Here is a 72,089-nt window from a genome sequence, read left to right as displayed (position 1 = left end):
CTGAAGGAGCAATTAGAGTCCGGCTTATGCCTGTGCTGGGAATCATGGTTTGTCTCCCAGGTGTGTTAATTTTCCTTTTATTTGGAGTCATTTTCAGCTTGGGAAACTTGGAGTCTAAGCATTCAAATTTGTATAGCTAAACACCCCATAATCACTACCACCACCACCACCACCACCACCACCACCACCATGTCAGTCATTACCATCAACATCCTCAGTTACTACCATTATGGCTACTACTCATCATTATTCTTCATTAGGCATACTCAATGTGGCTTAAAATGTTTATTTTATTTACTTATTTTTGGAGAGAGAGAGAGAGAGAGAGAGAGAGAGAGAGAGAGAGAGAGAATGATTAGGGGAGGGGCAGAAAGAGAGGGAGAGAGAGAATCCCAAGAAGGCTCTGTGCTCAGTGTGGAGCCCAATGTTGGGCTCCATTCCACAACCATGAGATGATGACCTGAAGAAAAAGAAAATTTGAGCAGACCCATAACCTATAGACATTGACTCAGTAACCAAAAATCTCTGAACAAACAAGAGTCCAGGGCTGGATGGCTTCCCAGGGGAATTCTATCAAACATTAAAGAAGGATTAAACTGTTCCAAAAAACAGAAAGGGATGGAAAACTTCAAAACTCATTCTATGAGTCCAGCATTAGCTTGATTCCAAAACCAGACAAAAATCCCAAGAAAAAAGGAGAATTACAGACCAATATCCCTGATGAACATTGATGCAAAAATTCTCAACAAGATACTAGGAAATTTAATTCAACAGTACATTAAAAGAATTATTCACTATGATCAAGCGGGATTTATTCCCGGGCTGCAGGGCTGGTTCAATATCTGCAAATCAATCTACGTGTTACACCACATTAATAAAAGAAAGGATAAGAATCATATGATTGTCTCAACAAACACAGAAAAAACATTTGACAAAATACAGCATCCTTTCTTGATAAAAGCCCTCAAGACAGTAGGGATAGAAAGAACATACCTCAACACCATATAGTCCATATACGAAAGAATCATAGCTAATATCATCCTCAATGGGAAAAAAAAAAAACTGAGAGCTTTTCCTCTAAGATCAGGAACAGGACAGTGATGCCCACTCTTACCACTGTTGTTCAACATTGTACTGGAAGTTATAGCCTCAGCAAACGGACAACTAAAATAAATAAAAGGCATGCAAATCGTCAAGGAAGCAGTCAAACGTTTGCTCTTTCCTGATGATATGATACTCTATGTGGAAAACCCAAAAGACTCCACCAAAAAAACTGATAGAACTGATGCATGAATTCAACAAAGTCTCATGATATAAAATCAAGGTACAGAAATCTGTTGCATTTCTATATGCCAATAATGAAGCAGCAGAAAGAGAAATCAAGGAATTGATCCCATTTACAAACAATAAGATACCTAGGCATAAGCCTAACCAAACAGGTGAAAGTTCTGTACTCTGAAAACTGTAGAACACTTATGAAAGAAATTGAATACAACAAAAGAATTATCCGATATGACAAGATGTTCTGAACTCATCTCATACATTTCATTCTTCAGTCCAGGAATCAACCATCTCTCCAGGAAATGTGCTTTCTTTTAGTGGTGAAAATGTATTTCAAGATGAGTAATTAGATGCTAGAGAGGCTCATTGCTTCTGGGTTGATAATTGTTTCTAGGTCTTTTCGGAAAGAAGTAGGACATTTCTAAAAATGGCCAATAATTTCAGTGGGATATGTTTTGATATTAATATTTTTGGGAATTTCCTTAAGTGCGATGATTCTTTTCAATAGGTCACTTCAAATCTTTTCTCCTCCTCCTCCCCCTTCTCCTTCTCCTTCTTCTCCTTCTCCTCCTCCTCCTCCTTCCTCTTCTTCTTCCTCTCCTTCCTTTTCTTCTCCTTCTTCTTTTTCCTGACACTAGGAAAAGGCCCATGAATTGTAGTCTTTATTTTCTGTTCTGTCCCACAGTTTGGTTTTCTCCTTTGGAGCTCCCACTCTATGTAGATTTGATCTTCTTTGGCTGGTGTCTGTATTTGTTGCTTTCCCATAAATCCTCTTAATTTCTTTTCTCTCTGTCTCTTTTTTTGCCACCAACTTTTTCACCTTATATTTCTCCTAAGGTATTATCTGTTGTGTTCATTTGCTCTTCAGTTACTTCTAATCAGTCATATTTCTTAAATTATTTTTCCTTTATTTCTAATAATTTCCCAAGTTCAATTGCCTAATTTATAAGCTTTTCTAATTCTGCCTTTTGTTGTTCTTTCATACCTGTATGTATTTTAGTTCATTTTTAAATAATGTAATAGTGTTCATTTACTTATAGTAATGGGAAATGGACTGTGTTCCCTCACCACCCCCCCCCCCATTCATATGTTGAAGCCTTAACCTTCAATGTGACTGTATTCTGAGAAAGGCCCTAAAAGTAGGGGATAAAGGTTACATGAGGCCAAAAGGTCCTAATCTGATAGGGCTGGTGCCATTCATAAGATAAGAAAGAGGCACCAGAGCCCATTCTTTCTTCCGTGTGAGGACCCACTGAAAGGGGGCAGTCTAATACAGGAAGAGAGTCCTCATCAGAGATCATGTTTCTAGGCTCCCTGAATTCCAGACTGTGGGAAAAAATACTTCCATTGCTTAAATGACCCATTCTGTGGTATTTTGTTATGGTTTCCCAAGCAGACTAATACAGTAAGTCTTTCTGGTTTGCTCCACATTTTCTGTCAAAAAATTATTTTTTTACTTATAACTTTATATGGAGTTTCATCTTGATTCTTTTCTACTGTTCATCTTTATTTTTTTTTTTTTTTTTTTTTTTATTTTTTATTTTTTTTTTTTTTTTTTTTTTTTTTTTTTTTTTTTTTTTTTTTTTTTTTTATATGAAGTTTATTGACAAATTGGTTTCCATACAACACCCAGTGCTCATCCCAAAAGGTGCCCTCCTCAATACCCATCACCCACCCGCCCCTCCCTCCCACCCCCCATCAACCCTCAGTTTGTTCTCAGTTTTTAACAGTCTCTTATGCTTTGGCTCTCTCCCACTCTAACGTCCTTTTTTTTTTTTTTTTTTTTTTTCTTCCCCTCCCCCATGGGTTCCTGTTAAGTTTCTCAGGATCCACATAAGAGTGAAACCATATGGTATCTGTCTTTCTCTGTATGGCTTATTTCACTTAGCATCACACTCTCCAGTTCCATCCACGTTGCTACAAAAGGCCATATTTCATTTTTTCTCATTGCCACGTAGTATTCCATTGTGTATATAAACCACAATTTCTTTATCCATTCATCAGTTGATGGACATTTAGGCTCTTTCCATAATTTGGCTATTGTTGAGAGTGCTGCTATGAACATTGGGGTACAAGTGCCCCTATGCATCAGTACTCCTGTATCCCTTGGATAAATTCCTAGCAATGCTATTGCTGGGTCATAGAGTAGATCTAGTTTTAATTTTCTGAGGAACCTCCACACTGCTTTCCAGAGCGGCTGCACCAATGTGCATTCCCACCAACAGTGCAAGAGGGTTCCCGTTTCTCCACATCCTCTCCAGCATCTATAGTCTCCTGATTTGTTCATTTTGGCCACTCTGACTGGCGTGAGGTGATACCTGAGTGTGGTTTTGATTTGTATTTCCCTGATAAGGAGCGATGCTGAACATCTTTTCATGTGCCTGTTGGCCATCTGGATGTCTTCTTTAGAGAAGTGTCTATTCATGTTTTCTGCCCATTTCTTCACTGGATTATTTGTTTTTCGGGTGTGGAGTTTGGTGAGCTCTTTATAGATTTTAGATACTAGCCCTTTGTCCGATATGTCATTTGCAAATATCTTTTCCCATTCCGTTGGTTGCCTTTTAGTTTTGTTGGTTGTTTCCTTTGCTGTGCAGAAGCTTTTTATCTTCATAAGGTCCCAGTAATTCACTTTTGCTTTTAATTCCCTTGCCTTTGGGGATGTGTCGAGTAAGAGATTGCTACGGCTGAGGTCAGAGAGGTCTTTTCCTGCTTTCTCCTCTAAGGTTTTGATGGTTTCCTGTCTCACATTTAGGTCCTTTATCCATTTTGAGTTTATTTTTGTAAATGGTGTGAGAAAGTGGTCTAGTTTCAACCTTCTGCATGTTGCTGTCCAGTTCTCCCAGCACCATTTGTTAAAGAGGCTGTCTTTTTTCCATTGGATGTTCTTTCCTGCTTTGTCAAAGATGAGTTGGCCATACGTTTGTGGGTCTAGTTCTGGGGTTTCTATTCTATTCCATTGGTCTGTGTGTCTGTTTTTGTGCCAATACCATGCTGTCTTGATGATGACAGCTTTGTAGTAGAGGCTAAAGTCTGGGATTGTGATGCCTCCTGCTTTGGTCTTCTTCTTCAGAATTCCTTTGGCTATTCGGGGCCTTTTGTGGTTCCATATGAATTTTAGGATTGCTTGTTCTAGTTTTGAGAAGAATGCTGGTGCAATTTTGATTGGGATTGCATTGAATGTGTAGATAGCTTTGGGTAGTATTGACATTTTGACAATATTTATTTTTCCAATCCATGAGCAGGGAATGTCTTTCCATTTCTTTAAATCTTCTTCAATTACCTTCATAAGCTTTCTATAGTTTTCAGCATACAGATCCTTTACATCTTTGGTTAGATTTATTCCTAGGTATTTTATGCTTCTTGGTGCAATTGTGAATGGGATCAGTTTCTTTATTTGTCTTTCTGTTGCTTCGTTGTTAGTGTATAAGAATGCAACTGATTTCTGTACATTGATTTTGTATCCTGCAACTTTGCTGAATTCATGTATCAGTTCTAGCAGACTTTTGGTGGAGTCTATCGGATTTTCCATGTATAATATCATGTCATCTGCAAAAAGCAAAAGCTTGACTTCATCTTTGCCAATTTTGATGCCTTTGATTTCCTTTTGTTGTCTGATTGCTGATGCTAGAACTTCCAGCACTATGTTAAACAACAGCGGTGAGAGTGGGCATCCCTGTCGTGTTCCTGATCTCAGGGAAAAAGCTCTCAGTTTTTCCCTGTTGAGGATGATGTTAGCTGTGGGCTTTTCATAAATGGCTTTTATGATCTTTAAGTATGTTCCTTCTATCCCGACTTTCTCAAGGGTTTTTATTAAGAAAGGATGCTGGATTTTGTCAAAGGCCTTTTCTGCATCGATTGACAGGATCATATGGTTCTTCTCTTTTTTTTTTGTTAATGTGATGTATCACGTTGATTGATTTGCGAATGTTGAACCAGCCCTGCATCCCAGGAATGAATCCCACTTGATCATGGTGAATAATTCTTTTTATATGCTGTTGAATTCGATTTGCTAGTATCTTATTGAGAATTTTTGCATCCATATTCATCAGGGATATTGGCCTGTAGTTCTCTTTTTTTACTGGGTCTCTGTCTGGTTTAGGAATCAAAGTAATACTGGCTTCATAGAATGAGTCTGGAAGTTTTCCTTCCCTTTCTATTTCTTGGAATAGCTTGAGAAGGATAGGTATTATCTCTGCTTTAAACGTCTGGTAGAACTCCCCTGGGAAGCCATCTGGTCCTGGACTCTTATTTGTTGGGAGATTTTTGATAACCGATTCAATTTCTTCGCTGGTTATGGGTCTGTTCAAGCTTTCTATTTCCTCCTGATTGAGTTTTGGAAGAGTGTGGGTGTTCAGGAATTTGTCCATTTCTTCCAGGTTGTCCAATTTGTTGGCATATATTTTTTCATAGTATTCCCTGATAATTGTTTGTATCTCTGAGGGATTGGTTGTCATAATTCCATTTTCATTCATGATTTTATCTATTTGGGTCATCTCCCTTTTCTTTTTGAGAAGCCTGGCTAGAGGTTTGTCAATTTTGTTTATTTTTTCAAAAAACCAACTCTTGGTTTCGTTGATCTGCTCTACAGTTTTTTTAGATTCTATATTGTTTATTTCTGCTCTGATCTTTATTATTTCTCTTCTTCTGCTGGGTTTAGGCTGCCTTTGCTGTTCTGCTTCTATTTCCTTTAGGTGTGCTGTTAGATTTTGTATTTGGGATTTTTCTTGTTTCTTGAGATAGGCCTGGATTGCAATGTATTTTCCTCTCAGGACTGCCTTCGCTGCGTCCCAAAGCGTTTGGATTGTTGTATTTTCATTTTCGTTTGTTTCCATATATTTTTTGATTTCTTCTCTAATTGCCTGGTTGACCCACTCATTCGTTAGTAGGGTGTTCTTTAACCTCCATGCTTTTGGAGGTTTTCCAGACTTTTTCCTGTGGTTGATTTCAAGCTTCATAGCATTGTGGTCTGAAAGTATGCATGGTATAATTTCAATTCTTGTAAACTTATGAAGGGCTGTTTTGTGACCCAGTATGTGATCTATCTTGGAGAATGTCCCATGTGCACTCGAGAAGAAAGTATATTCTGTTGCTTTGGGATGCAGAGTTCTAAATATATCTGTCAAGTCCATCTGATCCAATGTCTCATTCAGGGCCCTTGTTTCTTTATTGACCGTGTGTCTAGATGATCTATCCATTTCTGTAAGTGGGGTGTTAAAGTCCCCTGCAATTACCACATTCTTATCAATAAGGTTGCTTATGTTTATGAGTAATTGTTTTATATATTTGGGGGCTCTGGTATTCGGCACATAGACATTTATAATTGTTAGCTCTTCCTGATGGATAGACCCTGTAACTATTATATAATGTCCTTCTTCATCTCTTGTTACAGTCTTTAAAGTCTAGTTTGTCTGATATAAGTATGGCTACTCCAGCTTTCTTTTGGCTTCCAGTAGCATGATAAATAGTTCTCCATCCCCTCACTCTGAATCTAAAGGTGTCCTCAGGTCTAAAATGAGTCTCTTGTAGACAGCAAATAGATGGGTCTTGTTTTTTTATCCATTCTGATACCCTATGTCTTTTGGTTGGCGCATTTAATCCATTTACATTCAGTGTTATTATAGAAAGATACGGGTTTAGAGTCATTGTGATGTCTGTATGGTTTATGCTTGTAGTGATGTCTCTGGTACTTTGTCTCACAGGGTCCCCCTTAGGATCTCTTATAGGGCTGGTTTAGTGGTGACAAATTCCTTCAGTTTTCGTTTGTTTGGGAAGACCTTTATCTCTCCTTCTATTCTAAATGACAGACTTGCTGGATAAAGGATTCTCGGCTGCATATTTTTGCTGTCTAGCACCCTGAAAATCTCGTGCCAATTCTTTCTGGCCTGCCAAGTTTCAAAAGAGAGATCAGTCACGAGTCTTATAGGTCTCCCTTTATATGTGAGGGCACGTTTACCCCTTGCTGCTTTCAGAATTTTCTCTTTATCCTTGTATTTTGCCAGTTTCACTATGATATGTCGTGCAGAAGATCGATTCAAGTTACGTCTGAAGGGAGTTCTCTGTGCCTCTTGGATTTCAATGCCTTTTTCCTTCCCCAGTTCAGGGAAGTTCTCAGCTATAATTTCTTCAAGTACCCCTTCAGCACCTTTCCCTCTCTCTTCCTCCTCTGGGATACCAATTATGCGTATATTATTTCTTTTTAGTGTATCACTTAGTTCTCTAATTTTCCCCTCATACTCCTGGATTTTTTTTATCTCTCTTTTTCTCAGCTTCCTCTTTTTCCATAACTTTATCTTCTAGTTCACCTATTCTCTCCTCTGCCTCTTCCATCCGAGCCGTGGTGGTTTGCATTTTGTTTTGCATTTCATTTAAAGCGTTTTTCAGCTCCTCATGACTGTTCCTTAGTCCCTTGATCTCTGTAGCAAGAGATTCTCTGCTGTCCTGTATACTGTTTTCCAGCCCAGCGATTAATTTTATGACTATTATTCTAAATTCACTTTCTGTTATATTATTTAAATCCTTTTTGATCAGCTCATTAGCTGTTGTTATTTCCTGGAGATTCTTCTGAGGGGAATTCTTCCGCTTGGTCATTTTGGATAGTCCCTGGTGTGGTGAGGACCTGCAGGGCACTTCCCCTGTGCTGTGGTGTATAACTGGAGTTGGTGGGCAGGGCCGCAGTCAGTCCTGATGTCTGCCCCCAGCCCACCGCTGGGGCCACAGTCAGACTGGTGTGTGCCTTCTCTTCCCCTCTCCTAGGGGCGGGATTCACTGTGGGGTGGCGTGGCCGGTCTGGGCTACTTGCACACTGCCAGGCTTGTGATGCTGGGGATCTGGCATATTAGCTGGGGTGGGTAGGCAAGGTGCACGGCGGCAGGGGGGCAGGCTTAGCTCGCTTCTCCTTAGGTGATCCACTTCAGGAGGGGCCCTGTGGCAGCCGGAGGGAGTCAGATCCGCTGCCAGAGGTTTGGCTCCGCAGAAGCACAGAGTTGGGTGTTTGCGCGGAGCGAGCAATTTCCCTGGCAGGAACCGGTTCCCTTTGGGATTTTGGCTGGGGGATGGGCGGGGGAGATGGCGCTGGCGAGCGCCTTTGTTCCCCGCCAAACTGAGCTCTGTCGTCCGGGGGCTCCGCAGCTCACCCTCCCTTTGTCCTCCAGCCTTCCCGCTTTCCGAGCAGAGCTGTTAACTTATGACCTCCCAGACGCTAAGTCGCGCTTGCTGTCGGAACAGAGTCCGTCAGGCCCCTCCGCTTTTGCCAGCCAGACTCAGGGACTCTGCTTGGCCAGCGAGCCGCCCCTCCGCCCTGGCTCCCTCCCACCAGTCCGTGGAGCGCGCACCGCCTCGCCGCCCTTCCTACCCTCTTCCGTGGGCCTCTCGTCTGCGCTTGGGTCCGGTGACTCCGTTCTGCTAATCCTCTGGCGGTTTTCTGGGTTATTTAGGCAGGTGTAGGTGGATCTAAGTGATCAGCAGGACGCGCGGTGAGCCCAGCGTCCTCCTACGCCGCCATCTTCCCCTCCAAATTAGTTTTTTTCTAACTTAATGCCTGTAGAACTCCTTATTCTGTTGCTTTTGTTAAGTGTTAAAAAATATGATGACTTACTGTCTGAAATCTCCTGGTTCTGTCCCCTTTCTACCTTTATCTGGATCTTTCTTTTGTCTTTATTTACCTTGTTCTGTTTAATTTGGGTTTTACTCCTATTCCTGTAGGGAGCTTTGGTTGCTTTATTTTGAGAGTTCATAGTGCACAGACTGTGGAAGTCCCTTCAGATCTTACTATAGAGTAATTAAAATTCATCCACTACTGGAGAATAAAAATCCCTTCCAGTTTTACATGTTATTTTCAAACTGGCCTTTTGAGAGTTATTTGGAATACTGATTAGTTGTTTTGGAGTTTCAGGTTTGTCAGATGTCCTGTTGCTTCCTTCTGTTTCTTCCTGCACAGATGCTGATACTAAGCAGATTTTAACCTCTTGGTGGTTTGTGCCCATCTGCTTGTGTTTGGAGGTAAAGGGGATAACATATCACTTATTTTTGTCATAGATGTTGTTAATTGAACTAAGCTTTGCTGTTTAGTTGTGCTGTTTTTTTATGGGGGTATCCAGTAATACTAAAAAAAACATGACACAGTCTTCCTCGAATTCTCTAAGACTCTTCACATGTTTTTTCATTATTTATATTAAGAAGACTAATCACTTGAAGAATATTTACTACATAAATAGGGTATATTCATTGAATATATCTATGAGAAAAATATATTCTTGGTATATGTCAAAGATGACATACTCAATAGGAACATTCATAAAAGTACATTCTTTAATGTTCTGAATATTCTGCAAGTATTCTCTCTCTCTTTCTCTCTCTCTCTCTCTCTCTCTCTCTCTCTATATATATATATATATATGTACACACACACACACACACACACATATATGTAATTTATTGTCAAATTGGTTTCCATACAACACCCAGTGCTCATCCCAACAGGTGCCCTCCTCAATGCCCATCACCCACTTTCCCGTCTCCCCCACACCCTCAGTTTGTTCTCGGTATTTAAGTGTTTCTTATGGTTTGCCTCCTTTCCTCTCTGTAACGTTCCCCCCCTTCCCCTCCCCCCTGGTCTTTTGTTAAGTTTCTCAGGATCCACATATGAGTGAAAACATATGGTATCTGTCTTTCTCTGCCTGACTTATTTCACTTGGCAAAACACTCTCCAGTTCCATCCACATTGCTACAAATGGCCAGATTTCAATCTTTCTAATTGCCAAGTAGTATTCCATCGTATATATAAACCACATCTTCTTTATCCATTTGTCAGTTGATGGACATTTAGGCCCTTTTCATAATTTGGCTATTGTTGAAAGTGCTGCTATGAACATTGGGGTACAAGTGCCCCTATGCATCAGCACTCCTGTATGCCTTGGGTAAATTCCTAGCAGTGCTATTGCTGGGTCATAGGGTAGATCTATTTTTAATTTTTTGAGGAACCTCAATACGCTTAAAGTATTCTTGAACACAGAGCATTAAAAATATTAGTACATAGTATTTACTGAGTGCTTATTATATCCCAGGCATATATTCTTATGAATATATTCTTCTTTTGTTTCTCTTGGTCTTTCCCTCTCTCTTCCTTTTAGGCTTTGGAAATCATGAAAAGCCAGTCAAGTGAAGGTAAACAATTACAAATTCTGGTTTTGGCTATGACAGATAACTTATATTGGATTGGCCATATTACCAAAAGCAATTAAAAAACTAGACAAAATATATTAAGTAATTTTTTAAAGTAATATAATTACAGTAGGTAACTTTAGCACCTCACTTCCACCAGTGGATAGATCATCCACAGAAAATCAACAAAGGAATATTGGCTTTGAATGACACATTAGACTAGATGGACCTAATAGAACTATACAGGACATTCCATCCCTAAACAGCAGAATTCACATTCTTTTCAAGGACACCTGGAACATCTTTCAGGATATATCACATGTTAGGGCAGAAAACAAGTTTCAGTAAATTAAAAAAGATTGAAATCATATCATGCACCTTTTCCAACCAAAACAATGTGAAACTAGAAGTTGATCACAAGAAAAAAATCTAGAAAGAACACAAATACATGAAGGCTGAACACCATGCTACCAACCAATGAATGGGTCAACCAAGAAACTGAAAAGGAAATAAAAAAACACATGAAGAAAAAGGAAAATGAAAACACAACATTCCAAAATCTTTGGGATGTAGCAAAAGTGGTTCTAAGAGGGGCATCTATAGTAATATAGGCCTACCCAAGACACAAGAAAAATCTCAAATACACAACCCAACTTAGACCTAAAGGAGTTAGGAAAAGAGGAACAAAGCCCAAAGCTAGGAGAAGGAAGGAAATAATAAACATTAGAGTAGAAATAAATTACCACTACAGACCCAAAACAACAACAACAACAAAAAAACCAGAAAAGATAAATGAAACCAGGAGCAGGTTCTTTGAAAAGATCAACAAAAAATTGATAACTCTTTAACCAGATTCATCAAGAAAGAGAAAGAGGACACAAATAAAATCAGAAATGAGGGAAAAGAAAAAACAACTGATGCCACAGACATACAAAAGACTATAAGAGGTAATTATGAAAAGGTATACGCCAACAAGTGGGACAACTTAGAAGAAAATTTCTAGAAACATACAACCTTCCAAAACTGAATCAGGAGGAAACAGAAAATTTGAACAGGCTGATTAGTAGCAATAAAATTGAATCAGTAATCAAAACCTTCCAACAAATAAAAGTGCAGGGCCAGATGGCTCCACAGGTGAATTCTACCAAACATTCAATTAAGAATTAATATCTATTCTTCTTAAACTATGCCAAAAAAGTAGAAGACTAAAGAAGACTTCCAAATTGAGTCTATGAGGTCAGCATTACCCTGATACCAAACCCAGACAGAGATACTACAGAAAGAAGAAGAAGAAGAAGAAGAAGAAGAAGAAGAAGAAGAAGAAGAAGAAGAAGAAGGAGAGAAGGGGAAAGGGAAGGGGAAGGAGAAGGAGAAGGGGAAGGAGAAGAAAACTACAGGCAGTATCTCTGATGAACATGGATCCAAAAATCCTAAACAAAATATTAGCAAACCAAATCCAATAGTACATTAAAAAACCACTCACCACAATCAAATGGGATTTATTTCAGGGATGCAAGGGGTGGTCCAATATTTGTAAATCAAACAATGTGGTACATCACATCAACAAAAGAAAGGATAAAAACAATATGATTATTTCATCTATTATTTTAAAAAGTCAATTCTCCACAAAATACTAGCAAATTGAATCCAACAGTACATTAAAAGAATTATTTACCATGATCAAGTGGGATTTATTTATTCCTGGGCTGCAGCAGTGCTACAATATTCACCAATCAACATGATATACCACATTAATAAAAGAAAGGGTAAGAACCATATGATACACTCAATAGATCAGAAAAGGCATTTGACAAAATACAGCATCCATTCTCCATAAAAGAGCTCAACAAGGTAGGGATAGATGGAACGTACCTCAACATCATAAAGGCCATATACTAAAGACCCATACCTAATACCATCCTCAATGGAGAAAAACTAAGAGGTTTTCCTCTATGTTCAGGAAGAAGACAGGGATGTCCACTCTCACCATTACTATTTGACATAGAACTGGAAGTCTTAGCCTCATCAATCAGAGAACAAAAAGAAATAAAAGGCATCCAAATCAGCAATGAGGAAGTTAAGCTTTCACTATTTGCAGACGACATGAAACGCTATGTAAAAAACCTGAAAGACTTCACCGTGCTAGAACTAATACATGAATCCAGCAAAGTCTCAGGATATAAAATTAATGTACAGTAATCTGTTGCATTTCTATACACTGATAATGAAGCAGCAGGAAGAGAAATCAAGGAATCAATCCCATTTAATATTGCACCCAAACCCATAAGATTCCTAGGAATAAGCCTAACCAAAGAGGTAAAAGATCTGTATTCTGAAAACTATAGAACACTTATGAAAGAAATTGAAGAGGACACAAAGAAATGGAGAAAAAGAAAACATTCCTATGCTCATGGATTGGAAGAATAAACATTGTTAAAACGTGTATACTACCCAAAGCAATCTACACATTCAATGTAATCACTATCAAAACAACATCAGTATTTTTCACAGAGCTAGAACAAATAATTCTAAAATTTGTGTGCAATCACAAAATACCTTAAATAGCCAAAGCAATCCTGAAAAAGAAAAGCAAAGTTGGAGGCATCAAGATTCCAGACTTCAAGCTATGTTACAAAGCTGTAGTTATTAAGACAGTATGGTACTGGCACAAAAACACACACATAGATTAATAGAACAGAGTAGAAAACCCAGAAATGGACCCACAACTATATGGTCAACTCATCTTCGACAAACCAGGAAAGAATATCCAATGGAAAAAAAAAGACAAGTCTTTTCAACAAATCATGTTGGGTCATATTTTCTTGCTTCTTTGTATTTCTAGTGATTTTTTTTTTGTTTTATGATGCTGGAATTATGAATATATTATAGAGACAGTGGATTATGTTACTCTTCTCTATAGATTGTTGCCTTTTGTTCTGGGATGCAGTTCCTAGTAGATCACCCTGATCCTGCTGAGACTTGGATTTAGCCTTTGTTATGATGGGTCTAGTTCAGCTTTGCCCTTAACCTGATGGCCTAGTCCTTATTCTTAGGGTATGGATTTCAGAGCTGTCATCTTAATGTCTGCTTTGTTCATCAAAGCATCTCCACTCTCATTAGGCCAGAATCCTAACAGCTCCCCAGTGCTGTGGATCCTCTGTGACATCTCTTCAGGTCCTACTCTTCCAAGAGCTGCTGTGTCCTAGACATATAGAGTCTAGCCATGAACATACAAAATTTAGAATTCAGCTAAGAACTCAAGGGAGTCCTCTATGCATATGCCTGAGGGTCCTTTTCTTTGGCTTTTTCCTTTTCATGTCTTGCCCCACAGGTTCCAGCTGTCCTAGCATCCCTGAACACTGATCTTTATTCCACTAGTAGAGGCTGCTGCTGTTCGCTTGGGCTCCATTTCACTAGGTTTGATTTGGAAACTGCCCTTAGAGAGAAAGGGTGAAAATGGTAGTTCATTTTCTTGCCTTTTCTTAAGAATTTCCTCCCTGAGCTGTCTGCTTCTCAAAGCTTTCAAATAGATGCTTTATATATTTTTTCCAGTCATATACTTGTTTATGGTTAGAGGGTGGTAGTGTGATATTAGCTACTACTTTACATCTAAAATCTGAAGTCTGATAGCTTACTTTTAAAGGACTTGTTTTCTGCATTCCAGCCTAGCAGGAGGTCATATAGACCCCAAGGACCAGGAGAGACTGGAAACCTGGAGACTTAAATTAGATCTGTGACCTTGGGCAAATGGCTTTACTTCTCGGGATCTCCTTAGTGTCACTGTATATAAGATGGGGGTAAATATTGGCTTTGTCCATCCATAAATTGCTGATTTGTAATAACCTGGAAAGATTAAAAAATATAATTACTATACTCATACCCATACAGATTCTGATTCAGAAGGTCTGGGTGGTGAGCCCAGAATTTCTTTGTAATAAACACCCCAGGTAATTGTGGTGTTCATCCACATTCGGGAAATACTGAATTGATAATTTCCCAAGTGTCTTCAGGTCTAAAATCCTGTTAGTGTGTATGCTTGCTATTAAAGAATGGTACCTGGAGCTCTGAGAGATCAAGTCAAATGATAGACAACTTTTGTCAAGGTAGAAGCTTGTGTGGAGAGTAGAAGACAGAAAAAGACAAAAGCAAACTAAAGAGGAGGAACAAATTTGCATGTTTGCCTATGTTGAGAATCAAATTGAGGATTCAATTTGAGAGCACCAAGAAGCTAGAAAGCCAATAGCGTGTCAAGAAAAGTAGGTGGAAGGCAGGGATAGTCAAAGGCACTTTTGACCAGTTAGTAACTTAGGAAAAGGCTGTTCTTGGCAGAAGTTAGGAGCATTTACTTGATAGAAATTATTTTGTTACAATTAATCTTATATTCCATGGGAAGACAGAGTAAGGGGATCAGAGAAATCTAGCTTCTTGTTTGAGCTAGACATACTGCAATTCATTCCTAGAATGAATCAGAATATGAAGAAATGACTGAATGTTCTACCCTAATTTATGATAGCCTTTTGTGTTAATCTTTCCAAATTCTAAGCACTTCTTTTTATTAAAGTCATAGCATATTTATTTGTTTCTTTCCAAGAGTTTGCCAGATCCAAGAAAATGAGGACCTTAGCTTCATGGATTTCAGTAGCTCTCGTCAGGAGGAAGTTTAGGCTAGTGGTTACAAAATAGGTGCCTGGATTCCGTATTTGTATTGGATATTGGCAGCCAGAAGTCAGTAGAAGGGTTCAGTGTCAGGTATATTACTGGGCATTCAAAAATAGTAATGATGATAATTTTTTTTCCACAATGAATTTTCTTTTAATAGTACTGGATAAATGTCTGTGGAAATAATTGTCTCTAAAAGCCAAATCAACCAATATTAAGGGTATAAATAAACACTTCTTATTCCTTTCGGAAAATAATCTCTGAGGAAATGGTTTTGAGGGAGTCTTTGTCTTAATAATTAGGCCACTGAGATCTGTAATCCGAATAAAACTTCTTATTTCCTGTTATTCTCTGGTCTGGAAAAGGCGCATCTCCTTCCTTATAGTTATAGCTTCCAAATTAACAATTGGAAATCATGTTCTTCAGTGTAGAAATGGCTACAAGATAAATTAGGGTTTCTGATCCTTTAGATCAGATTGGAAGGGGAGGGTTCTTAGCTCAACCTATCATTTTCTATTCATTATGGTAATTTTCTATCGCAGGACAATTGTGGACAAGAAACAGTAGAGTATAGCATTACAGCTCTAAACTAAAGGAAGGTGAGTGACTTCCTAACCCTGTCAGTCATGTACCATAGTGGTTATGAGGGTACACCTGAGAGTCAGACTGCTAAAGTCCACCTTCTGGCTGCACCCCAGTATTTTGAGGACTTTGTTGTCTCATCTGCAAAATAGGGATAATAATATTGTCATACAGCTCTTAGTGTCTAAAAATGTGACCTCACCTTCTTGATTTGACAGCAGTGACCCAGTGGTGGGGGTTCGAGGGGTCGCAGTGTCTTTTGACAGGACTCTCTTCAGGGAAGAGGCCCAGGGTTTAGCAATGGAAGCACAGGCAGGAGATAGAAGGACATAGAAAATGGACTAACTTAAAGATCTAAAAGACATCTGTCTTATTTTTTAATGAATTGGGATATGAATAAATTACTGTTTTCTCTCTGGAGGCAAAGTTTAGACTCTAACTGTTCTCTCTGGAAGATAAAGTCACTTGGGCTGTAGGACAGATCCATAACAAACAGTAAAAGCCTTCCTACCATCTGTCTTAACGTTCAAATCTCTCTGTGGATTCCATTCTTCAGAATGGGGGATGGATCCTGGGTGAGTGGTGGTATTTCTTTCTGTCTAACTGGTTCTCTTTTCTTTTCTCCAGACTGCCCTTGCTCCACTCATCCCCAAGAGGAGAATGGCAGCTAAGAACTCTTCTGTGACAGAATTTATCCTTACAGGTTTAACAGACCAGCTGGAACTCCAGATCCCTCTCTTCTTCCTGTTTCTAGGTTTCTACATGGTCACTGTGCTGGGAAACCTGGCCTTGATAGCCCTGATTCGGTTGAATTCTTGCCTACACACCCCCATGTACTTTTTCCTCTTCAACCTCTCCTTAATAGATTTCTGCTACTCCACTACCATCACCCCCAAAATGCTGAAGAGTTTTGTCTCAAAGAAGAACATCATCTTGCATGCAGAGTGTATGACTCAACTCTTTTTCTTCTGCTTCTTTGTCATTTCTGAGTCCTTCCTCCTGTCAGTGATGGCATATGACCGCTATGTGGCCATCTGTAAACCATTGGTGTACATGGTCACCATGTCTCCTCAGGTCTGTCTATTCCTTTTGTTGGGTGTCTACATGATGGGGCTTTCAGGGGCTATGGTCCATACGGGAAGCATAGCAAGTCTGACCTTCTGTGCTGACAACCTTCTCAATCATTTCATGTGTGACATCCTTCCTCTCCTCAAGCTGTCCTGCAACAGCACTTATGTAAATGAACTGGTGGTCTTCATCCTTGTGGCCATTGACATTGGAATGCCCATTATCACCATCTTCATCTCTTATGCTCTGATTCTGTCCAGCATTCTGCACATTCACTCCACTGAGGGCAGGTCCAAAGCTTTCAGTACATGTAGCTCTCATATAATTGTGGTTTCTCTTTTCTTTGGTTCTGGGGCTTTCATGTATCTCAAACCACCTTCTATTTTGCCCCTTGACCAAGGGAAAGTGTCCTCTCTGTTCTATACCATTGTGGTGCCCATGTTAAACCCACTGATCTACAGTTTGAGGAACAAGGATGTCAAAGTTTCCCTGAGGAAAACCTTGGAAAGAAAAATATCTTCTTGAAAAAGTAGCATTTGAAGAAGATACAATACTTTGTTTATTGGTGCGTGTGTTTTCCAAGACAGATCCAAGTTCTAGTTTTTTCTCTTCTGTAAAAAAGAGAATTTTAAGTCTTTATGCTTCATGGATGTTTACTACATATCTATTTTCTGTATCCTGTGACCCACCTCGACTATTCCACGACTCTTTTATGCATTTTTTTTCTACAATCATAAATCATTTAATCTGAAATGGGGCTTATAAACCATTTTTTCTGAGCTTCTTTAACAGGCATTGGAGACTTCGACATTTTATATATGTTTTCCAAGGCCATACAACTAAGTGGTTCCCATAAGTGGGACTGGAATCCAGGCTCTTGAATTCTAATCTACTTTGTTTTCCTTTCCTTTCTGCCATGTTTTTTTTCTTTATTGCCTGTCTTACAGATTTCATTTTGAAAGTATGATATTTTAGCATAGTATAAACTGATTGTATATAGTAATTTAATGTAACTTCTCAATAAATAATGTTTTAGAAATAACTTGTTGATATTCCATATTTTCCCTTTTTAAAAGTTATTATTTTAATTCCACTTAATTAACACACAGTGTTATATTAGTTTCCAGTGTACAATATAGTCATTCAACAGTTCATACATCACCCTGTGTTCATTATGGCAAGTGTACTCCTTAATCCCCATCACCTATTTAACTCAAAGCCCCACCCCCCCAGGTAACCATCACTTTGTTCTCTACAGTTAAGAGTCTGTCTCTTGCCTTGTCACTCTTTCTCTTATTTTTCCCCTTTGCTTGTTTGTTTTGTTTCTTAAATTCCACATGAGTGAAATCATATGGTATTTGTCTTTTTCTGACTGACTTATTTCACTTAGCATTATACTCTCTAGCTCCATCATTGTCATGGCAAATGGCAACATTTCATTCTTTTTATGGCTAAATAGTATTCCCTTGTGTGTGTGTGTGTGTGTGTGTGTGTGTGTATACACACACCACATCTTCTTTATCCATTCATCAATTGATGGACACTTGGCCTAATGCAAACAATGCTGCTATAAACACTTAGGATACATGTATCCCTTTGAATTAGTGTTCTTGTATTCTTTGGATAAATACCTAGTAGTGCAATTGCTGTATTATAAGGTAGTTCTATTTTTGACTTTTTGAGGAACCTCAAACAGCCATACTGTTTCCCAGAGTGGGTGCACCAGTTTGCATTTCCACCAATAGTCTAAGAGTGTTCCCCTTTCTCTGCATCCTTGCCAACACCTGTTGTTTGTTGTGTTGTTGATTTTAACCATTCTGAAAGGTGTGAGGTGATATCTCACTGTATTTTTTAAAGTTTATTTTGAAAGAGAAAGAGAGAGGATACAGAGGGGCAGAGGGGGAGGGGCAGAGAGAAAATCCCAAGCAGGTTCTGCACTCTCAGTGCAGTGTCCAATGTGGTGTTCAATCTCACAAGATCATGACCTGAGCCAAAATCAAGAGTCAGACACTCAAGCGACTGAGCCACTCAGGCACCCCTCTCATTGCATTTCCCTAATGAGAAGTGATGATGAGCATTTTTGTGTCTGCTGGCCATCTGTATGTCCTCTTTGGAGAACTGTCTGTTCATGTCTTCTGTCAATTTTGTAGTTGAATTATTTGTTTTTTCGGTGTTGAATTTGATAAGTTATTTATGTAGAGAGAGAGAGAGAGATAAAGTGTGAGCAGGGGAAGGCCAGTGAGAGAGAATCCCAAGCAGGCTCTGTGCTGTCAACACAGCCAGAAGTGGGGATCGATCTCATGAACCATGAGATCATGACCTGAGCTGAAATCAAGAGACAGACTTAACCAACTGAGCCACCCAGATGCCTCTCTTTATATATTTTGGATACGACTCCATTATTAGATGTCATTTGCAAGTGTCTTCTCCCATTTCATAGGTTGCCTTTCAGTTTTGCTGGTTGTTTCCTTTCCTGTGCAGAAGCTTTTTATTTTGATGTAGTCCCAATAGTTTATTTTTGCTTTTGTTTCCCTTGCCTCAGGAGACATATCTAAAAAGAAGTTGCTACTGTCAATGTCAAAGAAGTTACTGTCTGTGTTCTCTTCTAGGATTTTGGTGGTTTTAGATCTCACATTTAGTTCTTTCATACATTTTGAATTCTCTCTCTCTCTCTCTCTCTTTTTATGGTGTAAGAAAGTGGTCTAGTTTCATTCTTTTGAATATTGCCATCCAAATCTTACTGCGAGCATTTCCCTTCCTCCAGAAAGGTTAATTTTATTTTCAGCCTCTAGAAGACAAGGACACCATCACATCAAGAACAGCAATTTTTTTTTAACGTTTTATTCATTATTGAAAGACAGAGAGAACCAGAACATGAGAAGGGGAGGGGCAGAGGGAGAGGGAGATACAGAATCTGAAGCAGGCTCCAGGCTCTGAGCTATCAGCACAGAGCCCAATGCAGGGCTTGAACTCAAAAACTGCGAGATCATGACCTGAGCCAAAGTCGGAGGCTTGACCAACTGAGCCACCCAGGCGCCCCAAGAACAGCTATTTATTTTATTTTATTTTATTTTATTTTATTTTATTTTATTTTATTTTATTTATTTTATTATTTTATTTTTTATTTTATTATTTTATTTAATTATTTTGAATATATGAAATTTACTGTCAAATTGGTTTCCATACAACACCCAGTGCTCATCGCAAAAGATGCCCTCTTCAATGCCCATTACCTACCCTTTCCTCCCTCCCACCCCCCCCCCCCATCAACCCTCAGTTTGTTCTCAGTTTTTAAGAGTTTCTTATGCTTTGGCTCTCTCCCACTCTAACTTCATTTTTTTTTTCCTTCCCCTCCCCCATGGGTTTATGTTAAGTTTCTCAGGATCCACATAAGAATGAAAATATATGGTATCTGTCTTTCTCTGTATGGCTTATTTCACTTAGCATAACACTCTCCAGTTCCATCCACATTGCTACAAAGGGCCATATTTCATTCTTTCTCATTGCCGTGTAGTACTCCATTGTGTATATAAACCACAATTTCTTTACCCATTCATCAGTTGATGGACATTTAGGCTTTTTCCACAATTTGGCTATTGTTGAGAGTGCAAGAACAGCAATTTTAAAAACAATGGCATGTTGTGAAGAGGGAGCCAAGATGGCGGAACAGCATGGAAGTTTTTTGTGTGTCTCGCATCCATGAAATACAGCCAGACCAACACTAAACCATCTTGCACACCTAGAAAACTCATCTGAAGATTAGCACAACAATCTGCACAACCTGAACCACAGAATTCAGCAGAAAGAGAAAAAAATCATTTTTATTTTCAATTTTTATTAAAATATTTTTAATTTTTTTACTATATTTTTTACTTTCGTGTAAATTTTTTCAAATTCTATTTTACTTCCATCATTTTATTTTAGTCTATTTCAGTGAATGTTGCCATCCAGTTTTCCCCATATCATTGGTTGAAAAGACTGTCTTATTCTCATTGGATATTCATTACTACTTTGCCAATGATGAATTGACCTTATAATTGTGGGTTTATTTCTGGATTTTCTATCCTGTTCCATTGACATATATGTCTACTTTTGTGCCAGTACCATACTGTTTTGTTTACTATAGTTTTGTAATATAACTTGAAGTCCAGAATTGTGATGCCTCCAGGTTCACTTTTCTTTTTCAATATTGCTTTGGCTATTCAGGATCTTTTGTGGTTCCATACATATTTTAAGATTGTTTCTTTTAGTTCTGTGAAAAATGCTGTTTCAATTTTGATGGAGATTGCATTAAAGGTATAGATTGCTGTGGGTAATATAGACATTTTAACAATATTTGTTCCTCAATCCATGAGTATGGAATGTCTTTCCATTTCTTTGTGTTGTCTTGGATTTCTTTCACAAGTGTTCTATAGTTTTCAGAGTACAGATCTTTTACCTCTTTGGTTAGACTTATTCCTAGGTATCTTGTGTTTTTTGGTGCACTTATAAATGGGGTCAATTCCTTGATTTCTCTTTCTGCTGCTTGGTTATTGGTGTATAGAAATGCAACAGATTTCATTACTTTGATTTTGTATCATGCGACTGTACTGAATTTATCAGTGCTAGCAGTCTTCTTTGGAGGAGGCTTAGGTGTTTTCTACATACTGTATTATGTAATCTGCAAATAGTGGAAGTTTTACTTTTTCCTTAACAATTTGGAGTCCTTTTATTTCTTTTTGTTGTCTGATTGCTGTGGCTAGGACTTTCAGTACTAAGTTGAATAAAAATGGTGTCAGTGGACATCTCTGTTGTGTTTCTGTCTTTAGGAGTAAAGATTTCAGTTTTCCTCCATTAAAGATGATATTAGCTGTGGGTTTTACACAGATGGCCTTTATTATGTTGAGGTATGTTCATACACCATAAACCCATTCGGTTGAAGGTTTTGTCAGGAATGGATGTTGCACTTTGTCAAATTTTTTTTTTTTTTTTTTTGCATCTACTATAATGATCTTATGGTTCTTACCCTTTCTCTCATTGATGTGATGTATCACACTGATTGATTTGTGAATAGTAAACCACCTTTGCAGCATAGGGATAAATCCCACTTGATCATGGTGAATTTTTTAAAATGTATCATTGAATTTGGTTTGCTATTATTTTATTGAGAGTTTTTGCATCTATGTTTATCAGGAATATTGGCCTGTAACTCTCTTTTTTAGTGGTATCTTTATCTGTTGTTGGTATGAGAGTATGTTGGCCTCATAGAATCAGGAATTTGGAAGTTTCCCTTACTCTCCTATTTTTTGGAATAGTTTAACAAAATAGGTATTAACTCTTCTTTATTTTTTATTTTTTTATTATTTTTTATTTTATTTTATTTTTTTAATATGAAATTTATTGTCAAATTGGTTTCCATAAAACACCCAGTGGTCATCCCAACAGGTGCCCTCCTCAACACCCATCACCCACCCTCCCCACCCTCATACCCCCACCAACCCTAAGATTCTTCTCAGTTTTTAAGAGTTTCTTATGCTTTGGCTCTCTCCCTCTCTAACTTTTTTTTTTTCCTTCCCCTCACCCATGGTCTTCTGTTAAGTTTCTCAGGATCCACATAAGAGTGAAAACATATGGTATCTCTCTTTCTCTGTATGACTTATTTCACTTAGCATCACACTCTCCAGTTCCATCTACGTTGCTACAAAAGGCCATATTTCATTCTTTCTCATTGCCACGTAGTATTCCATTGTGTATATAAACCACAATTTCTTTATCCATTCATCAGTTGATGGACATGTAGGCTCTTTCTATAATTTGGCTATTGTCGAGAGTGCTTCTATAAACATTGGGGTACAAATGCCCCTATGCATCAGTACTCCTGTATCCCTTGGGTAACTTCCTAGCAGTGCTATTGCTGGGTCATAGAGTAGATCTAGTTTTAATTTCTTGAGGAACCTCCACACTGTTTTCCAGAGCGGCTGCACCAATTTGCATTCCCACCAACAGTGCAAGAGGGTTCCCGTTTCTCCACATCCTCGCCAGCATCTATAGTCTCCTGATTTGTTCATTTGAGCCACTCTGACTGGTGTGAGGTGGTATCTGAGTGTGGTTTTGATTTGTATTTACCTGAGGGGGAGCAACGTTGAGCAACTCTTCATGTGCCTGTTGGCCATCTGGATGTCTTCTTTAGAGAAGTGTCTATTCATGTTTTCTGCCCATTTCTTCACTGGATTACTTGTTTTTTGGGTGTGGAGTTTGGTGAGTTCTTTATAGATTTTGGATACTAGCCTTTTGTCCGATATGCCAAATATCTTTTCCCATTCCATTGGTTGCCTTTTAGTTTTGTTGATTGTTTCCTTTGCTGTGCAGAAGCTTTTTGTCTTCATGAGGTCCCAATAGTTCATTTTTGCTTTTAATTCCCTTGCCTTTGGAGATGTGTCAAGTAAGAAACTGCTGTGGCTGAGGTCAGAGAGGTTTTTCTTGCTTTCCCCTCTAGGGTTTTGATGGTTTCCTGTGTCATATTCAGATCCTTTATCCATTTTGAGTTTATTTTTGTGAATGGTGTAAGAAAGTGGTCTAGTTTCATTCTTCTGCATGTTGCTGTCCAGTTCTCCCAGCACCAGTTGTTAAAGAGACTGTCTTTTTTTCCATTGGATATTCTTTCATGCTTTATCAAAGATTAGTTGGCCATACTTTTGTGGGTCTAATTCTGGAGTCTCTATTCCATTCCATTGGTCCATGTGTCTGTTTTTGTGCCAATACCATGCTGTCTGGATGATTACAGATTTGTAGTAGAGGCTAAAGTCTGGGATTGTGATGCCTCCCGCTTTGGTTGTCTTCTTCAATATTACTTTGGCTATTTGGGGTCTTTTGTGGTTCCATACAAATTTTAGGATTGCTTGTTCTAGCTTTGAGAAGAATCCTGGTGCAATTTTGATTGGGATTGCATTGAGTGTGTAGATAGCTTTGGGTAGTATTGACATTTCAACAATATTTATTCTTCCAATCCATGAGCATGGAATGTTTTTCCATTTCTTTATATCTTCATCAATTTCCTTCATAAGCTTTCTATAGTTTTCAGCACACAGATCTTTTACATCTTTGGTTAGGTTTATTCCTAGGTATTTTATACTTCTTGGTGCAATTGTGAATGGGATCAGTTTCTTTATTTGTCTTTCTGTTGCTTCATTATTAGTGTATAAGAATGCAACTGATTTCTGTACATTGATTTGTATCCTGCAACTTTGCTGAATTCATGTATCAGTTCTAGCAGACTTTTGGTGGAGTCTTTCAGGTTTTCCATGTATAATATCATGTCATCTGCAGAAAGTGAAAGTTTGACTTCATCCTTGCCAATTCTGATGCCTTTGATTTCCTTTTGTTGTCTGATTGCTGATGCTAGCACTTCCAACACGCTGTTAAACAACAGCGGTGAGAATGGACATCCCTTTCGTGTTCCTGATCTCAGGGAGAAAGCTCTCAGTTTTTCCCCATTGAGGATGATATTAGCTGTGGGCTTTTCATAATGGCTTTTATGATGTTTAAGTATGTTTCTTCTATCCTGACTTTCTTGAGGGTTTTTATTAAGAATGGATGCTGAATTTTGTCAAATGCTTTTTCTGCATCGATTGACAGGATCATATGATTCTTTCTTTTCTTTTATTAATGTGATGTATCACATTGATTGATTTGCAAATGTTGAACCAGCCCTGCAGCCCAGGAATGAATCCCACTTGATCATGGTGAATAATTCTTTTTATATGCTGTTGAATCTGATTTGCTAGTATCATATTGAGAATTTTTGCATCCATATTCATCAGGGATATTGGCCTGCAGTTCTCGTTTTTTGCTGTGTCTCTGTCTGGTTTAGGAATCAAAGTAATGCTGGCTTCATAGCATGAGTCTGGAAGTTTTCCTTCCCTTTCTATTTTTTGGAACAGCTTGAGAAGGATAGGTATTATCTCTGCTCTAAATATCTGGTAGAATTCCTCAGGGAAGCCATCTGGTCCTGGACTCTTATTTGTTGGGAGATTTTTGATAACTGATTCAATTTCTTTTCTGGTTATGGGTCTGTTCAAGTTTTCTATTTCTTCCTGTTTGAGTTTTGGAAGTGTGTGGGTGCTTAGGAATTTGTCCATTTCTTCCAGGTTGTCCAGTTTGTTGGCATATAATTTTAGGTAGTATTCCCTGATAATTGCTTGTATTTCTGAGGGATTGGTTGTAATAATTCCATTTTTTTTCATTGTCCAAATTTTAGTTTATTTCAAGAGAGGTATATATTTCAAGAGGTCTCTGATATAATTTGAGGGCAGAATCCATCTAGAATTTTACTTTTTCGCCTTAATGTTTTATAGTCCTCAACATCAAAATTTATAGTGACTCTCCTTTGTGAAATCACCTTTATATAGGTCATTCTCCTAGAAACAACCATTTTCTTTCTTTTCATCACCCTCTTTGAATATTTATATAAAATGAAATAAAATACATTGTTTCTGTAATAAGCACAATGAGCTTGATTAAACTCTACTGACTCTCAGAAAGGAAGTTGTCATCCATCACTTCACAGCATCCAGCCTGGTAAGGAAACAGCATGCCCCGGGGATCAGCCATCGGGAATGTGAGATATCAGCATTCCAGGTGGTCTGCTAGGTGGAGGTTAGATAAGAGAACTTTTCCTCTGTGGGCTTTAGGAGTTGTCCACATTCATCTCGCTTTGGAGTTAAGACCATTGTATTCCAGTGAGGTGATAATAATTCCATTTTATTCATGATTTTATCTATTTGTGTCATCCCCCTTTTCTTTTTGAGAAGACTGGCTAGAGGTTTATCAATTTTGTTTATTTTTTCAAAAAACCAACTCTTGGTTTCATTGATCTGCCCTACAGTTTTTTTTTTGTTTAGATTCTATATTGTTTATTTCTGCTCTGATCTTTATTATTTCTCTTCTTCTGCTGGGTTTGGGGTGTCTTTGCTGTTCTGCTTCTATTTCCTTTAGGTGTGCTGTTAGATTTTGTATTTGGGATTTTTCTTGTTTCTTGAGATACGCCTGGATTGCAATGTATTTTCCTCTCAGGACTGCCTTTGCTGCATCCCAAAGCATTTGGAGTGTTGTATTTTCATTTTCATTTGTTTCCATATATTTTTTAATTTCTTCTCTAATTGGCTGGTTGACCCATTCATTCTTTAGTAGGATGTTTTTAACCTCCATGTTTTTGGAGATTTTCCAGACTTTTTCCTGTGGTTGATTTCAAGTTTCATAGCATTGTGGTCTGAAAGTGTGCATGGTATGATCTCAATTCTTGTATACTTATGAAATTGTATACAATTCTTGTATAGTGTTTTGTGACCCAGTATGTGATCTATCTTGGAGAATGTTCCATGTGCACTCGAGAAGAAAGTATATTCTGTTGCTTTGCGATGCAGAGTTCTAAATATCTCTGTCAAGTCTATCTGATCCAATGTATCATTCAGGGCCCTTGTTTCTTTATTGATCCTGTGTCTAGATGATCTATCCATTGTTGGAAGTGGAGTATTAAAGTCCCCTGCAATTACCACATTCTTATCAATAACGTTGCTTATGTTTGTTATTAATTGTTTTATATATTTGGGGTCCGATATTCAGTGCATAGATATTTATAATTGTTAGCTCTTCCTGATGGATAGACCCTGTAATTATTATATAATGCCCTTCTTCATCTCTTGTTACAGCCTTTGATTTAAAGTCCAGTTTGTCTGATACAAGTAGGGCAACTCCAGCTTTCTTTTGACTTCCAGTATCATGATAGCTAGTTCTCCATCCCCTCACTTTCAATCTGAAGGTGTCCTCAGGTCTAAAATGAATCTCTTGTAGACTGCAAATAGATGGGTCTTTTTTTTTTTTTTTTTACCCATTCTGATACCCTATGTCTTTTGTTTGGAGCATTTAGTCCATTTACATTCAGTGTTATTATAGAAAGATATGGGGTTAGAGTCATTGTGATGTCTGTAGGTTTCATGCTTGTAGTGATGTCTCTGGTATTTTGTGGTTCTTGCAACATTTCACTTACAGAGTCTCCCTTAGGATCTCTTGTAGGGCTGGTTTAGTGGTGATGAATTCCTTCAGTTTTTGTTTGTTTGGGAAGACCTTTATCTCTCTTTCTATTCTGACTGACAGTCTTGCAGGATAAAGGATTCTCGGCTGCATATTTTTTGTGTTCATCACATTGAAGATTTCCTGCCATTCCTTTCTGGCCTGCCAAATTTCAGTAGATAGATCCATCACAAGTCTTATTGGTCTTCCTTTATATATTAGAGAGTGTTTATCCCTAGCTGCTTTCAGAATTTTCTCTTTATCCTTGTATTTTGCCAGTTTCACTATGATATGTCGTGCAGAAGATTGATTCAAGTTACATCTGAAGGGAGTTCTCTGTGCCTCTTGGATTTCAATGCCTTTTTCCTCCCCCAGATCAGGGAAGTTCTCAGCTATGATTTGTTCAAGTACACCTTCAGCGCCTTTCTCTCTCTTTTCCTCTTCTGGAATTCCTATTATACGGATATTGTTCCGTTTGATTGCATCACTTAGTTTTCTAATCCTCTCCTCATACTCCTGGATTTTTTTTTATCTCCCTTTTTCTCAGCTTCCTCTTTTTCCATAATTTTATCTTCTAATTCACCTATTCTCTCCTGCCTGTTCAATCCGAGCTGTGGTCGCCTCCATTTTATTTTGCACCTCATTTATAACATTTTTTTAAGGTCCTCATGACTATTTCTTAGTCCCTTGATCTGTGTAGCAATAGATTCTCTGCTGTCCTCTATACTTTTTTCAAGCTCAGTGATTAATTTTATGACTATTATTCTAAATTCTTGTTCAGTTATATTGTTTAAATCATTTTTGATTAATTTGTTAGCTGTCGCTATTTCCTGGAGTTTCCCTTGAGGAGAGTTCTTCCGTTTCATCATTTTGGGTAGTCCCTGTGGTAGCTCCCAACTGCAGGGCACTTCCCCTGTACTGTCCTGAGTAACTTGTGTTGGTGGGCAGGGCCGCAGTCAGACCCTATGTCTGCCCCTAGCCCACCGCTAGAGCCACAGTCAGACTGGTGTGTACCTTATCTTCCCCTCTCCCAGGGGCAGAACTCACTGTGGAGTGGTGTTGCCCCTGTCTGGGCTTCTTGCACACTGCCAGGCTTGTGGTGCTGCTTTGATGGGATCTGGCATATTAGCCGGGGTGGATCTGCAAGGTGCACAGGGCAGGAGGGGTGGGCTTAGCTCACTTTGCCATAGGTTGTCCCCTGCGGGAGGGGCTCTGCAGCACCGGGAGGGAGGCAGACCCATTGGAGGGATAGATCCACAGAAGCACAGCATTGGGTGTTTGCACAGTGCAAGCAAGTTCGCTGACGGGAACTGGTTCCCTTTGGAATTTTGGCTGGGGGATGGGAGAGGAAATGGTGCTTGCCAGTGGCTTTGTTCCCCACTGAGCTGAGCTCTGTTTTCTGGAGTCAACAACTCTCCCTCCCAGTGTCCTCTTCCCCTCCCCACTCTCGGAGAGGAGAGCTGTTGACTTATAACATTCCAGAGGTTAAGTCCCACTGGCTGTCAGAACTCACGCAGTCCAGCCCCTCCGCTTTTGCAAGCCAGAGTCAGGGGCTCTGCCTTGCTAGGCGGACTGTCCCTCCACTGCCCTGGCTCCCTCCCACCAGTCCGTGTAGCGTGCACTGCCTCTCCCCCCTTCCTACCCTCTTCCGTGGGCCTCTTGTTTACGCTTGGTTCCAGAGAGTCTATTCTGCTAGTCTTCTGGCAGTTTTCTGGGTTATTTAGGCAGATGTGGGTGAAATCTAAGCGATCAGCAGGACGTGGTGAGCCCCGCGTCCTCCTACGCCGCCTTAACTCTTCTTTAAATGTTTGGTAGAATTCTCCTGTGAAGCCATCTGGTCCTGGACTTGTTTTTTGGGAGGTTTTTGATTATTGATTCAATTTCTTTGCTGGTTATGGGTCAGTTCAAATTTTCTATTTCCTATTGTTTGAGCTTTGGCAGATACGTTTCTAGGAATTTATCCATGTTTTCTAGCTTGTCCAATCTGTTAGCATGCAGTTTTTCATTACATTCTCTTATGATGGTTTGCATTTCTCGTGTTACCTCTCCCCTCTAGTTTGTGGTTTTATTTACTTGAATCCTTTCTCTTTTTTTCTTGATAAGCCTGGCTAGAGGTTTATCAATGGTTTACCAATTTTGTTGATCTTTTCAAAGAAACAGCTCCTGGTTTCATTGATCTGTTCTATTATATTTTTTAGTATCTATGTCATTTATTTCTGCTCTATTCTTTTTTTTTTTTTTTTTTTTTTTTTTTTTTTTTTTTTTTTTTTCAACGTTTTATTTTATTTTTGGGACAGAGAGAGACAGAGCATGAACGGGGGAGGGGCAGAGAGAGAGGGAGACACAGAATCGGAAACAGGCTCCAGGCTCCGAGCCATCAGCCCAGAGCCCGACGCGGGCTCGAACTCACGGACCGCGAGATCGTGACCTGGCTGAAGTCGGACGCTTAACCGACTGCGCCACCCAGGCGCCCCTCTGCTCTATTCTTTATTATTTCCTTCTTTCTGCTGGTTTTAGGTTTTGTTTCCTTTTTTTTTTTTTTTTTTTTTTTTTTTAGCTCCTTTAGGTGCAAGGTTAGGTTGTTTATTTGAGCTTTTTCTTGCTTCCCAGAAGTTTTGAACCATCGTGTTCTCATTTTTACTTGTTTCTATGTACTTTTTAATTTCTTCTTAGATGTCCTGGTTGAACCATTCATTGTTTAGTAGCATGTTATTTAACCTTCATGTATTTGTGGTCTTTCTGGGTTTCTTCTTCTGGCGAACTTCTAGTTTCATAGTGTTGTGGTCAGAAAAGGTGCATGATACAATTTCAATCTTCTTGAATTGTTGAAGCTTGTTTTGTGGACTAATATGTGATCTACTCTGGAGAATGTCCCATGTTCACTTGAACAGAATGTGTATTCTGCTGTTTTAGGATGGAATGTTTTGAATATATGTGTTAAATCCATCTGGTCCAGTGTGTCATGCAAAGGCATTGCTTCCTTGTTTGATGTCTGTTTAGTTGATCTGTCCACTGATGCAAGTATGGTGTTAAAGTCCCCTATTGTTGTTGTATTATTATCAGTTAGTTCCTTTATGATTGTTACTAACCATTTTATGTATTTAGGTACTCTTGTGTTGGGTACATGAATATTTACAATTGTTATGTATTTTGTTAGATTGTTCCCTGTATTATTATTATTATTATGTAGTGTCCTTCTTTGTTTCTTGCTACAGTCTTTGTTTTCAAGTCTGTTTTGCCCAATATATTGCTACTCTAGCTTTCTTTTGACATCCATTTGCATGATAAATGTTTCTCCATCCTCTGACTTTCAATCTGCAGGTGTCTTTAGGTTTAAAATGGGTCTTTTGTAGACAGCATATAGATGAGTATTGTTTTTTTTTTTCTTTTTTTAATCCTTCTCTTACCTTACATTCTTTGATTGGAGCATTTAGTCCATTTACATTCAAAGTAATTATTGATAGATATGAATTTGTTGCCATATTATTCATTGTTTTATGGTTGTCTCTGAACATTTTCTCTGATACTTTCTTGTCTTTAATATTACTTTTTTTTTAAGAGCTTAGGCGGTTAAAAACTTACTGAAGTTGGTACATAAAACAACTTATAGAGATAGCAGTCTATTTTACACTGATAGCAATATAACGTTAATTGCATACAGAAACTCTACCATTTTATTCTTCTCCTTTTATATTCTGATGTCATAATTTACCTTTTTATATATTGTGTATCCATTAACAAATTATTGTAGGTATAGCTATTTTAATCCTTTTGTACTTTATACTTTAATTAAGTGGTTAAGATACCACCAGATTATAGTACTCTGAATTTGATTACAGCTTACCTTTACAAATACCTCGTATATTTTCATGTTATCAATTTGTGTCCTTTCATAAGCTTGAAAAACTTTTAATATTTCATGAAGGTACGTTGGGTGGTGATTAACTCCCTCAGCTCATAAGTGTGGCCCAATTCAGGACCCATACTTCTGTAACTGCCTTTATCAAGCTACAAAACTCTGGGATACTACCCATCTACTGTATCCATCCCAGAGCTCCTATGCCCCAGAATCAGCTGAAATTATTTAAACTAGCCAACCCTAAACCTGCTTTCTCTGCCTTGCCCATTCCTTCTTGTAGAAAATAGAAAATCTTTTGTCTAATTTCCCCTAGTTTTTCTGCTTCATGACCAATCCTGGTGCTTTCCTGTGTGGCCCCAATGGTATGTGGCATGCTCCCTTCTCTTGGGAATGATGAATATAAAACACTGCCTTTTTTTTTTTAAAGACAGTTTTCTTTAGAGCAGTTTTAGGCTCACAGCAAATTGAGCAGAAGTACAGAGATTTCCCACATGTCTCTTACCTTCTCACATGTACAGCCTCTCCCATTAACAGCATTCTCCATTAGAGTTGTACATTTGATATAATTGATGAACATACAGTTATACATCATCATCACCCGAAGTCCATAGGTTACAAGAGAGTTGTCATTTGATGGGTTTGGACAAATGTATAATGACATGTATCTGTTATATGTATAACCATTATAGTGTCACACAGAATAGTTTCTCTGCCCTAAAAATCCCGTGTTTCACTTGTCAATCCCTCTCTCCACCAGAGGCTCTGACAACCATTAATCTCTCTACTGTATGTATAGTTTTGCCTTTTCCAGGTTGTCATAGAGTTGGCTTCTTTTACTTAGTATTATGCATTTAAGTTTCTTCCAAGTCTTTTTTTAAAGTTTATTTATTTGAAAAAAATTTTTAAATGTTTACCTATTTTTGAGAGAGAGAGAGAGAGAGAGCAATCAGGGGAGGGCAGAGAGAGAGAGACACACACAGAATCTGAAGCAGGCTCTAGGCTCTGGGTTGTGTGCACAGAGTCCAAATGCGGCTTGAACTAATGAGCCATGAGATCATGACCTGAGCTGAAGTCTGATGCTTAACCGACTGAGCCACCCAGGAGCCCCTTAAGTTTATTTAATTTTGAGAGGAGAGAGAGAGACAGAGAGACAGAGAATGAGCAGGTGAGGGGAAGATAGTGAGAGGATCCACGCTGGCAGTAGAGAGCCCAATTCAGGGCTTGAACTCACGAACGGTGAGATCATGACCTGAGCTAGTCAGACGCTTAACTGACTGAGCCACCCAGGTGCCCCATCTTCCATGTCTTTTCATGATTTGATAGCTCATTACTTTTTAGCACTGAATCATACTACACTGTCTGGATGTACCACAGCGTATTCATCCATTCAAACTGAAGGACATCTTGGTTGCCTCTAAGTTTTGGCAATTATGAATACAGCTGCAATGAACATCCATCTGTAGGTTTTTCAGCTCCTTTTGTTAAGCACCAAGGAGCACAATCGCTGGATTGTATGGTAAACATATGTTTAGTTTTGTGAGAAACTGCTAAACTTCTTCCAAAGTGTCTACACCATTTTCCATTCCCACTAGCAATGAATAAGAGTTCCTTTTATTCTACATCTAACCCACCGTGTGCTATTGTCAGTGTTCTTGATTTAGGTCACTCTAATAGGTATGTAGTAGTATCTCAGTGTTTTAACTTGCGTTTCCCTGATGACATATGATGTGGGGCATCTTTTCATATGCTTATTTGCCATCTCTATATCTTCTTTGGTGAGGTGTCTGTTCAGGTCTTTGGCCCATTTTTAAATAAGGTAGTTCTTTTTCTTATTGTGTAGCTTTAAGAGTTTGTGTTTGGATAATAGTCCTTTATCAGATTTATCTTTTACAAATATTTTCTCACAAGTTATCTTTTCAAAGTCAGTCATTCCCTGACCTGTTGGCTAACCTAACTATTAATAAATATTAATAAATATTAATAAAACCTCCATTTAAAACGCCATCCTTTACCCTCACTGTCCAAGATCACATTTGGGCTTGTCTACCTCTCAAAGGTTAGATTGAGAAAGAAAAGCCAGATCCTCTCCTTTTCCCCATGTATATCCCTCCTCTTACAGGCTGTTTTTCAGGATCCATTTATCCCTGCGGTGATTCGCACTGGCAAGTCTTTCACTCTCAGAAGAACCCAGTGGAGCATCTCCTTGTTTTTGCAGTAAATGAAAACATCAGAGTTTGGATGAAAGTCAGCCTGATTACAAAGCCTATATGGTTTTCACTGCATGCTGCTGCTGCAAGATTTGTATTTCTCTGACAGTCAATTTTCATTTTAACCTGGAGCTCATCTAGATTTGTGACCACAAATTTCTAGTCATTGTTATAATTTAACATTAAAGAGAACATGATTTTTTGAGTCAGTTTAAATATGTGTGTGCATCACTTTTCTACCTGCTACTAACCATGCAGGTTTGGTCAAAGTATGTTCATCTTTGTAAACTTCTGTGTATTAATTTGTACAATGCAAACAATACCTGCTTCATATGCCTTTACAAATATAATTTGCATAATACATTGCAATCTTGAAACATAGAGCTAGGCTACAAGATTATTGTTATTTCTTCTTTTCATTTTTCCCTCAATTATATAAGAAAATTATCTCATGTGCCATGATACTGATTTTTGATTTTACCCATATTAAGTACAGAAAACCCATTTCATGAATTTCTCAATCCCTCAAGGCCAAAGTAAGGAATATTATTAACAACTGAGATAACTGAGGCTCAATTAGATATTAAGATATTAAGTAGGTTTCAATTTATAATAAATGTAGAAAAATTTCTTCAAAGCTTAACTGATTCCTTTCACCATTCTCTTTAGATATTGAGGTTTCACAATTCTTCTTCCCTAATCAACCCATCAGAAGAAAAGGGGTTGACTTTAGAGAGTTTGAACCAGAGAAATCTGGAGTAGGGTCAACAAGACCTTTAGAATAGGGTGGGCATGGCTCTGTACTGAAAAAAGGAGAATGATGTTTAGGACTATGTACTCAATGGTGGGATCTACAGACTGTTTCTATTGCTGGAGTCTAAGAATGTTTCCAGCCAGCCTTATTATGGACGTCGAACTTGACCCCCTGAGATTAGGGGACTGTTGGGCTCTTGTCTCGTGAAATGAACCTAAGAATAATGAACTACGAATCCTGTTGAATGGCTGGCACCAAATAAAGTGGCCCACACAGTTTGCCCTTTCTCTAAAGTGAAGTCCACTAGTTGACAAGTCTGGTCCAATGATTGTTCAGTCCACTTGTTACTGTTTCTTAAATACATGAGGACAACTAAAGATCACTTGCTACTTGAGGGATGATTGTATATACAAAAAAAAAAAAAAACAAAGAGAAAAAATCATTGGGAAACAGGCTGTTATGTGGCAGTTGCCCTCTCAGTTTGTTCAGTGAAGTAGCCTATGTCAGCTCTAATGGAGAAGCCAAAGAGGTGCCATATTTGTAGCCATACTCATGGTAATTACAGTGGGCAAGGAGTTCCTATAGGAAACAGCCTTCTGGGCATGGGATTTGGAGAAACAGGTGCTGAGACAGGAATATAGTGTTCAGGTAGTCATGAATTAGAACAGAGGAGTAGGAAAAGCTTGAGGAGCATTTATCTTGAAGTCTCTAGAAGCCATTTCTTTATCTCTTTACCTACTTTCCTGAGTTTTTCATCTGTCCTTCTCTCACGAATCTGCTTTCATGGTTGGAAACTCCTGGGCCATAATTGTACAGAGCATGACAGGAGCTAGCACTTTGCTGTTTGCCCTAGGTCAGGTAAATGTTCCAGCTCTGTTTCCTGGTCTAAAAGCTCCTTACTGGGGCATTTGGGTGGTTCAGTCAGTTAAGCATCTGATTCTTGATTTCAGCTCAGGTCATGATCTCATGTTGATGGGAATGCACCCCACTTGTGCTCTCGCTGATAACATGGATCCTGCTTGGGATTCTCTCTCTCTCTCTCTCTCTCTCTCTCTCTCTGTCCCCCTTCCTGCACTCGTGTTTGTGCTCTCTCTCAAATTTAACAACTAAACATTAAGGGAAAAACTCCTTCCTCTCAAAGGTTCCCCTGGACTCTCAGGCAGACTAACAGTGGGCTGTCTCTGCTGCCCTTGGATTTTGGCATCAGTGAGTGTGTATGGCCTCCTTTCTAGGACAGCTGAGATTTTTAGAATGTTTTCTGCCTGAATTTCTGAAACAGAGATGGTCCAGAGGAATGATGTTGCAGGAAGGAAGTGGGTCTTGAAGGAGAGCTTCTGATTTTCCACTGTCATCTTCCAGAAAGGGACAGAGAAGCAAAACTTCTCCCCATTTGTGGTTGAAAAAAGAGGCAGTGGGTAGATTAAGAATCATCCTTAGGAAGTGTAGTAACAAACAGGACAGGCAGGGAAGAGAATAAAAAAACTTCAATTTCCACATGACCCATGTTCTCTTTAATATGGGTTGTGTAATTTCTAAGTTACAATCTAAAATATCTATCTTGAATATAAAAAAATCTATACTGATTATCTATCTATCTATATATCATCATCCTCATCTATCATCAATTTATGTTTATTTATGTTTGTGTGGCTTGGGTTTCTTGAGAGAAACAAAGGGAGGTGGATAGGGAATAGAAATGCCCATTATCCAGCATCCATTTATGACACAGGCATTGTTATGCATTTCACCTAGGTGACACAATCAATATCTCTGGATGTGGGAGTAAAGAGGCCATGAAAGCAAAAAATAGACAAATGGGACTACGTGAAACTTGCAAATTGTTGTGAATGAAAGGACACAATCAATAGAGTCAAAAAACAAACTACAGAATGGGAGAAAATATTTGCAAATTAGATACCTGATAAGCAGCTAGTGTCTCAGAATATATGCAGAACGCCTACAACTCAACAACAATGAAAACAAATAACCTGATTAAAAAATGGGCAAAAGACTTTGCTGTGGACTGAATGTTTGTGTGTCCCCCAAATTCATGTGTTAAAACCTAATCCAGTGTGATCATATTTGCAGGTGGAGCTTTGGGGGAGTGATTAGGTCATGAAGAAACTCTCATAAATGGGATTACTGCTCTTAGAAACCCCAGAGACCCCAGAGAGCTCCTTTGCCCCTTCCACTATGAGGTTATAGTGAGATGTTGGCTATCTGTAAACAAGGAAGCAGGCTCCCACCAGACACCGAATCTCCTAGTGCTTTCATCTTGGGTTTTTCAGCCTCCAGTACTGTGAGAAATAAATTTCTGTTGTTTATAAGACACCCAATCTATGGTATTGTGTGATAGGTGCTCAAATGGACTAAGAAAGACCTGAATAGATATTTCTCCAAAGATGATATATAAGTGGCCTGCAAGCAAATGAAAAGATGCTCAATATCACTAATTATCAGAAATGCAAGTCAAAACCATGATGAACTATCACCTCATACCCTTTAGGATGGCAACTATGAAAGAAAACAGAAAACAAGTGTTGGTAAGGATATTGAAAATGGCAACCTTTGTGCGTTATTGGTGAGTTAGTAAAATGGTGAGACTGCTACGGAAAATAGTATGGAGGTTCTTCAAAAAATTAAAAATAGAGCTACCATATGAGCTAGCAATCCCATTTGGGATTTCTTTTTTTTTTTTTTTTTTAATTTTTTTTTCAATGTTTATTTATTTTTCTTGGGACAGAGAGAGACAGAGCATGAACGGGGGAGGGGCAGAGAGAGAGGGAGACACAGAATCGGAAACAGGCTCCAGGCTCTGAGCCATCAGCCCAGAGCCCGACGCGGGGCTCGAACTCACGGACCGCGAGATCGTGACCTGGCTGAAGTCGGACGCTTAACCAACTGCGCCACCCAGGCGCCCCTGGGATTTCTATTCTAAAAGAGTTGAAAGTAGGATCTTAAAGAGATATTTGCAGCACTAATTTACTATAGCCAAGAGATGGACACAAGCCAAATGTCCATTGACAATGCATGAGGAAACAAAATGTGGTACGTACATACATAGGAATACTATTCCTCCCTAAAAAGCAAAGAAATACTATCACATGCTACAAAATGGATGAACCTTGAGGATATTATGCTAAGTGAAAGAAGTCTGTTGCAAAAAGACAAATAATGTATGATTCCACTTAAATAAAAATCTAAAGTAGTCAAATTCATAGAAACATAAAGTAAAATCATAGTTACCAGAGGTTGCAAGGAAGAAGATAAGTGGAATTGTTATTTAATGGGTATAGAGTTTCAGATCTGCAAGTTGAAAAAGTCCAGAAATCTGTTTCACAATGCAAATATACTTAACACTCCTGAAATAGTTAAACACTTAAAAACAGTTAAGATGGCAAATTTTTTGTTACATGCTTTTCGCCACAATAAAAAGTAAACAAAGAATAGCCCTAATAAAGTGTTAAATAAAACACGTTTCTACCTCTTACCTTGACAAACTTACCTTTCATAACACTGGAAGGCCAGATTCAAGTTTAGAATCCTGAGAATCTTTAAGGTTCCATGCCAAAAGGTGGTAGCACAGGGAGGGCCACCCTGGTTTCCCAGGTGCCTGCCCATGGACCACAGCTTAGCCCCTCTCTCTCTCATTCTCACTTACTTTACAATGTGAGGCACCTACACATGCGCAGGTATAAACACCTATAGTTCACATGCCCAATGGTCATCCACATTCCTTGAATACAGCTCCTGCCTGATCATCCCTGGAAGTGAACATACCAACAGTGTGGTCTGCTGTTGGAAGGATGGACCCAGGTCCTGGAAGCTGAGGAAACTTGCTCCAGGCCAAAGTCTATGTGTGATCTTTCAAGCCTGACCATAGGCAATTATTAGGCTTTTCTTGGCAGTCCTCATGGGGCAAAGTGCTAGCTGGCACCAGCCTCCTGTGGAGAAAAGGAAATACCCAACTCCAGCCCACTCTGGACAACCTATGAATTCAATGAAATATTTAAGGAAAAATTATACCAAATCTCTACAGTTTATTTTATAAGATAGCGGCATTCTGTGAGGCCATCATTACTCCAATACTAAAACCAGACAAAGACTGTGCAAGAAAACAAAACAAAACAGTACTACAGACCAATATCTCTCATGAACATAGATACAAAAAAGTTTCAATGAAATATTAACCATAGAATCCAACAATATATATAAAGAATTATACACTATGACTAGGTGGGATTTATCCCAGTTATGCGAGGATGTCAACGTTCAAAAGTCAGTTAAAGTATTTCATCCATAAGCAGACTGAAGAATAAGAATCACATCATCCTATCAACAGGTGCAGAAAAAGCACTTGACAAAATCCAACACCCATTCCCAAAAAAATAAAAAATAAAAAAACCGCTCAGTAAACTGAGAGTAGATTTATCCTCTATTCCTCTAGAACAAGAACTTCCTGTACTTGAAAAAGAACATGTACACAAAGCCCACAGGTAATATCATAGTTGATGGTAAGAAAGTCAAATCTCTCCTACTAACATAAGAAACAAGGCAAGGATGTCCCCGTTATGAGTGCTTTTCAGGGTAGTAATGGTAGTCCTAGCTCATGCAGTAAAACAGAAAAAAAGTTATGCAGTTTGAGAAGAAAGAAACAAAACTGTCTTTAATCATAGATGACATAATTGCCTACGCAGAAAATCTGAAAGAATCAACCAAAAAACTCCTGGAACTAAGTAATTATGGCAAGGTGGAAGGATAAGGTTAACATGTAAAAGGTAATTGCTTTCCTCTATATGAGCAAAGACCAAGTAGAATTTGAGATGAAAAACACAATGATATTTACTTTTGCACTTCTAAAAAATGAGATCTATACGAGGAATATACAAAACTCTGATTAAATTAATCAAAGCAGAACTAAATAAATGGAGAGATAATCCATGTTCATGGACAAGAAGACTCAATATTGTCAAGATTTCAGTTTTTCTGGACTTGATCTACAGATTCAATGCAATCCCAATCAAAATGCAGCAGGTTATTTTGTGCAAACAATATTATGTTACTGATAAACTAATTCTAAAATTTATATGGAGAGGCAAAAGACCTACTCAGAACAGAGGAAGTAGGCCTGACTTGAAAGTTGGAGAACTGATACTACTTCATGTTGTGACTTAGTATAAAGCTATAGTAATTAATACAGTATGATCCTGGCAGAAAAATAGACAAATCAAGGGAACACAATAGAGATCCCAGAAATAAACCCACATAATTGTAGTCAACTGATCTTTGATAAGGTGGTAAAAAAAAAAAAAAACACCACACACACACACACACACACACACACACACACACACACATGCAAATCCCTGAGCAAAGATAGTCTTATCAAAAAGTGATGCTGGACATCAACCTACCAAAAAATGAAGTAGAACTTACATTGCATGCAAAAATAACTCAAAATGGATCAGAAACCCAAATGTAAATATATATGATGTGGGAATAACTTTTTAGGTATAATACCAAAAGAACAATGTATGAAAGAAAGAACTGATAAAGCTGGAATTCATTAAGTTTAAATAAGTAAATTTAATTTAAGTAAATTTAAATTTTCTACCTGTAGAAAGACACTGTCAAGAGAGTGAAAAGACAAGCCCCAGTCTATAAGAAAATATTTGCAAAAGATGTATCTCATAAAGGACTGTTATCCAAAATATACACACTTTGGATGGACCTTGAGGGCATTATCCATAGTAAGGTAAATTAGAAAGATAAACACCATATGATATAATTTATAGATGGAATCTAAAAAAGACTCCAAACTACAGATAGTAAACTGTGATTACTGAGGGATGGGAGTGGGATGATAGGACAGATGTTAAGGGTACAAACTTGCGATGTGAAGTAAATAAGCCCTAGAGACCTGTGCACTAGGTCTAGTGGATACTGACACCCATATCGTATTACAACCATCAGAACGCCAAGAGACTAGAACTCAATGATTTCAGAAGCTAAACAGAAATGATAATTATGTAACATGATGGTGGTGCTAATTATCCCTACAGTGGCAATCATACTACATATTATAATACATCGATGTATCAAAATAACATGTTATACACCTTAAGTTTACTCAAAGTTACATGTCAAATATGGTTTTTATTAAAAAAGGAAAAAAAAAAGAAAAAAAAGGAAAAACAAAAAACAAAAAACAACAAAAAAAGGAAAGAAATCATCTGATTAGAAAATGGACCAAAGACCTTACCAGACACTTCACCAAAGAAGATATACGAATGGCAAATAAGCATATAAAATATATATCATACATCATATGTCATCAGGGAAATGCAACTAAAACAACAATGAAATACCACTACACACCTATAACCAAAATAATAAACAGTGACAACAAACAGCATGTGATGGTGAAGAATAGGAAATCTTAATTCATTGTTGGTAAGAATGGAAAATGGTTCAGCCACAGTGTGGTGGTTTCTTACAAAAGTAAACATATTCTTATCATACAATCCAGCAACTGTGCTCCTTGGTACTTCCCCAAAGGAGTTATGTTCATAACTGCCAACACATGGAAGCAACTAAAATGTCCTTCAGTTTGTGAGTGGATGAATAAGCTATGGTACATCCGCACAGTGGATTATTATTCTGTGCTAAAAGAAATGAGCTATCAAATCATGAAAAGACATGGAAGAAGGGCACCTGGGTGGCTCAGTCAGTTAAGCATCCAACTCTTGACTCAGCTCAGCTCTTATCTCAGAGTCATGGGTTCAGACCCCGCATTGGGCTCTGCACTGGGCATGAAGCCTACTTAAAAAAAAAAAAGGCATGAAAGAACTTTAAATGCATATTAATAGTTGAAAGAAGCCAACCCTATGACAATCTGGAAGAGACAAAACTATGGAGACAGCAGATTAATGGTTTCAGGGCTTCTAGGAGAAGGAGGGATGGACAAGTGGAACACAGAGGGTTTTAGGGCAGAGAATCTGCTCTGTATAAGACTGTAATGGTCATACATATAATGGATACATGTCATTATACATTTGTCCAAACTCATAAAATGACAACACCTAGAGTGAACCATAATGTAAACTAGGGACTTTGGGTGGTAATGATGTGTCAGTGTAGGTTCATCAGTTGTAAAAAATGTATCACTTTCATAGGGGATGTTGTTAAGGAAGGAGGCTATGTATGTGTGTGGAGCAGACAGTATATGGAAAATTTCTGTACCATCTGCTCAGCTCTGCTGTGCACCTAAAACTGCTCTAAAAAATAAAGTCTATTAAAAATAGGGAAAAAAACCTGTGAGCATTTACTTTCTTGTATTAAAACCCTTTCTGTTTGAGAAACTTAGAATTTTACAATTTTCTATGTCTGAAGGATAGATGAGGTCTTGCACAAAAATAATTAAAAATGACAAAAGACTGGTATAATTTTTGCCTAAAATAATTATAAAGACAATCATGGTGATCACTGAGTAATGTATAGAATTGTTGAATCAGTATGTTGTGCACCTGAAATTTAACATTGAACGTTATTTATACTTCAATAAAAAGAATTTAAAAACAGAATGTCCATAAATCTTTTGCCATGTCAAACTAATTGCTTAATGTTACTAATTCTTTAACATGAATCACTGATAACTTCAATGAAGTGGGGGAAAATGGGGCGCCTTGGTGGCTCAGTAGATTCAACGTCCAGCTTTGGCTCAGGTCATGATCTTACCATTCATGGGTTCAAGCCCCACGTAGGGCTCTGTGCTGACAGCTTGGAGCCTGGAGCCTGCTTTGGATTCTATGTCTCTTTCTCTCCCTGCCCCTCCCCCGCTTGTGCTCTGTCTCTCTCTCAACAATTTATTTAAAAAATGGGGGAAGACATTTTGCTCCATGGCAACAGGATTTACTGAGTGAAATTGGCAGGTGATGTGAAATGTCAGGTATTTCTGGAGGAGAAAGGACTACAGGAATGTATAATATTCCTTGGCTACTTGGGAGCTATGTGATGATACTTGAAGGAGGGGAAGTTATTTTCCAGAATTTTGAAATGGAAAGGTTTTAATTATGCTAATATCAAAACATTGTGTAGGGAGACTGTCAGCCAAGAGAGAGGGGATAATGAGTTGTGGGTTTGAATCTCAGTGTTAATTGTATCAGGTCTGTGATCTGGAGAGAGTTACTTAATGTCTTTACATCAGTTTCTTCATCTGAGAACATGAGATAATTAAGTAAAACACAGTAGATTGGCTAGCATTCCATAAATGTTAGATGTGATGACAATATGATGATGGCGGTAACTGAGTGAAGGGGCCACGTAAGCAATCCTGGCAGGAATAAGTAAGTGGTAACCCACATAATGAGAGAGAGAATAGAGGGAACAATCTGGTCAAAAAGAGGTTATTTGCTATTTCTTGATGACTTTCAAATTCATCTCCATTTGTCTTATGCACTTCCAAGTGCAAATTACTATTAGTTTGGGTAATATTTTTTTCTATAGAAGGTGATAAATCAATGAACAGCTCTCTCTTAAATTCATTGCTGAAAGTTTTAAATTTATGTTATATTGTAATCAAGATAAAGAACAGGTTTACCAGAGGGTGAAGGATAAACAAAATTTTTTTAAATGATCCCAAATGGAAGAAAATATGAACTTGAAATCATATTCAAACAGAGTAGGACATGAGAGATGTGAGAGGGAGAAAGGAAGGAGGAAAAAAAATCAGTGAATAAATCCAATGAATCATGTTGAGAAGTGGTGGTTCTCCATTCACATATGTTTACATTTTTGGAGGGTTTCTCCCCTACATTTCTCCCAATTTTCAACCCGAGGAAGAATGATGACATTTGCATCTGAAGAGTATTCTCCTCAGTGTTTTCTGCATGGTAGTCTTTACCTCCTTATTCCTCAAGCTGTAGATCAGGGGGTTCAGCATGGGGATCACCGTGGTGTAGAACACGGAGGCCACATTCTCCTTGGCCACAGAACTGGCCGTGGAGGGTTTTAAGTACATGAATGCTGTAGATCCATAGAACATTCCCACAGCTGCAAGGTGGGAGCTGCAGGTGCTGAAGGCTTTGGACCTTCCCTGTGTGGTGCTGATGTGGAGGATGCTGGAGAGGATGAAGACGTAGGAAACAAGGACTGTTAAGCTGGTGACTATGATGTTGAATCCAGCCAAAAAGAACACTGTCATCTCAATATGATAGGTGCTAGAGCAGGAGAGCTTTATGAGAGGGAGGATGTCACAGAAGTAATGGCTGATGAGGAGCTCACAGTAGGACAGTTTTAACATCAGGCCAGTCTCTATTGTTGCACCAATAAATCCCATGGCATAGACCACAGACACCAGCAGGGAACACACTTGAGGAGACATGATGACATGGTAGAGCAACGGGCTGCAGATGGCGACATAGCGGTCATAGGCCATCACTGTCAACATGTAACACTCACCAATGACAAACACAAGGAAGAAGTAGAGCTGTGACATGCACCTCGCATAGGAGATGACGTTCTTCTCTGACACAAAGTTCACCAGCATTTTCGGGGTAATGACAGAGGAGTAGCAGAGATCCACAAGGGACAGATTGCTGAGGAAGTAGTACATGGGGGTGTGAAGCTGAGCATTCAGACAAATCAGTGTGAACATGCCCAGGTTCCCTATGATGGTGACCAAGTAGATCCCAAGGAAGAGGAGGAAGAGGGGGAGCTGGAGCTCTGGCCGATTTGTCAATCCCCTGAGAATAAACTCGGTCACTGTAGAGTGATTTTCGGCAGCCATTCCCCTGTGATTGGGAGCCCTGTGGGGATGGGAGAGAAGAGCCCATGAAAGGCTATACATGAGTTTTTCTGATGAGGCTAGTCACCAGCATCCATCCTGAGTAATGGTCTTAACGCTTTCTGGGTTGTCTCCTTACTCATTGTTTTCTAGGATTCAAACAATTTTGCCATGGTTTAGAGGACACGAAAATGACAAAAAAGGGGTTACCCCTAGAGATTTTACCACTTTTATGTTCCTCAAGTACCATGGTAATAATTACAAGTATGTTTTATTTATGGGTTTTGAGGTGAGTTTTGCCCCAGAAAGAGAATTTCGCTTGTCATTGATGAGATCACAAAATATTACCCATAAAATGAAAACATGTTGCTAATTTATCTCAAATCCAGGTAATATGAGATGGTAAAGCTCTACCAATTACTGAGTGATGAAATTCAATCTCCACATTTGAGAAATAAATGGAGTTATTTTATCAATTCCTGTAGTTTAAAAAATAATAGAATACATGTGGAAATATTTTCCAAATATTTAGTTGCTGTATAAGTGTAGATTTTTGTTAAGCAGCTGGAATTTGTCCTAATTTGTCATTGAACTTGAGGTCTTAGGGTACTTAGTTCTGGCTACACACAATAATCACTTTGGGAGCTTTAAAAAATAATGATATCAGGTTCCTACCTATACTAGTTCTGATTTATTGGTCAGAATGCATTTTTTATCATTGAGTTCTACCTTTCGGGGAAGGCAGCAAAGTTCAATTAAAGAAAGTAAAAAAAAAAAGTTTTTTTTAAAGTTTTGTGTTTATTGAAACTAGAATAATTTGGGACTCTTAACTGTAGAGAGCAAAACAATTTGTGTGTAAGACGGACACTTTCCCTTCTCCCCCATTTTGCATAGCCCTAAATCCTTTATCCTTGGTGGTCAGCCCATCCTTGGCCACTTCGTGCATCCTCTAAAATAATGTGTCTTATTGATTCACCATGTTTCTATTTCTATGTTGTTGATTTCCAAATGACTACTTTTTGTTTGTTTTTAGAGTCAACCTATGATTAATGCTGAGAAAATTTTTAGCTGATGGTAATTATATGTAGATGCCCAAGAGGTTTCTTGGAAGGAATCTTGGTATTCCTTCCAAGTCAAAATGGCAGTTTAAAGCTGGTCTGGAGAAGCAACTCCTGTCATGGGGTGTTGCATCATTTTGTGATGAGTTTTCTTCATTTCTCCTTTATATCCAATAAGAAAAAGCAGAGGAAAACATAATTTATAAGAGAAGATAGTATTCTTCTTCTGATAACTTGTTTGCCAGAAGTAATTTGGTTGGCTCTGTTGAGTAATTATCAAGTGGTAAGTGTAAGCCCCTGGAAAATCACTTGCCTCACACTGGCTAAAATTTCCCAAGTTCTAAACAAGATTGATCAATAGATGAAATGATCTTAAAACAACTCTAATCCTTAGTTTTTATGATTTCAACTTATGGGTGAGTAAAAAAAAGTTCTATGTCATTGAAGAAGATATCTATTTGTATATCTGTCTATTTATCTATGTTTTAAATCTGAAGAATTTCACAACATGGTCATAACGAATAGTTAAAAGTTAGCAAGTGGACTTGTATTTCCATACATGAAGGAAGAACTTCTACTTTGTGTTTCACCATAAACAATTAGAAAACCAGACAAGGGATATGAAACCATATTTTCCAGATAGCTGACAACAGGGAGCACTAAATTGATTCCTGAAAGGAGGGAAATAAACAGCATGAGCCAATGATTGTACCAGCTTATCTCCTGTAGGAATTTTCCATTCTATACTCCAGGTGGGGAAAATCCAGAAAGGATAAATATTGTATTTTAAAAATATTTATTTATTTATTTATTTATTTATTTATTTATTTATTTAGTAAGAGTGAGATAGTAAGACAGTGAATGTGGGGGGGGGGGGGACAAAGGGAGAGGGAGAATCTCCATCAGGCTCCATGCTCAGCACAGAGTCTGATATGGGGCTTGATCTCACAACTGTGAGATCATGACCTGAGTCAAAATTAAGAGTTGGACGTTTAACCAACTGAACCACCAGAGTGCCCAAATATTGTAAAATCTAGGACAGAAACTAAATAATAAAAAAAGAGCTATAGCTAACAAGCCAATAGTGGAGATAAAATCAAATCATCAACAAAACTTCAATTATTCCAAAAGAAGGCAAGAAGAAAAACAAATGGAATAAATGACAACTGAAAGAAGTAGAAAACCTATAGCAAGGATGAAAGATTTAAACTCAACCTAGTGAGGGGCGCCTGGGTGGCTCAGTCGGTTGAGCATCAGACTTCGGCTCAGGTCATGATCTCACGGTTCGTGAGTTCGAGCCCCACATTGGGCTCTGTGCTGACAGCTCAGAGTCTGAAGCCTGCTTCAGATTCTGTGTCTTGCTCTCTCTCTGCCCCTCCCCTGCTCATGCTCTGTCTCTCTCTGTCTCAAAAATGAATAAAACATAAGAAAAAAAACTCAACCTAGTGATTGAAATAAATGTTAATGGTTTAAATATATCAATTAAAGTGCAGAGATTGTCAGATTGGATAAAGGGCATTACTCAATTGTATGCTTTCCCAAGAAATCCACTTAAAATATAAAGACAAAAACAGCTAAAACTAGAAGGATGGGAAAGATGTACTGTGAAAACATCGATCAAAAGGAAGTTGGAGTGACTATATCAGCATTAAGCAAAGTAGACTTCAAAGGAAGGATTGTTACTAAAAATAAGTAGGAACATTTCACAATGATAAAGGAATCAATTCATAATACTCCTAAATAAATTCATGTATTAATAGTTTCAAAATACACGAACCAAAACTGACAGAACTGGAAGGAAAAATAGACAAGTCCACTATTAGTTGGAGACTGCAATATTCCTCTTTCATTAATTGATAAAAGTAGTAGAAAAATTAATAAGGACATAGGAAATATCCACAAATTGACATTTTTAGAACACTCCACCAAGAAGTAGCAGAATATCTAATCTTTTAGGTGCACATGGAACATATTTTGAGATAAAAACTATTCCGGGGAATAAAACAAACCATCATACCTTTAAAAGGTTGAAATCATAATGAGTATGTACCCTTTACCACAACAAATAAAAACTATAAATAATCTACAGTAAGATATCTGGAAAATCTTTGAATATTCAAAAATTAAAAAGCCTACTTCTAAATAACACACAGGCCAAAAAGAAGTCACACTCTAAGTTACATGTGAACTGAATGAACATGAGAGAGCATGTTGGGGGGGGAAGAGAGATGGGAGAGAGAGAAGAGAGAGAGAGAGAGAGAGAGAGAGAGAGAGAATCTCAAGCAGGCTCCATGCTCTGCACAGAGCCTGATGCGGGGCTCAACGTGGGGCTCCATCCCACGACCCTGGGATCATGACCAGAGCCTGAAATCAAGAGTCTTAAGCTCAACAGACTGAGCCACCCAGGTGCCCTGAATGTTAAAATGTTATATTTGACATTTAATGTGGTAGTTAAAGGTGTAGACTCAGAAGTCAGACAGGGCTGGGTTAAATTCCAACTCTGACTTTGACCATGTGATCTTAAGCAAGTTATGTAACCGTGTTACTTGTAAGCATTCTTGTCTGTAGACTGGGAATAATAATAATATGTGCCTCACAGTGCACAGTCCCTAGCATTGTAGCATTGCCTATAATAGGTGGTTAATATCTCTTAGTATTCATTAAAGCATCAGATTATAATATCAAACCATGGCCCTATTGTCTTCATAAAGATGAAATACACAAATAATGAAGGTGCTATCCAAGAGGCATGACCCAGAATGTATATAGGGTATGATATTTATAGACATTTTATCTTTGACATGCATTTCTAAGCTGAAAAAAAATTATATCCTTGCTAATTAATTTCCTCCTCAAATAGTTACTGACATTTTTGTAAACCTTTTATTGTGTACATATTTCTTTCAGAGACTAGTCTCAGATACTATTCCTAAAAATCCTTAGGAGGATTGGGAATGTATTTAGAACAGGAATTATTATTCCCACTTTAGTAATAAGGAACCAAAGGGCTGAGATTTTAAGACTTCCTCAAAGTTCACAGAACTTACTAGTGGCGACTTGAAATTAAAAATGCATTCTGCTGTCTCTAAATCTGTGCTTTTCCTTCTCCTCTGCTTTGTCGTCTTACAAGTCTGTGAAGCTATGGCTCTAGGCAATATTTTGGCCTCACAGTATTGGGGTTCATTCTTCATTTCTTAGTATGAGGAGAACACAGGAAAAGAAAAGAGGGATGCTACATTATATTATCTGTTCGCCAGGACAGGGGTCTGCAAGTTCAGCCAGATCCAGCCCACTGACTGTATTTGTTGGAAAGTTTCATTGGAACAAAGCCATGCCCATTCCTCTATGCCTTGTTGATGCTGTCTTCCTGTTCAAGTGGCACAGCAGAGTAGTGGCAACAGAGATCCTATGCACTGCACGGCCTAATATCTATACTATCTGGTCCTTTCTGGAAACGTTTGCCAATCCCTGCTCTAGGAAACTGATACTCAAGAAGTTGTACAATTTACCCAAGGTTATACAATGGTAGAAAGTAGAACTGGTCTAGAACCCAGGATTTGTGACCATCCGTCTGTTGTCCTCCACCATGCCATGCTGTCTTTCTGTGGCACTTCACTTTACTTTTATATTTAAGTAAACTTAATTTAATACATTAAGGCCAAGAAGGGATATTATTGCTATATTACCAGAATCTCTTTTTAAATTACAAAATATATTTGCATTGTAAGAAAGTAAACATACAGACAGGCAAAAATAATTATATTCCAACTACCAAGAATCTAAAATTGTAATGTGTATTCTACCAGATCTTTTTTATGCATGTATGCATTTATATACATAGGTATAAATATACATGCATTTTTAAACTCAAAGTTAGCATACCATACATTTTTTAAAAGATCTAATTGGCTTTATTAAACGATTCATGAATCAGGTAGCATCCTTTCTAGCAAGTAGAGTATATGTTGTTTTATAACCTGTTTTCTCATAGAACATTAAAAGACTTTAACTCACTTGATCAGCAATAGTAATAATATTGTGCTTGTTGTGATATTGAAGATAAGGAAGTCTGCATTATCATAAACTTTATATTTTAAATTACTGGCAGTGAGACAACTTCTTTGTCACTAATAACAGCAAGAATTTTGAACTGTGTTTTAATTTTTTAAAAAGAGATAAATTTCACTTAGACAATGACAACAGATTTAAAAGCTATCTAACATATCCCCATCCATCGAATATGACTCTCCTAAAATGATAAGAAACAGAAAATCCACTTTAAATATATCAATACCAGGAGTCAAAGTTGGGTATAAAACAGAATGTTGCTATGAGGCAGTGTTTGTTTTTGCCTCTTGATGAGAACACCTTTCCAATTATATAGAAAACTGTGGGCAACAGAAATCTAAGTTTTATTCCTGTTATCTTCTAGCTAACTTATACATGATCCACGAATTTCTTGATGTTAAAATCTTACCAGTAGTTTTATCAGGTGACCAGTTTTATCAGAAGCGCAGACTTGTTGCTAATGACAACACTGAGAATTACCTAGACAACTCTATTTCCTTTACAAGTGGGGAAAAAGCACTTTGAGAAGGGGGATATATGATTGGAAATAGTATATATATATAAAAAGTTCTGCATTACAAATGCAAATTAATGGAAGATATTTTGTTCACATCTTACATAATTGCTTTAAAATTATAATTGAATGCCTTGGGGTGCCTGGGTGGCTGAGTCGGTTAAGTGTCTGACTTCGGCTCAGGTCATGATCTCACAGTTTGTGAGTATGAGCTCCACATCGGGCTTGGTGCTGACAGCTCAGAGCGTGGAGCCTGCTTTGGATTATGTGTCTCATTCTCTCTCTGCCCTCCCTCACTTGTGTTCTGTCTCTGTCTCTCAGAAATAAATACATGTAAAAAAAATTAAAAAAAAATAATTGAATACCTGGCTTGATGAAAACTGCAACACTGTTGGGTGGAAATCTTAGGTGGTACTTTGTTTTCAGCAATTAAGAAGTATCAGAAAACAGAAAGGCACCAGATTTACATCTATTTCCAGTCAAAGGGGCCAACATATTTGTCAAAATGGGTCACTGAGTTGGGGAGTGTTGGGTACATTTTTATATAGGCAGAACCTCTCCTGGGATATGGCCGCTCCAGAGACTTGGTCCTCATTGAAGGCAATTAGTCTTTGGGTTTACGCTTTGTACTATGAATGACATCTCCCACGTGTTTTAATTTTTCTTCTGTTGAGGGACTTATCCTGAAGCCTGGGAAGCTTGGTGCCAGCTGTCAGCACTGGAACATTTTTAGTTTCATCATCATCATCATCATTATTACCATGACCACACTGATCATTACCATCAATATTATCCTCATCTTCACTAACATCATCACTTTTGTCCCTGTCACCACCAACATGGTCAGTATTTATCACTAGTTTTTTGTCGTTGTGTACCATGAACTATATTTACATTTTTATTATAAAAAGGCTTTATTTCACATCTTTCTACACTGAACATTTCTCCAAAACCAAATTCACTGAATATGCTAAAAAAGAAACCTCTTTAATTTTAGTTAACTTTTTTTATAAATTGAAACAGAAGGTTTCATTTTTTAAAAATAATTAAACTTATTTTGATTATTATATTTTATTTTTTCCCCAAATTTACTGAAGTATGATTGACAAGTAATTATACATATTTATGTTGTACAATATATTTTAGGTGTACAATGTAAGTTGATATATGTTTATATTGTGAAAGGATCACTACAATCAAGCTGATTCACATATCCATTACCTCACATAGTTACCACTTTTGTTTTAGTGGTGATAACAGTTAAGATTTATTCTTTTAGTGGATTTCACATATGCAATATATTATTATTAACAATAGCCACCATGCTGTACATTAGATCCCCAGAACTTATTCATCTTATAATTGCTCTTTGACCAATGTCTCCTCATTTCCCTCACCCCTCAGCTCCTGGAAACCACTATTTTTAGATGTACAAGCAAATAAATATTAAATGCTACTGATGTCTGTCCAATATTTTGGTTATTTAGACCTTTTTGTCTACCAGATTTCTTAGGAAGAGCTCATGGCAACAAGATCCCTAAGTTTTTATCAGTTAATGGCAATGTGTCTACAGCTTTTATATTTGAAGTTAGTTTGGCTATACATTAAACCATCCATGGTTCACATTTTAATTTTTTGAATATCTGAAATCTATTACTCTATTTTCTTCTGTAAAGCAATGTTTGACGACAGTATGATTTCTTTTTCCTTTATGAGTTAGTTGGGTCATTTTTTTTTTAACTGGGTGCCCCAAAGCCCAAAAGTGTCATTTATTAAGATAGGGAATATAGGAAGAGAAAGTTTTGAGGAAAGGTAGTGATATAACTTTTGAATGTGTTGAATTTTTGGTGTCTGTTGGGTGTTCAGATATGAATAGAAATACAAATTTGGAAGTCAACAGCAGAGGGTGATTTCAGTCATGGGAGTGGACAAGGTCTTTTGGAGAGCATAAATAGAATGCCAAGAGGAGACTGAGGATAGAACTGTGTGGAATATCAGTATTTAGCTCTTGAAGGAAAACTGAGAAGTGGCCAGAAGTTGAAGGAAAATTAGACAGGTGATGTGTTTCAAAAGGGAAGTGTGATATAATAGAAAATATATATACTGCTCTCTGCCCCCAGTTCCTGGCACAGAACTCCTGACACCCTTGTAATTTCCTCTGTGATAGGAGTGTCCTTTGTCCCAATGAGGTATCTCTGGGTGGGCTCCTGAATAGTTCCTGGATGTAGGCTGGTCACCGGAAAGACCAAGCTATGATTAGAAACTTGGAATCTTCAGCCCTGTCCTCCATTCTCTTGAGAAGGGAAAAGGGCTGAAAATGGATATAATGATCAAACATGTGATGGAACCTCCAGAAAGTCCCCCCAAAGTACAGGGTTTGGAGAGCTTTTAGGGTAGTAAACACGAGGTAGTAAAAGAGCGCTGTGCCTGAACAGAGCATGGAAGCTTGGGGGCCCTTCCCACACACCTTGCCCTGAATCTCTTCCATCTGGATGTTCATCTGTATCCTTTAATAAACAGGTAAACTAAGTCAGTGTTTCCCTGAGCTCTGTGAGCCACTGTGGCAAATTAATCAAAGAGGATCTTTGGATCCTCTGATCGATACTCAGTTGCTCAGAAGTATAGGTGATAACCTGGGCTTGCAACTGGCATCTGAAGAATGTGTGTTGGGGGGGGGGTCGGGGCAGGGTCTGGAGCAGTTCTTGTGGGGCAGAGCCGCTAACCTGTGGGATTTGACACTATCTCCTGGTAGATAGTGTCAGAATTGAGTTAAAATTGTGGGGCACCCAGCTGGTGTTGTGGAGACTTGCCTGTTCTTATGGGGAAACCACCACCACCCCCCACACACATTTGGTGACCAGAAATGTCAGAAGTGAAGTGTTCTGTGTGAATAGTAAAGGAGACTCATAGGAGAAAAACACACAGTAGGGAAGAACTGGGTTTTTCCCTGCATGGGAAGGAAAACACTGAGTTTTTCCATTACAGAAAGGAAAATGAATATTTCAAGACATTAGCTGCCATTGTGCTAAGTAAAATAAGATTCAAAAAGTATTCATTGAATTTAACAACATTTGGTTTCATCTAGTCCTTTTATAGAGGAGACATTTCCAGGAAAAGACAATTTAGTGACTTGTCCAAGAGTGTATGACCAGAGCCAGATCTTTAGACTTCTAAGCCTAGCTAGGGCTTTCTCCCAGGATACCACATTGCCTCTTGATTTCAGCTAGCTAGCAGAATGAAATTCCTGAAAGAAAAGTTTGTAAAATATTGGCGCACATCACTGAATGAGTATGTGGCTTTCCTTTCCAGAGAGGTCTTTAGAAATTGCAGACAGTCTTGGGGTGCCTGGGAGGCTCAGTAAGTGGAGCATCCGACTCTTGATTTCGGCTCAGGTCATGACAGGCTGTGGGCTCGAGCCCTATGTGAGCCTGCTTAGGAATCTGCCTCTCTCTCCCTCATCCCCTCTCCCCAACTCCAGCGCTCTCCCTCTCTCTCTTTCTCTCTCTCTCTCTCTCTCAAATAAAAACAAAAATGCAGACAGTCTTGTTAATGTTGCAAGGTTACAGAGGAGTCCATGCAACAAGAGAACTTTGGTATATATATATTTTAAATGTTTATTTTTGAGAAGGGGGTGCAGAGAGAGGAGGACAGAGGATCTGAAGCAGGCTCTGCACTGACAAAACCATGAGATCATGACCTGAGCTGAAGTCAGATGCTTAACCGACTGAGCCAACCCAGTGCCCCAAGAACTTTGGTGTATTACTTACTTTACATTGCTTGATTTCTTTGCATATGTAATTTAATTTAATGTAATTTAATAAGTATTAGTAAATTAGGAAGGCTCTGTTACCTTAGAATAATCTGTTTCTACCCATCAAATTACATTTCTCCTTTCCACAAAATTACACTTGAAGGTTATTTTGGATTTATCCTTATTAACTCTGCCTATATTGTACTTTCTAGCACGTTGATTTGTTTTGTACCCTTTACACTCCTTGTAAATGATAGATTTTACAGTATTTGTGTATTATTTAACACAACTTTATTAAGTAGCACAACATTTCCTGGATTTAAGCCCCTTAAGAAAAAGAACTCTGTTTTGGAGAGTTTTAAGTTGCTTGGTACCTCTCAAGACTAGTCTTTGCAGCAACTTCGGCCACTTAGCAAACTTTCCTTTACCAGCGTCTGTAGGAAAGGGGGAAGTTTCTTCTACAAACACCACGACCTTGACAGGCAGAAATCTTCTGGCATTGTTGTGTAGACAGCATTATCAACATATTAAAGGCTTCAAGCTTATTTTTAGTAAACCTAACTATGTGTGGTTTAAATGACTTTTTTTTGGTAGGGATAAAATGTCTGCTTATCAGAATCTCTGACCAATTATTTCAGATAGTAAAAAACTATCCCTGAAATTATGGGTTTGCCATTTGGATTTTCATTACACTATCTTAACATGCAAGCCCATTACATCCAGCAAGTTTTTGAAAAGCATCTGTAATGTATTCATCACTCTGATAGATCATGAGTGTGTTAGTGTACCCAAAAGCTACAGGATTAAGGATTTTCCTTGAAGAAGCTTTTAATCTAGTTGGGGTTTTGGGAATATAATCTTGAAATAATGAATAGTGTAAGGCCGTATTAGACTAAGCACAGTCAGAGTAACATGGAAAAATAATGAAGAGACTTGCAAGACAATGACTTAATTGGAGATTGTTTTTCACTTCTTTTTTCCTTGCACCCTTGGTAACATTATTTACCCCTTACTCTTAAAATTTTCTCTACCTTGACCTCTGTGACATTTTATAAAGGCAACTAATGTTTACTAAATGAATATTCATGGGAGTATAATTCAATCTTCACAAATATCTGCAAGTTTGGTATTATCATTATGATTTTTAGATCAAGACACTGAGTATTAATTAGGTTAGGTAAGTACTCAAGTTCACCCAGGAAATAAGGAATACACTTGGGGTTTAATTCTAGGTTTGTTTTCTCCAGTTCTTGCTCTTATTGCTAGGCTTGCTGTTTTTTTGACATTTCTGTTGGTCAGTTTCCTTCTCCCCCTTATTTATTGGCATTTTCACCAGGTTCACACTTTGCCCTTAACTATTCTGTCTTTAAACAGTACTCCCTGAAGCAGTGTTCCTATGTTTCCTCTGTTCAATTTTTATCTTAATCTCTTATGTTAAATCTCTGATTTTCAATTTTCTTCTTCTTTCTGGTCGTTGTTTGGAAGTCCTGCCAGCATTTGATGATCTTGTCTAAAATCCAGCTCTTTACTCTTCCACCTCCTTATTTTCCCATTTCTATCATGGGCAGGGATTGGAAATTGAACCACATTTGATGTGTGCCTCTTCTCTGTTGTTCTTTCTCAAACTATTGAGATGTGAAATCCTGTTTGGTACTTCACCATAATATCATAATATGTGGCACTGTTTATCTTTTGCTGTTTATACAGCTTATGTAAAAGTTTTAAAGTTGATTCCCTGCCTCTGGTTTCTTTCTGTTCTAGCCCATTCTGAAATTACCTTCATCCAAGGATATAATAGTTACCATAGTAAATAACAAATTTTATTTATGTAATGAAACTCTAAAAATAATATACATATGTATCATTTAAATAATAATAATAATAATAATAATAATAATGATGATAATAATAAGCAGCTTTTGTATCTTCTTTGTGCCAGAAGGTACATCTTTTACTCATGAAAATAACACTTTGAGTTGTGGTTCTTTTCCTCATTTTAAGATTAAAAATTAGAAACTTAAGGAAGGTTGAATTTCCAAGCTCACACAGCTACTTGGATGCAGAACTACGATTTATGCTGAAGTCCACCAGATTCCAAAGTTTATGCTCTGAAAACTTCTCATTTAACTGGGATATATTTCAGAGTGACAGAGAACATTACTAATAATTTGGGGGGGGGGGGGATAAGAGACATAAACTGGGACTGTCTTAGAGCAACCAGGACTTAGAATAACTTATCAATTCTATTCTCTACTTTCTCACCATGGTTATACTCAGATAAGTAATGAAGAGGTTGAGAGAACATCTACTTTTGGAGGAAGGGACATATGCTTATGTAGTCGATGAGCTCAGAGATGACCACAGGACAGTCTCTTGAAATATCCAGAAAAAAAAATCCTATTGGGTACCCAGGAAAGGACCTTAACAGAGCATTGAAAAATAAAGACACAAATTTGAGAGCCATATATATGGTGGGATAGTGGAAGCCATGAAACAAATGAGTTCAAGAATTTAAGGAAGTAGGGGTTGCCTGGGTGGCTCAGTTGGTTAAGCGTCGGACTCTTGGTTTTGGCTCAGGTCATGATCTCACTATTTGTGAGTTTGAACCCCTTGTTGGGCTCTGTCCTGGCAGTGTGGAGCCTGCTTGGGATTCTCTCTCCCCCTCTCTCTGCCCCTCCTGCTCTTGTGCTGTCTCTGTTTCTCTCAAAATAAATAAGTAAACTTAAAAAAAGAATTTAAGGAAGTAGGGGTGCCTGGGTGGCTCAATCGGTTAAGTGTCCAGCTTTGGTTCAGGTCATGATCTCATGATTGGTGAGTTTGAGCCCCGCGTTGGACTCTGTGCTGACAGTGCAGAGCCTGCTTGAGATTCTCTCTCTGCCTCTCTCTCTGCCCCTCCTCTGATTGCTCTCTCTCTCTTTCAAGATAAATAAATAAATTTAAAAAATCAATTTAACAGTAACTATTAGACACATCATTACTGAAAGATGAATTTAATTCTGCTTTGTCAGAAGCTAATCAAAGCTACTTCATTCACGTGGGGTCCTCTCAGCTGCCACCTCTTCTCTCTGGACAGATTTGTGCTTCTTACTAAAGCTGGGAATCCTATGTTACATAGGGATTGGTTTGGGACCATCCTTGTGCAACTATGATGATCTACTAGAAACCTGAGAGCCAGTGCACATGCATGAGACATATATGTAAGGGTATTTTAATGTATGTAAATCTTCACATGCTCCGTAATGTTGCATTTATAATGTATAGTTTAAATTAGAAACAAATATAAGAAGGAAGCCATTTCAGAGATTCAAGTTTTTGAAAGGCAAAAGTACTATACAAGTGGAAAAGGCAAACAGCTTTTTCGTTCTTTGCTGTACTGGAACAAAGTCATCAGGTAACATGGCTTTAGAAAAGCTCTGTTGAAGATACATTTGGAAATGAGGTTGCCATGGCAACTGTCTCTGAGGCAACAAAATCCCCCTAGAGCTTTCAGAGAACCCCTAACTTCTTTGAACTTGGTTCTCAAGAAGAGCTTAATTTCATTTCATTTTAATATGAACTGCTTTTCTCTGTTTGTAACTTTTGCGCAATGGGATTGAGAACAAGGACTGGGACTCACTGGAGTTACTTTGGGATGTGTTAATTCTAAGTGCAAATCAAAAGATGTGTGTGCACACACTCACAAACGTACACAGGCATGTGCACAGCAGTTTTAGTAGAACCTTCCTGGAGGAAGAGGAACTTCTGCCTTTGTATTTTCACTTCATAACTTCCCTAACAGGACTTTTGTCATTAACCCAGGCCCAAAAACCTATTTAATCCATTGGCACACTGAAGCTCAAATTTCCCCAGATCAAGATTTCTTTCTTGGGTATGAAATCTGTCTTCCTTATTATTATAAGGGCCCCTGGTAAGGGGTGTTGAGCGCAAGTTGACACACAAAGCTTTATTAGTCTCTGTATGAGTGAAATCACTTCCCGAGAACTATTTTGACAATGTGTGCAGTAGTGGTAGTAGCCAGCAGTGGTGTCTGGAGACAAAATTGGGTGTTTTCAGTAACATACAGCAAGTACTTTGTGTTTGCTTAAGAAGCCAGCAAGGTCCCTGACCGCTATGAAGTTTCGAGTTGGATAGATTAGAATTTGACTCAAGATTTTGGAACCTACAAGCTGTGTGTGTTCCTCACTTTTAAAGTGGATATTTATAGGTCTAATATACAAAGCTGTTGTGAGGAATGAAGAGGTAAAATTCTTTGTGCATTGCTTTGGATCCTTCATACGAGGGTAGTGGGTTGATATGGTGTTTGGTACACAGTAAGGGCTTAATACAGGGTTGCAATTAGCATTTTTCCCATGATGCTTTGCTATAATTAATAGCTTAAAAAGATGTAATCACAATGAAAAAATGTAACCACAGGTCTTTAAAAGCCACATCAAGCATTACCAAGGGGGGTAAACAAACATTTCTTCTTCCTTTGGGAAGGGGGTCTCTGGAGCAGTGATCCTGAGGGAGTCTCTGTAACTACGTCACTGAGATTAGTCTCTTGTTATCCATGGGCATTGGAAAGGATGCTGTCTCATCCCCGGAATTTGGACAAGAGACTTGCAGCAAAGCAAATCAAAGATCAAGTTCTTCAGCGCAGCAAGATAAATTAGAGGTTTTCGCTCCTCAAAGTAGAGAAGCAGAAGCAGAGGGTCTGAGCTCTGGGTTGTCACTTGCTTTTCATCGGGGCCAGTTGAGTCTCCATGAAGAGATGGATGAGAGCCAGTGGAGAATAGCACTGTGACTCCAAGCAGAGGAGGGTGAGTGCCTGCCTGCCCTGGTCTGTCCTCGAGCAGGGTGGGTAAAAGCTCAAAGCCCAGGAGCCAGACCACCTGAGTTCACCTCCTGCTGTAACTTAGTAGCATCAGGACTTGTGCAAGTCACTTAGGTCCAGTGTCCTCATCTGTTGAAATGGGGGATACTCATAATGCCACACGACATTTAGAACAGTGCCAGTAAATGTTCCATTCTTTTCTTCTCCATGTCAGCCCCTTAAATTCCATGGTGTGTGGCTTCTCTCTCTTTGTCTCAGTGACTCTTCTTTTTCCCTTACAGACTCTCCTAGAGGAGAATGGCTGCAGATAATGCCTCCTCTGTGACAGAGTTTATCCTCGCAGGCTTAACAGATGAGCCAGAACTCCAGATGCCCCTCTTCTTCCTGTTTCTAGGTTTCTACATGGTCACTGTGGTGGGGAACCTGGGCCTGATAACCCTGATTGGGCTGAATTCTCACCTTCATATTCCCATGTACTTTTTCCTCTTCAACTTGTCCTTCATAGATTTTAGTTTCTCTACTGCCATCATCCCCAAAATGCTAATGAGTTTTGTCTCCAAGAAGAACATCATTTCCTATGCAGAGTGTATGACTCAGCTCTTTTTCTTTTGCTTTTTTGTCTTTTCTGAATCCTACATCCTGTCAGCGATGGCATACGACCGCTATGTCGCCATCTGTAAACCACTGCTGTACATGGTCACTGTGTCTTCTCAGGTGTGTTTACTCCTTTTGCTGGGTGTCTATGGGATGGGGATTTTGGGAGCTGTGGCCCATACAGGAAATATATTATTTCTGACATTTCGTTCTGACAACCTTGTTAATCACTATATGTGTGACATCCTTCCCCTCCTTGAGCTCTCTTGCAACAGCTCTTACATAAATGTACTAATTGTCTTTACTGTTGTGACCATTGGCATTGGGGTGCCCATTGTTGCCATTTTTATATCTTATGGTTTCATTATTTCTAGCATTTTCCACATTAGCTCCACTGAAGGCAGGTCCAAGGCCTTCAGTACCTGCAGTTCTCACATAATTGCAGTTTCTCTTTTCTTTGGGTCAGGAGCTTTTATGTACCTCAAGTCACCTTCTATTTCACCCCTTGACCAGGGGAAAGTGTCTTCCTTGTTCTACACCATTGTTGTGCCAATGTTCAACCCATTAATCTACAGTCTGAGGAATAAGGATGTCAAAGTTGCCCTGAGGAAAACTGTGGGCAGAATAACCTTCTCTTGAAAAAAATATTAGAAATTTAGATAAGTAGTCCAAGGATTTTTTTTTAATTGGAGTGTTTTTATTACTATTGTTATGATTACTTTTTTCATTGAGGACTCTAAGCACCAGTGCTTTCTTTCTGTACTATATGGTAGAGGAAATTTTAACGTTTTTTTCCCCAATGGATTGATTCTCCCTTACCCTAATCCCCCAATTTTTCCTTCTTTATTTTATGAAAAATAATTGCTGCAATTCAACATTGAGTGGGGCTTAGGAATCATTCGGTCTAGTGCCTTTTTATAATACATTGCACTTTGCAGAGTCAGAAATGTTTGTATGTTGCGCAAGAACATAAAACTATCTGGAACTGAAATCGTTGCTTGAATCCCGATCCAGTTTGTTTTTCCCTTTGCCATGTTTTCTTCCCTCATCTTTTTCTTGGAAGATTTCATTTCTCATGTTGGTTGACCTAGCACATTTAAATTATGAATATATTCACAGTAATTTCATGCTACTTTTTCACAGGATAATTTTAATATATCACATTTGCAAGAGAGTAGGAGGTGAAAAATTTTGTTGAGTTGGTCTTGGCAAAATGACAAGATCAGTGTTTGATGAATTTTGCAGTGTGTAAGTGGAAAGTATGTTAGATTTCAGAGAGAGGCAAGTATGGTGACCAATGACTTGGTGGGTGGAGCCCTACGGACATAGTTTAGTGAATTAAAACTTCCAGAAGAGAGAAACTTATTTTTATGGGGTGTAAAGACGTGTGGTAGAGGAGTCATATATTATTTCAAGACTAACAGAGAAGGAATTTGGAGTCTTATTTCAAGAGTTACCTTGGCTGTGGTCCAAAATAACTGGGTGCTGCACTATCCAAAATGGTAGTCACTAGTGATATATGGTATTGAGCATTGAAACTGAGACATACTATAAGTGTGTAATGTAAAGTACATGTAATTGTACAATGTAATTGTAAAGTACACACTGGATCTTTGAAGGAGTAATATGAAAAACTGTAAAATAACTCATTGCAACTTTTTATGTTGATTACATGTAGAAGTAACATTTTGGATATATTACATTAAATAAAATATATTATTAAAATGAATTTACCTGTTAGCTTTTTTAAATGTGTCTACTAGGGGCTGAGAATTACAAATGTGGCTTAAATTATATTTTTAGTAAACGACACTGGTCTGGAGGATGTAACAGAGCACCAGGTAGCTGTGCGGACACATTTAGTTATGAAGGCAGCACCAACCTGTTGCTTATTAGGAGAGGCAAGTGCTATTGAATTTTCAGTCATTGTAGATAGCCATCATATTCTAATAATGGGGCACATGGGGAAGGGATGGTGATCTCAGGATAAGTTCATAAATCCACAGTATTATGTAATGAGAAATATAGCATTATATAAAAAATCAAAGGAACAATTTGTGTGTGTGTGCGTGTGTGTGTGTGTGTGTGTGCGCGTGTGTGTGTGCGTGTGTGCGTGTGTGTGTGTAAACTCACCATTAGTGGTAAGATTTCTTTGGGAAGTAATGAGAAGTGCCATGCTGGGGAAATATTTTTATTTATGAACTTTTCCTGAGGAAAGTTCTATTCCAGTGAGAAATAAGGGAAGTGTGGATAAATGTTTAGTTTTGCCTTTTGATTCTGGTCAGTATTGCTGCAAAGAAAATAAGAAACACGTGGGGAGAATTATACTTTAGATGAGACTAAATAGATACCTGAATTCAGGGAACCTAGAATTTAGGCATGGGGTGGTGTAATAGGTGTGTATTGGGTATGCGGCACAATGTAGGTAATGAAAGAAAACAGAAACCTTCCTTTAAAATTTTTTGTGGTCTAACTTTCATATAGCAAAGTATGCAGATCTTAAGTGTATAGCTCATTGAATTTTTGCATATGTATATGTAACCACAGACTAGATAATGATGTAAAACATTTCCATCCACTTTAGAAGGCTTCCTTTTGCTCCTTTCCAGTAAATACTACCTGCCCTCAAATCCCACCCCCCTACCCAGAGTTTATCCACTCTCCTGACTTTTATTATCATAGATTAGTTTTGCCTATGTTTGAACTTCACATAAACACATACTCTGTTGTTTCTGGCTTCTTTATCTCAGCATAATAATGACTGTGATACTCATCTATAGTGTTGCATATACAGATATATATATATATATATATATATATATATATATATATATATATACTTTTTATTGTTATGTGGTATTCCATTATGTGAATATACAACTATTTAGCCTGTTAATTGAACTGGTCAAGTTTCAGACCTATTGGTTTTGTTTTTTTTTTTTAATTTAATTTATTTTTTAAATTTACATCTAAGTTAGTTAGCATATAGTGCAACAATGATTTCAGAAGTAGATTCCTTAATGCCCCTTACCCATTTAGCCCATCCCCTCTCCCACAACCGCTCTAGTAACCCTGTTTGTTCTCTATATTTAAGAATCTTTTATGTTGTGTCCCCCTCCCTGTTTTTATGTTATTTTTTCTTCCCTTCCCTTATGTTCATCTGTTTTGTCTCTTAAAGGCCTCATATGAATGAAGTCATATGATACTTGTCTTTCTCTGACTGACTAATTTCACTTAGCATAATACCCTTTAGTTCCATCCACGTAGTTGCAAATAGCAAGATTTCATTCTTTTTGATTGCTGAGTAATACTCCATTGTATATGTCTGTCTATCTATGTATCTATCTATTTATCTATCTATCCCATATCTTCTTTATCCATTCATCCATCAATTTTAGCTCTATTGTTAATAAAGCTTCTACAAAAATTTTTAAACATGGATTTTTAAAGTTTATTTATTTTGAGAGAGAGAGAGAGAGAGAGAGCGCAGGGGAGGGGCAAGAGAGAGAGGGAAAGAGAGAATCTCAAGCAGGCTCCATGTTGTCAGCGTGGAGCCTGACACAGGGCTTGATCCTACTAACTGTGAGATCATGACCTGAGCTGAAATCAGGAGTCAGATGCTCAAGACTGAGTCACCCAGGCACCCCTGAACATGCATTTTGATTGAAGTATGCAAACATTTCTTTTGGATATACACTTAGATGTGGATTTTCTGGATAATAGAGTAGGTCTATATTTAGCTTTTATAAATACTGCTAAAGTGTTTTAAAAAACATTTGAGTCAGTTGGCACTGCTGGCAACAATGTCTGAGAGTTCCAGTTGCTCCACATCCTTATTAACACTTAGTATTTGCATGTTACCCATTCTGGTGTGTGTAAGAAAATGCCTTTTAATTTTTATTTTCCTGATGTCAAGCACCTTTTAATACGTGTATTGGCTGTTTGGATATCTTAAAAAATTTTTTTTAATGTTTATTTTTGAGAGAGGGAGAGAGAGAGCGAGCATGAGCAGGGGAGGGGCAGAGAGAGAGAGAGAGAGAGAGAGAGAGAGGGAGACGCAGAATCTAAAGCAGGCTCCAGGCTCTGTGCTGACAGTGCAAAGCCCAATACAGGGCTTGAGACCATGAACCGTGAGATCATGACCTGAGCTGAAGTCAGATGCTTAATGGACTGAGCCACCAGGCATCCCTGGATATCTTTTTCCATGAAGAAATTACCCAAATCTTTGGTCATTTGAAAACTAGTGTTGTTAGCTGCTTTCCTATTGACTTGAAGGAATTAAAATTCTACATTTAAATACTTATATGTGTAAGTGTATAAATGTATGTGTACTATGTATATGTGCATGTATGAGTATCATGTCAGTAATACATACATATATAATGCATACACACATCTGTATGTCAATCTATCTCTCTATATCTCTCGTCTCCAAAACTATGCCTTGCTTATTCTAAATGATATCTTTTGATAGTGGATTTTTTTTAATTTTAATGTTTATTTTTGAGAGAGACAGAGCAATGAGTGGGGGAGGGGCAGAAGAGAGAGGTAGACACAGAACCTGAAGCAGGTTCCAGGCTCTGAGCTGTCAGCACAGAGACCGACATGGAGCTCAAACCCACGAACCCCCCAAGATCATGACCTGAGCTGAAGTTGGACGCTTAACTGACTGAGCCACCCAGGCGCCCCAATAGTGGATGTTCTTAATTTGATGAAGTTGATTTATCAGTTTTTTGCCTTTTATGGTTAGTTCTGTGTCCTGTTTAAGAGATAGTTTACTGTTCTTCTTGAGGTCAGAAGAAGAGTGATGTGAAAGGGTGTGAGTGAGAAAGAAGACATAATAGACCTGTGGCATCCTAGCCCTGTGAAAATTTTGGATCTCCTGATCTTCTGGCTCCACCCCACAGAGACAGAATGTGAACTGGGTTTTAGGCTCTGAGCTGTCAGCACAGAGTCCAACACAGGGCTTGAACTCACAAACCCGTGAGATCATGACCTGAAGCGAAGTGGGACACTTAACTGACTGAGCCACTCAGGTGTCCCCCCCCCCCCCAATTTTTTTATGTTTATTTTATTTTTGAGAGGGGGGAGGGGCAGAGAGAGCCAGATACACAGAATCTGAAGCAGGCTCTAAGTTCTGAGCTGTCAACACAGAGCCCAACGTGGGATTCAAAGTCAAGAGCCACCGGATCATTACCTGAGTTAAAGTCAGATGCTTAACCAACTAAGCCAACCAGGTGCCCCATGTTTTAACTTTTTAAGAAAGTGCCAGACTGTTTTCCAAAGTGGTTGTACCATTTTACACTTTCATCAGTAGTGTTTGAAATTTTCAGTCCTCCATATCCTAACACTTGGCATGGTCCACTTTTTAACTGAAGACATTTTAGCAGGTGTATAGGGGTGTCTCATGGTAGTTTTAATGTTTATTTATTTATTTTTGAAAGAGAGATAGAGAGGAAGAGAGAGAGGGAGACAGAGCATCCCAAGCAGGATCTGTGCCGTCAGAGCAGAGCCTGACCTGGGGCACATAGTGGTTTTAATTTTCATCTCCCTAGTAACTAATGATGATGAGTATCTTTCTATGTTATCATTTGTCATCCATATATCTTTTTGTGTGTGTGTGTGAAATGTCTATCCCACCTATTTGCCCATTTTAAAGTAGGCTGTTTATTTCTTGTTACTGAGATCTCAAGGGTCTTTATATATCCTGAATTCAAGTCCTTTACTAAATATGAGATTTTTAAATAGTCCATGGCTTATGTTTTCATTCTATTAACAGATCTTAATGTTCATGAAGTCCACCTCATCATTTTTTTCTTTTGTGAACTGTAGCTTTGTTGTCATATTCAAGAACTTGTTGCTTAAAAAAGATAAGGAACCCCCTCCCCCCTACCCCCACCCCCCCCCACCAAATCATAAGGATTTTCTCCCGTAATTTATTCTGGAAGTTTTATGGGTTTTCACATTTGGGTCTATAGTCCGTGGAGTTATTTTTTATATACAGTTGAATTGTGGATCAAAGTGGTTTTTTGGTGTGTGTGTGTTTTTGCACATCTGTGTCCAGCGACTGTTCTACTTTTGTTAAAAATCAATTGTTTCTGTTTTTTACATTCTGTTCCCTTTGTCTGCTTGTCTATCTTGATGTCAATACCACACAGTTTTGATTACTGTAACTTTATAATAATTCTTAAAATGAGTCAGTATAAGTCCTCTAACTTCATTCACCTTTTTCAAAGTTATTTTGGTTTTTTAGGTCCTTTGAGTTTTCATTGAATATTAGGATCAGTTTGTAAATTCCCACAAATAAACCTTCTGAATTTTGATTGGGATTTTATTGAATCTGTGAATCTTTTTGGGAGAATTACCATTTGTTTTCCCTTTAGCAATAAATGGGAATGCCTACTTTCTTTTGTCTCTCCAACATAGTACATTCTCAAAAATTTCAATTTTTCCAACCTAAAAGATTAGAAACAATTTTCAAGTATAGTTAGAATGAGCATTTCTCTACTAATGAGAAACATTAGAGGTATTTTCATATATTTAATGGCTGTTGGTATTACATCACACCTTCCTCACTTTTCTGCTGGATTTTGGTCTCAATTTTTAGAAGGACTACATATTATGCATATTAGCTTTTTGTTTGGGGTATAAGGTGCATACATTTTCCTCTCATTTTGTGATTTGGCTTTCCTTATGATATAAAATTTAAAATCATGTTCTTAATCTTTTGTTTCATATATTTTAGTCATATTTAGAAATGCTTTCTTCCTCTAGGGTTATAAAGAAATTCACATCTTTTTTTGTTTTTCAAATGTTTGTATGATTTCATTTTTTTACATTTGGATGTCTGATCTTTTTATAAATTGTACCAGTATATGGTGTGAGGAATGGATCCAAATTTATCTTTTTCCATATGGCTATCCAGTTGTTCTATCGCCATTTGTAAAAAAAAAAAAAGTCCATCTTTTCCCTGCTGAGCTGAGCTGCTGCCTTAATTGCATACTAAGTTTCATAGGCACTTGAGTTATTTCTGTGTTTTCTATTCTGTTCTATTTGTCTGCTAGTCTAGTCATGAGCCAATACCACACTGCTTTAATTATAGGAGCTTCATAATGTTTTCATATCTTGAATGTAATTTCCCACATATTGTTATTCTTTTTTAGGGTTTTCCTGGTTATTCATTTTTTAACCATAATGTTTATAATCTATGAAGGTCCAAAAAGAAAAGAAAACAAAACAACAGAACACAACACAAAACAAAACAAGCCTCAGGGCATGTTTAGTGATTGCATCCTAAACTTCTTATAAGTAAATTTAGGGAGAATTGACATCTTTGAATCTTGAGACTTCCAACATGAAGTATAGTATGTCTTCCTATTTTCTTTTAGGTCTACTTTAGTATCTTTTAGGAGTGTTTCATAATTTTCCTCATCTTTGTTTTTCACCTTTCTTATTGGATTTATGGTTGGGAATTTTATTGTATTTTATTTTTGCTGCTGTAATTTTTGCTGTATTTTTGCTGCTATCTTTCATTATATCTTCTGATTATTATTTGCATATATGAATTCTATTGAATTCTATGCTAATTTTATACTTTGCAATATAACTTATTTTGTATAAGTTTTCCCATGGATTCTTTTCAGGTTTTGCCAAATGTAATAAAATCTTCTATAAATAGAGATAATTTTACCTGTTTTCTTCTGGTTATTATGCCTCCTATCCCTTTCCCATTTATAATTGCATTTTCTAATACTGTTAATACAGTGTTAAGTAACAGTTGAGACTGTAGGCATCTCAGATTAACTTCTTCTTTTTTTTTTTTAATTTTTTTTTTCAACGTTTATTTATTTTTGGGACAGAGAGAGACAGAGCATGAACGGGGGAGGGGCAGAGAGAGAGGGAGACACAGAATCGGAAACAGGCTCCAGGCTCCGAGCCATCAGCCCAGAGCCCGACGCGGGGCTCGAACTCACGGACCGCGAGATCGTGACCTGGCTGAAGTCGGACGCTTAACCGACTGCGCCACCCAGGCGCCCCTTAACTTCTGCTTCTAATTAGGAAAGCCTCTAGAGTTTTCAAATTAAATTGTTGGCATTTTATATATTTATTTTACACATTTTATCATCTGAAAGAAGCATCTGTCAGGGGGCACCTGCTTGCCTTGGTAAACCATGTGACTGTTGATCTCAAAGTCCTGAGTTGAAGCCCCACATTGAGTGTAAAGCTTATTTAAAAAAAAAAAAAAAAGACAGTATCCATCATTCCCTGATTCAAATAAGTATTTTAAAAGTATGAATAGATATTGAACTTTGTCAACTTTTTTTCATTTTTTGGGATTTTATTTCCTCAAAATTTCATCTTACATATTTAATCTCTCCACCTCTACAGACTCTTCTATTTCTAAGCATATCCAAACCCGCTTAAAATTTTTTATTTAAAAATTTCCTTTGATCCTCTTTTTCTCTCCCCCCTTTTCTGTCCACAATTAGAAACAGTAACAAGTGCTTCTTCTCCATAGTCACAATCTCAATGCTAATTTTTGGTTATGTTATATATGCAATTTCTTGCCCATGTCTCTCTCTGTACTCCAGTGTCAGAGTGTAACACCCTGTTCAGAGGCATTTGTATTGCAAAACCTGACTTTTCCATGTCAATGAGGACTTCATGTATGATTTTCAGAGCATCCTTGAACCCTGGGTTCAGTTCCTGTTTATGTGTCTTGATTACTGTCCTGAAATTTAGGTATGAGATCACCAGGAGGAAGGAGTCACTCTGTCTGACATGAATTTGAAGGTGTTATGTCTACTCCAATTTTTCAGTGGGTGAGAAGTTTCAGTTATGCAAGATGCATAGCTTAGATATCTGTTGTAAAACACAGCACTTCTAGTTAACTATACTGTATTGTACACTTACAAACTTGTAACAAGGGTAGATCTCGTGTTAAGTGACCTTACCACTGCCGCTCCCCCACCCCCCCCCAACAAAAACAACAACTAAGAGACAGAAACAAGGAACATAATAAACTTCACTATATTTCATGTCATTTTGATGAGAAAGTATATAGCATTTTTAAAGAAAATAAATTTTAGAAAAAAATTGCACCATCATTTAATTAACACCATGTTTTAGAGGAAACTTTTTACAGCAACTGAGTATAATTGAGTTTCTATATTCTTTTTCAAATGCAGAAATTATGGAATTATGGAATAATTATTGAATAAAAGTATGAATCATTCATATAGTGAACTTATGCCTTAGCCAAAATAATAGAGAACAGTACTCTGATTCTTGGCCTTCAAAAGTGAGGTATCTTTAGAAAAATCTCACGATGGTTATTTGTCATTCTTCCCTGCTGTGTCTTCATGGCATATTACGGTTTCCGCAGAACCAATGGTAACACAGCATTTCCTTCTTTCTCTCCATGCACAGGCTTAAAGCCCTTTTGGGGAAGCTTCCATTTTTATTTGATAGCTTTGAAGATTTTTAGATAATTTTACTGAAAAAGGCACTGTGATGAGTGCTTTGCCATGTTGAGCGAGTTAGGACCCTAACCAATTGCCAGGTCCACAGATTGTGTTACTGAAACCTGCCATCATTACAGAGGGATTCCCAGCTAGAGTCAACCCTTTACATGTCTCTGGAAAGAGGGGCTCCTGCTTCACATTCTTGGGGGTGTGTGTGTGAAATTCTGTGCAGAAGTAAAAAATGTGCTCTATTTGTGAAAACTACAGTTTCTTGTTTATTACAGAAACTCCTCCTAGGAGAATACCCGAGGAAACTTCTTTGGGTTTCCAGTCAGATCTCGATACAGATACATGCAAAAGAAATCCCCTTTTAAATATCATGTAAATGGCACTGTGGCCATGGACAGATGATGTTTCCTTTCTTTGACTGGAGAGGAGAATCTGAGCCTGGCCTTGATCTGAAATCACAATCTTTGGTTCAGAATTGATTTCAGGATAATGCAACCTTTTATTTTCTCACCATTACAGGAAAAGTATGTATGCTTAGGGCACCCTTCTTCTTATGCCACCCAAGCCATTTTCCCTTTATGAAGTGGGAGAGCAGAGACTGTAAAACTCTGTACTGCTGACACTATGCTGGACAAGGGAGGGTGGCTGTGTTGCAGCCTCCAAGTCTCTTTTTGTCCTTCTCTCTAACCTGGGGATATGAAAACTAATTTGGTTCTGGGGTAGGGATGACTGCAGCAATGGAGGCAGAGATGATGTCTCTAGGTCTCTTTACAGTTCTCATTCTTTATTCAAGATAGGGTTCCTGAACCTGGGAAACTGTGGAACCTCTCTGAGATGCTGCTTCCCTGTCTTTGCTGTGAGGACTGGGTTCCCAGTGCATATCTTAGTCCAGCTTGGATTACTAGCCTCCTTGAGCTGCTGACTATGTTGGGGTCTTTTTCAAACATGGGAGTATTTTTGTAAGCGTAGAAAGAGACAAGATATAGGCATTCCTACTGTGCTCACCTTTCCTGTGTTAAAATTAGTCCTTCTGCCATTAGAGCAAAGAGAATTCTCATGTCTGAGCCATGGAATCTGTGTGGCTTAGAAAGAGGTTCTTCCCTCCTACCTTCAGAGATGACTTCTCCAAAGAGCATGGCTATGGGAAATGTCTCAACAGTGACTACTTTTTTTTCCTGTTTGTTTCACAAATGGACAAGAGATCCATCCTATGCTCTTCTCCTTATTGTTACAGCATGGTCATTGTAACAGGGCTGAATTCTTTCCTTAACATCCTCATGAGCTTACCTTCTTAAACCTCTCCTGCTCCTTTGTCATTTCACTTAAAATGATAATGCAATTTATATCAGAGACCATCATCATTAACTTGAAATGCAACATTCCACTCTTCCCTTTTGATTTTCTGTTGTTTAGTGACTACTACTTGGTTGTTAGCTACTATTTTATTACTTGTGGCCTGGAGTCACTATGGGATGTGTCCCTCTGGTCTGTTCTCTGCTGGAGCACGGTTTGCATTAGGATAGATATTGGTGGTGTCATGGCCCAGTTAGTGGTAATGGTCAGTCTGCTTTTCTGCAACCACAACACCATCAAATTGCATGGGCTTCTCACCTCTTCTCACTAAACTCCTCTTTATCAGCACCTGTTTTTATTAATGGTTATTTATTCATTTACTTTGATAGAGATAGATGGGGAGAGAGTGAGAGTGAGAGAGAGAGAGAGAGAGAGAGAGAGAGAACGAACAAGCAGGGGAGGGGCAGAGAGAGAGGGAGAGAGAAAAATCCCAAGCAGGCTCTGTGCTGTCCAGTGGCAGAGCCTGATGAGGGGCTTGATATCACAAACTGTGAAATTGTGACCTGAGCCAAAATCAAGAGCCAAATGCTTAACAGACTGAGCCACCCAGGTGCCCCAGCACCTGTTTTATAAGCCGGTAGATTTTGTAGTCATAAGCATTATGACTGATAATCTTAATCTGTTATATACTCATCTTAATCTGTTATATACTCATCAACTTCCATTTCCTCTCTTCTGACGCAGATATAAAAGCCGATTCTTTTTCCTTGGATCAGGGAAATGCTTGTACCTCAGTCTATCTCCTGGGACCAGAAGCTACAGGAGTGATTCTCAAATTTAAACATGTATCTTAAATTTGAGAATTACTTGGAGGGGTTGTTGAAATGCAGATTCCAGGACCTACCCACGGAACTTCTGATTCAGTAGGTCTGGGATAGGACTCTAGAATTTCATTCCTAAGGAGTTCCAAGGTGATGCTGCTACTGCTGCTCTGAGAACCAACCACTGAGAACCACTGGGCTACACTATTATCTTTTACAGCAAAGTAGCCATGCTGAACTATCTACTCAGTTCCTAGTTTTCTGACATGAAAACTCTGATATATTTCCATTGAGTTGGAGACATACTGATACCTGACATACTGATATATCAAGGTGCATTTTTTTCAATTTTTTTTTTCAGAATACATTCTGAATTCCAAACATTGCCCTTCTAACAAGTGATGGTTTTTAATTTTCCCTCAAATGTTTTTCTCTCCCCCTTTCCTTTGTTTGCATACTTCTCCCATAATCTTCATTTGGTTTCCTTCCCCTCCATCTTGGAGTGGGTTTCCCACAAGACCTTGAGATGAATATTCATGTGGAAGAGATTTGTTAGCAAGCATTCCCATGTAAATCCAGCTGAGAATGCAGAAATGAGACAGAAGAAGACTGAGAAAATGTGTGATATCAAGCAAACTCTGATGATGGGCAACCTTGGTCAAGGCTGTATGGAGTCCTTGAAGACATTGTGGGTCATGACTCAGAATCATCCTGAGCAGGGTCAGGCATCTGGAGTATTTATATCCTGGCACATATCAGTCTTGGGTTCAGGGGTACTCCAAGGATTTAACTTTCCTGGCACTCCGGGCTCTCCTGTGCAAGGGAAGCTCTGTCATTCTGAGTGTAGTTCTCTGGCAAATAAAAGCAGGTGCTAGCTGTTGGGAGTTAGTGAAGGCATACTTGAAGCTGGCACGCATCACAATGAGAACAGGATCCGAGAGGATGTGGGTGAAGCACTAACAAGTATTTAGTACACCTCCCAACTGGCAGAGGTATTTCTATGTTATTGATGTGACATTAAGGAGGGAAACGTTGCATCTGAATTGGCCATTTGTCATTTCTCTCCTGAGCTTTCTTCCTTTGGGAAATATTTTCTGCTCTTGATAGATAATCATGAACAGAATCCATAACACAGCATCTTTGTCTTTATGCTTAAACTTGATGTGAGTGAAATTTTGGTTTTGCTCATTGTGAATAAATGATTCCCTCTTATAATGGAAGGGAAGAAGTATTTTTGCTGTTAGTGGCATCCTCACTTCTTCTGTCCATATTCTTCCCAGGTACTTAAAGCTGGAGCCACTGATTCCTTCTCACTTACCCTGGTATTCCTGTTCTGGCGAAAACTGGCAGTTCTCCAATAGCCCTCAACCTCCTGGAAGATATTGGCAACTTCTTGCTCTCCTGGCTAGTGTCCCTGAACATGCTTTGGAAACAGAGGCATATTCCAACATTCCATTATTTCTGACCATTTAGGCCTCATTTTTAGGGCTTCATATCTGCCTATGCTGGATATTTTCGTTTTGCTCCTGTATGTCTATTCTCTATGCTTATCCAGCCTGCTGTCTTCCTAGGTGTCTAACTGATATGGATCACATTAGCAGACTTTCTTGCTCTCTCTCATTAGCAAGCAGTGTGGGAAAGAAGAGTGAGGACAAAGTATGTATTCCTTTGGCCTCCTTTCTGTGGGAGCGCTATGGGTTGCATCCATCTACCAAGAGTCACACTGAGGTCAAGTGGCTCTTCTTACACAGCTCACTCTCCTTGTCGCTAATTCAGACCTGGAAATGGTAATAATGCCCAACTTATAGTCCTGGGTGCTGCACAGTCTCTTCTGGTTTTCCTATATTCCATGCGTACTTTGGAAATAGTTCCTGTTGTCTCTACCTAACCAAATTGCATGGGCTTGCTCTTCCCTTCACATCTTGTGGGCTCAGAGGGTCTAGCTGATGGGCTATAGAATTAGTTTTTTAAAACCTCATCTGGTCATCCCTAATCCACTCCACCAGCCCACAGGACAGAGTCACAAAGGAAAGCCAAAGCAGTAACACATCTTTCTGTCCCTCTTTCTTCACACAAATAATGGCAGAGTCGCGTGCCCTGTCCCTTCTCTGAATTCAGGAATATTACTGCATATAGGAAGTGCTGATGAATTGTTCCAAAGTAGTGTCCACACTCTCTTTTCTTGAAGTTACATATGGTTTGTAAAAGCAGCCTCCTCAAATAGCTCCCATTTTGCTTATTTACCTAAAGTTTGCATAGAATAACCTGGGTCCAGGGAAACGGCTGGGCTGAAGGGGAAATAAT

The 72,089-nt window shown here is 38.3% G+C and overlaps 3 protein-coding genes across 3 annotated transcripts; 2 read left to right on the top strand and 1 right to left on the bottom strand.

The window, feature by feature from the left end:
- The first annotated feature begins 16,332 nt into the window (after window positions 1-16,332).
- Window positions 16,333-17,274, top strand: LOC115525474 (olfactory receptor 8B12-like). Its single transcript, XM_030332683.1, has one exon. The coding sequence runs from the start codon at window positions 16,342-16,344 to the stop codon at window positions 17,272-17,274; it is 933 nt and encodes a 310-aa protein (XP_030188543.1). The 5' UTR covers window positions 16,333-16,341.
- Window positions 17,275-42,443: 25,169 nt separating this feature from the next.
- On the bottom strand, window positions 42,444-43,403 carry LOC115525485 (olfactory receptor 151). The gene has a single exon (XM_030332694.1). It carries the CDS (start codon window positions 43,401-43,403, stop codon window positions 42,444-42,446), a length of 960 nt encoding a protein of 319 aa, XP_030188554.1.
- A 14,498-nt stretch (window positions 43,404-57,901) lies between these two features.
- On the top strand, window positions 57,902-58,837 carry LOC115525538 (olfactory receptor 8B12-like). Its single transcript, XM_030332774.1, has one exon. It carries the CDS (start codon window positions 57,902-57,904, stop codon window positions 58,835-58,837), a length of 936 nt encoding a protein of 311 aa, XP_030188634.1.
- The last annotated feature ends 13,252 nt before the right edge of the window (window positions 58,838-72,089 follow it).

The sequence above is a fragment of the Lynx canadensis genome, chromosome D1 (genome assembly GCF_007474595.2).
Source record: "Lynx canadensis isolate LIC74 chromosome D1, mLynCan4.pri.v2, whole genome shotgun sequence".
Classification (NCBI taxonomy): Eukaryota; Metazoa; Chordata; class Mammalia; order Carnivora; family Felidae; genus Lynx; species Lynx canadensis.
The sequence above is the reverse complement of the archived record's forward strand: the minus strand, read 5'-3'. Positions and strand labels throughout refer to the sequence as shown.

Bases quoted from the DNA above. Each gene is read 5' to 3' on its own strand.
- LOC115525474 (XM_030332683.1), top strand. From the start codon at position 16,342: ATGGCAGCTAAGAACTCTTCTGTGACAGAATTTATCCTTACAGGTTTA.
- LOC115525485 (XM_030332694.1), bottom strand. From the start codon at position 43,403: ATGGCTGCCGAAAATCACTCTACAGTGACCGAGTTTATTCTCAGGGGA.
- LOC115525538 (XM_030332774.1), top strand. From the start codon at position 57,902: ATGGCTGCAGATAATGCCTCCTCTGTGACAGAGTTTATCCTCGCAGGC.